Raw genomic sequence first — 72089 nt, forward strand, 5'->3', positions numbered from 1 at the left:
TATCATTTCTTTATGCTTTCCTTACATATATACATATCCCTTCTGGATGTATAGTTGTTTAGCATCTATAAAACCCAGCATTCTGTATGTGTTCAGCAACTGTTTCACTATTTTTCCTCAGCTTTATATTCATGAGATTCATCTATGTTGATCTGTATAGCTTTAGCTCTCTTATCTTAGCTGATATATGGTATTTCATTATATGACTACATACTGAGTCATTCATCCTCCTGAATGAATGAAAATATGAATTGTTCTCAGCTTGTGAATACAAATGTTTCTGATATGAACATTTCTATATCTGCTTCTTATGCCTATGCAAGCAGATGCCCAGGAGAAGAGCTTCTTGGTCATAGGGTATGTATGTCCTCAACTTTACTAGAACTCACCAAATGGTTCTCGGAAGAAGTTGCACCATTTTACAAACCCATTCCAGCTACTACTTGCTAGTAATATAAATGATCAACTTATTGTGCCTTCATTATGCACCAGGTACTCTTACATGTATTATTGTATTCCATTATCACAAACTTATGAGTGAGGTATGATTATTGTCCCTAATAAACAAATATGAAAACTGAGACTTAGGAGAAGTATCTTTTCCAAAGTCAGAAAATTCATGACAGTACCCCGGTTCAAATCAATCAACCCGATTCAGAGGAAATGTTCTTGATAACTATACAACAGTGATCTCCTGTTCCCCTTTCAGAAGAAAGCAGGATGCAGAGGGGAGGCAGATAGTGGAGAGAAAGTAAACTCAGACATGTGTCCCTCTCACTTACCATGGTTTTCTCAACCAGACGTCCCTGAGACTACATTCCTCAGACTCTATCTGAGTCAGTTGAGATTAAATGGAGATGTCTTGCACTGAGCCAGGCCTTCTAGGTAGAGGATGTTGCCCTCAACACCAGCCTGTGGGAAATAGCTCCAAGAGATAAGCTACCTTGGGCACTGAGCCCCTAATCGGAGCAGCAGATGGCCCTGGTTCTAAACTGTTTCTTTGCAGCTATATCACAGTCTGGCTACGGGTGAGTCACTTCCCAGAGCATTTTGGTTTCCCATCTGCAAAATGCAGTGACAATTCTAAACCTGTGCATCATGAGGGGAGAGTCCGGAAACAGGAGACACAACTTCAGATTCAGCCTGACACCAAGAAGAAGAAGGGCACTAATTCTGTTCTTCTGGTGAGAAGTATTTGCTACTGTGTCGAGTCACAGATTTTGCCTTGGCTCTACCTGAGCCTAATTTCTCTCCGGGGCTGAGCTCCATAAAATGCCTGGCCTACATAAAGGGTGGCAGAGTTTACAATGTTTCATCATAATAGCCTGTAGGGGTATGCATGATTCGAATATATACCTCAGCAAAATTAAAAAAAAAAAAAAAGAGCATGTTGTCACCTTTGAGGTCTCTGTCCCAGGGTCAAAGCTGTAAAAATATTGGTCATGTTTATCAAATTTTGTCTGATATAAAAGTGATATATGCACATTTTAAAAAAATTAAATGTTCAAAACCTATAAAGTGGGTAGTAAAAATAACCCATAAACAACTGTTAATATTCTGGTGTATTTCCTTCCAATCTCTCTATATGTAAATAAGATAATGGGATCGCATTATGTGAATCCAATTTTACATCTTATTTTTTATACTTTATGCTATACTGTGGGCATTTTCCAAGGTCATTAAATAGTCTTCAGAAACATGATTTGTAATAGTTTCATAAAATTTCCTCCTATGAGCACAATATAATTTATTTAACCTTCCCCCATTTGAGGACTTTATGTAGGTTGTTTCCTATTTTTTTTCCTCTTATAAATCATAGTGTACTTAGGGTTTTTTGTATGAATTTATGATTATTTTGTTAGGAAATATTCCTAGAAGTGAAATTACTGGGTCAAAGTTGGCAGATTTTAAGGGGCAAATAGCAGAAAATTAAACTCAAACTTGGATGGCTACCAGCCACAAACAGGGCTATCAATGTTCTCAGCCACATCCAGAGTGAGAGAAGGTATTTGATTCAGATTTCCAAGCAAGAGTCTTAGAATTCACCCTTATTAGAATATACACCCTGTACCCATGCACCAATCAAACACTGTGGACCAGTGCTTCAGATGTTCCAACTAGTTTTAAGCCAATCAGAGACATCCAGGAAGGTAGGGAGGGGATCAACTTCCCCAGTTGCAAATAAATGGTTTCTTGGAGAAGGATGATATCCAAAGACCTGAACTGTATTAAGAAGGAGAAAGGCAGAAATGAGGGTTGAATAGACACCAGTAAACACTCATTCAAGGATGAACTTTTTAAAGGGGTTTGACATGAATGTACAAATTACTTCCCATAATGGTCGCACCAATCTAAAACCAGGAATGTGCTAGAAGGTCTGTTCAACTGTGCCCTCACCAACATTGATTATTTTATTTTAAAACATTTTTAACTTACTCAAATTTTATTGGATGGGCTCAAATAACTTGCATCTTGATTTAAATTTAACTTTCCTAATTACTATATGCTCTTGGCCATTTAGGATTTCAGAACTTCTAACATAAAATGTAGATTACAAATATTCTAAAGAACTCCAAACTTTAGGTTGATCTAACCCCTTCCTGACAACTGAGAAACAAAGAATGTAATATTTGGGACCCTGTTTCTATCAGTGAGAGGAGCCTAGACTTAATTCAGCCCTTAACTGCATGTTCCTTTAGTGGGCTCCATAGCACCCAGAACGTACTTTGTGCTTCTGGAAAGAAAATTCCCTCCTAGACCCAGCCCTAACTCTTCTTTATCCTCAGATTCCCATTGGGGTTGGCTCCAAGTGAAAGGGGTGTAGAGCTGAACCTATTTCCAGTCACAGTTCTGGCTTTCACTCAAGCAGGAAAGACAAGTCGTGCTTCCAAGTCACTGTACTCCTGAGCTCTGAGATTCTCTGTCATACCCACTCCTTGGGGAGTAAACGTCTTAAAGAGCCATCTCAGAATCTGAGACAGGACCAGTACTTATGCTATTGTGTGACTACTTGCAGGGTCAGTTCTATAGCCAGGTCGGTCTCTCTAGACCTGGCCCTCATGCCCCTAGTTTATTTCCATCCCCTTCCCTGGGCCCACCACTGATATCTCACCCTGCATCTCCACCATGGCTGACCAATACCACTAATAACATGGAAGTCTAGCCCTTCACTATAAACTACTGCTTGGCACCTTTTGAAAGCCTCTACTGCTAAGCTTCCTCCTTCCTAGGGGCTGGCATTAGGAAATAGAAAAAGTTATATATCATTAAAAGGCAGAAATAGACTCAAGATTTTACCTTTCAGGAAATGCTCAAGTAAGAGTCAGCAGGAAGGGAGACCTCATCAAATAAGTTGTGGGATAAATTATAATATATTCCTTTCTCAGTTCAGTCCTAGGCTGCTCAGACTTTCAAATAGGAGAAAGGAGTTCATAGCTACTTTTCTAGATAAGTCTGCCAGGATGCTAGTTCAACATGCTGAACATCTTAGAGTAGTAGCTCCTTAATGCATAGAATACTGTGGATCACCTGCATTTTTCAGCAAAATGTGCCAGCCTTGGTCTAGTTGCTGGGAATATTAAATGAATCAGATTATGGCCTCTGCCCCCAAGAGTAGAAAGGTTCCGACAACCAGAATGCATGCAAAAAAATAGTATCCAGGCTATGATAGCCACTAATTCATCTCAGGCACAAAGAAAGAAGGGTTCAGACTAACTCCCTAGAAGCACCCTCAAATTGAGTTTTTAAAAGTATATAAGGCTTCTCCAAGTACACAAAATGGCATGAGATGTGCTAAGCATGAATAAAAGCTGGAAAGAAGCTAGAAGACATAGAATATTCTGGAATATTCAAAAGAACTCTAGGTAATTCAGCATTGCTAGGTCATGAGAAAGAGGGGGATGGAGTTGCAGAAATTGATCAGGCCTGCAAAAGGGTTTTTAATGTTTATACAGTGGACTAGAAAGGAAAGGACATGGATGTTTATTTCAGATGTCCATATGGAGATTAAATGCAGTGCCAAACTGAAGGCAAGTAGGAGATGACTGTCATGATCCAACTATAAGATAGAAGAGGGAAAGCATATGAGGGGTGGTAAAAATTAGAACACACCAGCCTTGGTTGCCAATTAGATATGGAGTCCAGGGAATAATAAGCTATAAAGTAAGGACACTAACTCAGCCATTCATACATTCATTTAGGTATTCTTTCTCTAAATGAGTACAGCATTTGTTAGCTACTAGTTAGGCACAAAGGATATAAGATAGTCATGAACCCTGTCTTTATGGAAACTTAGAGAAAATTAAACTAGTGATAGCAATGTAAAGAATTGGTGTTATAATAATAAGGAAAGTACATAGAAACTGAAGGTGATGAATCTTGTCTAGGGACAAACTCACTGAAAGAGTTTTACACTGATATAGGGAGGATGCATTGAAGTTAGCCAAGGAAAAGAAAGGATGGAGAACAAAGTGTCCTACATAGAAGAAAATAATTCATGAATACCCAGAGTAGAAGAAAATGGCATATCTGGACATTGAAAATGGATAAATATGGCTGGAGTATAGAGAAAGAGAAAGAGACAGGATGTGAGGTTACAGACGAGGCTACATTCAGAAAACAAATGCTAGGTAAGTCACGTTGCAGTTCAACCTGACCCTAAGGCTGAGGAAGCAGGCTGTAGAGTTTAAAACATAGTGTAAGTTCTTTCAATTCTGCAATGTGGTTTCTCAGATGAGTGGCACTCTCAGATATGCATTTGGAAAATATTCTGTCTTATGAAAAATGGTTTGAAGAACAGCAAGAATTAAGATAGACCCAATAGGAAGTCAATGCATACTCCAGGAGATCAGAACCAAATTAAGGGGAGTCAGCTGGAAGGACCTGGTAGTGAGGATCAGTAAGTTTATAAAACATTCACGGAAAAGCCATAAATTGGCTATAATTTTATGTTTAGAAATGCTTTCCCAAGCAGAAGTCTATGTGACTGGAAGTAATGCTTTGATAAATCTCTATGATCATGGAGCCATCTCCCGGCCTCAAGCATCCTCTGCAAACCTTACCAAAGGACGTAAGCTGACTTACAGCAGATAAATTGTTTTATCTGTGATTAGACACTTAGGTTGAGTCCCTCACTTGACTATTATGAATAGTGCTACAGTAAACTTGAGATTGCAGACATCTTTTTGACAAAGTGATTTAAAAATTTGGGGGTAAATATCTAGAAGTAGAATCAATAGGTCATATGATATTTTTATTGTTTGAAAAAAAAAACTCCATATAGTTTCCCCTAATATTTACACTGATTTACATTCTCACTAATAGTGTAATGGGTTTCCTTCTCTCCACATCCTCACCAACACTTGTTATCTTCCATTTTTTTTAAAACATAGCCAATATGACAAGTGTGAGATGATATCTCATTGTGGTTATAATTTGCATTTCCCTGATGATTAGTGATATCAACCATTAACAAAAGAATGGATAAAGAAAATGTGATATATATGCACAATGGAATACTAATAAGCCTTAAAAGAAAAAGAGATTTTGCATTTGCAAAACATGAATGCAATCGGAGAACAGCATATTAACTGAAATAAGCCAGGCACAGATAGACAAACATTGCATGTTCTTACCAATAATGAAATCTAAAATAATCAAACTGAAGGAAGCAGAGAGTAGAATAGTGTTTACCCTAGGTGGGTGCTGATGGAAGATGGGAAGATAGATGATGGTCAGAGAGAGGATATACAGCTATAGTTAGGAGGAATAAGCTTTCTTTTTCTTTGAGATACATTGCACAGCACATAAAATATAGTCAATAATAATGTACTTTACATTTCAAAATCATCAACAGTAAATTTCTAATAACAACAATAATTATTTGAGGTGATGGATATATCCATTAGTTGATTTAATTATTCCACATCATATTCATGAATCATATCATCACTTGTACCTCATATATATATTTATATATGTGTGTGTGTATCTGTTAATTTACAAATCAAAATTAAAAGTTAGAAAAATAAAAATAAAAAGCAAGACAAGTAAATAATTTCATAAGGAAATATACAAGTGTGATAATTTGACATATATAATATGTTTGTGTATGTATAGACATATGTATGTGTCATGTATATATTATTATATACACACAATGTGTACTGATCAAATCAGAGTAATTAGCATTTCTCTCTGCTTAAATATATATCCTTTTTGTGTGTGTTAGAAATCTATGGGTGCTTCTAGTTCTTTATAAAATACATACAATAAATTATTTTGAACTATCAGCACCCTCTTGTGCTGTGGGAAACGGAATTTACTACTCCTCTCTAGCTGTATTTGGGTACCATTAACTACCCCTTCTCCTCCCAGCCTGTAGGCTAACTCTTTTATACTCTCTGAAGTCAACTCTCTTGGCTTTAGTGCTCCTTCCATGGGTGTTGCTTTTTTGCAATTTCTCTCTAAATAAATGATGAATACAGTTAAATGATGTTTTGAAAGTATACCAAAACAAAACAAGATACATACCAAAAAAAAACAAGCCAACTTGGAGAACCCACACATCTAACATTCCCCTCAGATGCCAGTCAGTGTTAATCTGGACTGTGGCATTGGAATAGAGAAGTAGATGGAGACAGACAAGGTCTAGTTAGGTGGTGGCATTATTAGGATTGGGTGATTGGTGGGTGTGATGTTAGAATATGAAATTATGAAAGGCTTCCTGCATTTCTGATCTTGCTAGCTGGTGGAATTTGGGATAATAGAAGAGAAAAGTCTGATTTGCAGAGTGGGAAGGAATAGAAGATTTTAGGTGTGTCTACTGCAAGTGTTTGCATTATATAAAGATGGAATTATATTTTGAATAAGAAATGGAATTCTGAGCCTAGAGTTGAAAACACTTCCTGGGCTAGAAATAGAGATCAGAAAATCATCAGTAAGGAAATGAATGGAAAAAACTCAGAAAGAAAGAATGTCAAAGGGCTAAGAACAAAAACTGGGAGAGAACAGCATTCAAAGGACAGGTAGGGGCAAAGGAAGCAGAGAATGAATGGAAAATGAGCCGCCCAAGAGATGAGGGCAAAACCAGATGAATGTGAAGTCCTAAAAGCCAAGGAAAGAAGATAGGAAAGGGGCAATGGTCAATAGATCTCAATTTGTAAAGTCAGAGAGGGAGAAAAAATGATCCAGAGGAGTTTCTTGAAATGATATAAGCATTTCACAACAGTGAAGCTTATTTTATAGAAAGCAAATAGACCTCTTTAATTCTGGTTGCCGTCTGGCCCTTCCTCCTTCACCAGTAGATCCAACTAATAAGTCAGAATAAACATCCAAAACTCAACCACCCATGGCCCAGTTGTGATGGGAAGGAAGATTAGGTCTTAAGGAGGAGAGACTTGATTTCCCACCAAGAGCACCCAGGGGTGTCTGAAGATAACTGTTAAAGAGGTAGCCTTATAAATAGGAGAGCTTCCTTTCCCTTGCTCAGAGTCCTGGTAACATCATCTTCTTTTCAATCCTGGGGACCCCATGGTAGTCCCAGACATGTCTCTGTGCCCTCCCCCAGCCATTCTACCATCCCTCACTGTCTCCTTCAATGCCTCTTCTTCTAGGGTTTCCAGTATTTCCAAACTTACCAATGCTCAACAGGCATACCAACAAGAACCGTCTAGTGAATCAAAGAATCAGGAAAATAACTCTAAATAATTCCAGTCCTGTGAGGTGAAGAAAATTAGAGTTTGTGATGAGGAGGCCCTAGCTGAGCTGCCCTCACTGCCCTGCAAGAGAGAAAGTGCTAATTGCAGTAATAAGTCCTGCTGAGATCCTGCAGGGTGAACATAGCTGACTTCCCACCCTGATGAGACTTCTCTCCCTGCCTCACTCCCCAGGAGGAAGAGGGGTAGAAATCCTGGGTGATGCTCCACCCCTGAAACTTGGCTTATAGCCCACAACCTCTTGGGACTGTGCAAAAGCGTAATGGCACACCTCAGTGGGCTAAATGGGAATGAAACAAAGCCCATTACCTTACTCAAGCTTGGGAAAGGACACTGGGAATTAGACTATGGTAGAGACTCTCTTGGGTAAGGAGCTTCCTTGTACTAATCTAATCACAAAAACAAGACATGGAAAGGGGTCTTCTCTCTATTCTACCTGTAATGTAAATGGATTCATTGAGTGAGTTCCATTATTGTTCTTGAGTTCTCTCAGATTTCGGTGATTCATGGTCCCAAGGGTACATCACTAAACATCAGGTTTAATCACAAAACATTAGCAGGTATAGCATTTAAAACTACTACTAGTTCCTAGTCTGCAAACTGGGTAGTTATAGGATTGTCTCTTACATGCATTGTCATGGAAACCAGCATGCAGCCTGAGAGTAATCCTGGCAAAATTCCCAAGCATCTGGTGGGCAGAGGATGTTTGGATCTGTATGAAACCGGTTTGCTGTGCAGTCTGAACGTGATGGGGTGTATGCATAAAATAATTGTGTTTTTTCCAGTCATTGCTTCCAGCTATGCTCTGTAGAACTACCCTTTCCTACAGAGCACATCCTTTGATAAAATTTTGGTAGATTCTATAACTTTTTGGTCATGTTTGGCTCTTAACGTTCAGCTCAAGTGAAAGTTTCAGTCATCAATGGACTTAAATCACACCTCCTTCCCCTCCCACCTGCAAAGCTTTGAGCTTCATAGAAGCTTCCTGAAGCTGAGGTAACAAGGTGCAACAAATTGGGTGGCTGAGAGCAATAGAAAATTATTGTCTCAACAATCTGGAGGCTGAAAGCCCCAAATCAGGGCTGTGATCCTTCTAAAAGCTCTCTTGCCTTTTCCAGTTCATGGCCCCAACTAGGTTACAGCAGCATCTCTCCATCATCACCTGGCGTTCTCTCTATGTCTGTCCACTCGTCTTTCCTCTGTATATCTATGTCCAAATTTCCCCTTTCATTAGGAAATACATGGTCACATTGGATTGGGACCTACCCTAATGACCTCATTTTAATGTCATTGCCTCTGTGAGATTCTATTTCCAAATAAGGTCACTTTCTGAGGTACATAAGCATATCTTTTTGAAGACACATTTTAAGCCCTAACAAGCTGGGACCTGGGACTGTGCTTGGTCTCTGAGCCACCTTTCCTGCCCTCGTCCTGACTCCTCTGGTGTGTTGAAGTGGGGAGAAGGCAGGGGGAGGGGTCCATGGCTGGCTACTGCTGCAGTCCTCTCTCTGATGACTTCTCTGCTTCCCTAGCTTACACAGACTGGCCCCGGAAGCCCTCCAGGCATCAGTCCTCCAACTGTGGGCAGTGTCTCCTGGGGCCCAGGTGTGAGCTCTCATGTCCTAGGAGCCTCCCTGCAGCACAACTCTTGATGTAAACAATTCACCTCCAATTTGACCTCTTCTGCCCCTCAGTCCTCCACCTCTCAGACTGTGAACTAGAGTTCACCCCAGCCTCCTGGGGAGAGGTCCTCGCCCTAGCCCTTGGTAGGCCTTGTACCAGGCACCAATCTCAAAGCAATAGAAAATATTCCCTTTGACACACACACACACACACACACACACACACACACACACACACACATCTCATACTAACATATCACTGAGACAAGCCCACAGCAAGCAGGTTAATGTCTTGGACAGTGCGGAAGTTTCCTAAGTTGATATCAACTCAGTTATTGGCATTGTCTACAGGGCAAACAGTCCTTGCCTTTACTCCTTCTTTTCCTAAGGCTTATGATGAGTTCTGAACATCATTTCCATGCACCAAGAATTTCTCAAGGAGATTGTTGAAGAAATAGTGGTCACAATTTGCCTACCAGGGGAAGGCATTAGAAAGGGATTACATAGAGTGATTGCTACCACTTGTGGATCAAGTTCTTATGCCTCGTACCATGCTAAATGTTTTCATAAGTCTTAGCTAAGTTCTGCCTCAAGCCCTCTGAGACAGGAATTGTCACTACCCCTGTTTAATAGGAAACTTCTTAGCGCAGTTAAGGTCACACCTGAGATCAAGCTGCTACTGAGATCTGCAGCGGGCTGCTCAACACAGACCAACTGCAAGTTCACACACACCACCACGGAATCCTGCTCACCTCGGGCACTGTCCTGGATCATTTCCCAAAATACACATCCCACAGAATGTTCAAGTCATTTAGCGTCTTTTGTTCACTGCACTTTAGCCTCCACACCTCACTGTTGCTGACCTTTAAGGAATCTGCGTTGGCCTCCATCTGTACTGAACTGTTCTGCTAGTGAACTCGGAGCCTGAAGTGAGAATTCACCAATATTTTAGGTTTAAATAAGGGTGCAAGGGACAGGGAACTTAAAAAAAGACACACAGACAGGGATGGGAAAAAAAATGTTCCCCTCAGTAGAAACTAAAGAGAGGGAAAAGGGAGAGAGAAATTATCACATTAATTCTCTTTATTGATCAAAGGTCAATTTGAGATATTCAGGATAAGAAAGAAATTTATGATGTAACAAAATTCATGTGCAGTTATAATTAGCTCTGGCAGTATTCTTGTTGTGTTCAAAGCGTCTTTGAACATGAATATTGGGGGAGGCAATGGGATGGAAAACAGAGAGCAGGAAGCCAATAGAAGGTAAGAAAGAAAGAAAGGAAGTCCAGATTGAGGCCAAGTAGGAGGGGGAGTTTTTGTTGAAGTTCCTCTGGCGTTTTCTCAGCAGAGCCCGTCGAGGGAAGACAACCATCATCCAAGGCCCCAGCAATGCTTAAAAGAAGTGCCTGACCACAACATGAGGTTATTTATAAATGGATGAAAACAAACAGTAGAGAATACAGCAAGGGACAATTGGCAGAGTGAACGATAGGGGACTCAAGTCCCTGGTTTCTGTTGCTGATGTCTTTGGATAAAAAAGATACTCACGATTCTCAATAAGCAATGACCCCACTTGCTCTTCTGAGGAAGAGAGAGGAAGCACACTGTCCCCGTGGGTGGAAAGAAGGCTGGGACCATCACAGGAAACACTCACACTCCCATCTCTTCTCCACTCATCACTCACGGCTGGCGGCGCCCTATCCCCTGGCACACACAGGCTGCTGTTCACTGGAGGTCCACCACATCATCTGCCACGGAGATGCAGCAGATGTCATCGATGGAGTTTGGGCCCAAAAAGAGTGATCCATGGGTGATTAGCATCAAAACTCCAAGAAATGGAAGATTTAGTCAGGTACTTGGTACAAAGAGAGAAATTTGACACAGAGGTGTGGATAGCTGTATCCAGAGGAAAGAAAAGGTCTAAAACCCCTAATACCTTCATCTCTAGAAATGGCCACTCTATTTTCCAATCTCTTGGTCATCTTTTTTGACTTGATCCTGAAAAATTCTTCCTGCTTTATGGAAATCACATATACTCACAAAGGCCTCCATTAGTTTATTTGTATACAAATCTAATTTAACAATTAGAAGATTAACAATTAATCTTCTAATTGTTAAATCACAGCACAGTGCCATAGAAATATTGTGTCACAAGAGAACCTGTGGTTTGCTTAACACACCCAACATTTTTCAACCATACACACCAATGTCAATGATAGTCACGTAAGCCACAGATATTGGGGGACCTGCCATGGGCTGGGAATTACCTTCCAGTTTCCAAGTAAGTTAGCTTTCAGGTAAGTTTCCCTGCTTTCTCACTCAGGGAACCATACTTAAATGCAGTCAGTAAATTAAAAAGTATTATTTTGGAGAAATTTGATGTTCTTGATTCATTACTATAACAGGGGAAATCATTTATAAACTTCCAAATTTTTAGACTTTATTAGTAACAACACTCTTCTTAATAAACACCAGGGTTGAAACTCTTTAACTGATCCAATTTTCTATCAGCTTTAGGGAATCTTTTTGTGTGATATTCATAACACGGTCATCCAGTTTTGGGTCAAAACTTCCCAAGACCAGAGGATTGGTTGCTTGACGAGGCCCTTGTTTTAGTCAGCTCTTTCGCTGCTGTTGACTAAAAGATCTAACCAGAACAAATATAGAGGAGGAAAAGTTTACTTGAGGGCTCACAGTTTCAGAGGTCTTAGTCCATAGAACTCAGGCTCCATTCCTCAGGGCTCAAGGTGAGGCCGAACATCATGGCAGGAAAGTGTGGCAGAGGATCATCACATGATGATCAGGAAGAAGAGAAAGAGAGAGTCCACTGGCCAGATACAAATATATACCCAAAGCCACCCCCCAATTCCCACCTCCTCCAGCCACACCCTACCACTTGGGTTACCACTCAGTTAATTCAGGGGATTAATTCACTGATTGGGTTAAGATTCTCACAACCCAACCATTTCTCCTCTGAACCTTCTTGCACTATTTCACACGTGAGCTTTTGGGGGACACCTTACATCCAAACCATAACAACCTTCCAAGGGCTTTTTTTCCATCACCCCAACCTCGAACTCTGCAAAGCAGCCCCCACCTCACTATTGAAGAGTGACAGATTGTGCCCTCTACAATCTGCATCCCTCCTCCTGAGCCTTGCTCTGAGCTTAAATCTTAGGTTTGCCTTTGCCCTCTAAACATTTTTGTGGGGAAAAAAATCCCTCCTTTACCTTGAATTCTATGCACCTAAATTGAAGTTTTCCTTCCCTTTCCATACAGCTGAAATCTGAAGTTCCCCCTCCTGATTCCTGAACTCCTCTCTATGATATTGTCTGTTGTTTCTGGAAGATATTGAAATTGCTAAAATTGCTTACTTAGCATTACGTCACTTTACACTTAAGAAATTTGAGCCAGGGGTCCTATATTATTTTTTACATAATAGTAGAGTGTATTTCGACACATTATATGTACATGGAGTATAACTTAGGATCCCATTCTTGTGGTTGTATATTATGTGGAGTTTCACTGGTTGCATATTCATATATGAAATAGGAAAGATATGTCTGATTCATTCTGTTGTCTTTCCTACTCCCCCTCCCTTCCCTTCATTCCCTTTGGTATAATCCAGTGAAATCCTATTCTCTCCCATTCCTTATTGTGTGTTAGCATACACATATCAGAAAGAACATTTGGCCTTTAGATTTGGGGGATTGGCTTATTTCACTTAGCACAATAGTCTCCAGTTCCATCCATTTACTGGCAAATGCCATTAATTTTACTTTTTTATGGCTGAGTAATATTCCATTGTGTATATATGTGTATGTGTGTGTGTATATATATATATATATATATATATATATATATATATATAAAATTTTTAAACTATTCATCTGTTGAAGGGCACCTATAGGTGGGTTCCATAGCTTAGCTATTGTGAACTGAGCCACTATAAACATTGATATGGCGCTCACCATAGTATGTTGATTTTAAGTCCTTTGCATATAAATCAAGGAGTAGAATAACTGGGTCAAATGGTGGTTCCATTCCAAGTTTCTGAGAAATCTTCACACTGCTTTCCAGGGTGGTTTCACCAATTTGCAGTCCCATCAGCAATGTGTGAGTGTACCTTTTTCCCCACACCCTCACCAACATTTATTATTACTTACATTCCTGATAATTGCCATTCTGACTGGAGTGAGGTGGAATCTCAGTGTAGTTTTCATTTGCATTTCTCCAATTGCTAGAGATGTTGAATATTCATTCATATATTTGGTGACCATTTATATTTCTTCTGTGAAGCATCTGTTCAGTTCCTTTGCAGGGGCCCCTATGTTACTAATCTTTGCATCTTTGGATAGGCCCACATCTGGCCAATCTCAGGTGCTCGGTACATGAGTGTGCAGGCGTCACTGAATCCTCCTGAAATCCAGGTTTGAAACATTCAAGACGCATGTCTGATCCACCTCTAAGCATCATGCTCCTAAGCAAAATCTTCAGTGGCTTTTAATGGTGTGGAGGGAATGTGTAAGCTCAGCAGCTAGCTTTGATCACCTTCATAGTCCAGTCTTAATGCTCCTCCCAGCTTTGCTCCTAACACTTCGTCTTCTGACTTTTCATCTGCTCTAACCAGCCTGGCTCACTCATTTTCCTCTGACAGACTTTCCCACCCTGCCTCTGCAGGTAGGTCATTCTCCACTCTCCCTCCCTGGTAATGTCCCCCATCATCCTCCATCACCTTCTTACCCATCCTTCAAACTGCAGTTTCAGTCCTCTATCTTCTGAGGAGTCTTTCCAACCCACCTGTTTGAACTCTGATGTTTTTGTGGTCTATATCATTCATTGTGTAACTAAACCCACAACGCCCCGTGACATCTCCTATGCTGCCATTGTCTCGGTGGCTATTTATCTCTCATAATGTTATTTAACCTCTCATTGATTTATGTCCTGTCTCTACAAGTAGATCACGAACTTGCCAAGGGCAAAGACCCTGTCTTATAATTCTTTGTATCCCCCATAGTATTTAGTGTCATATCTTATGCACAGTAGGCACTCAATAAATATGTTGATTTATTCTCCCCTATCTTTCAAAGTCCAGTTAAATTTCACCTCATTCACATTCCTTTCCCTTAAGACACCAGCACACATTTATTCTCCTCCTTTAAGTTCAATCGTACTTAGTGTCTATCCTGTTCATTGCATGCATTAAGAGGTATAATCGTATCTTGTGTATAAAATGTGTTCATCTAACTAAATAGTCTGCTTCTTGAGAACAGAGCCCATGGGCTTGGGACTTTTCTATATTCTTTTTTTTCCTGGGGCTAGGCACTGCATAAGCTCTCAGTAAATATTTTTTTTCACTGTGATCTAAAATAGCTTTTAAATTCCAGTTCTATGTACTATAACAGGATATAAATTTAAAAAGATGCCCCAATAAGGCTCCAATTGAATATGTATACAACTGTTATCACAGCTTGCTATACTTAATTTGTAAGTAGGAACCAACAGTAGAGCATATAATTTCCTTGTCTGGGTTTCTGCTGTGATGAAGACATATCAAGTCATTTGCCTGGGATCTACTTGAAGAGTTAGAAACAGACCTAAACAAAAGCTCACAATCATAGAATGCATTGTGAAGGCTCCTCTCTCAAGCTGGGGTTGGCTCAAAGAGCCCGTTACGTTCTGGGAGTTGCTCCTTGAAACACTGCATATTCAAATAGTCACTAGGATAACTAATGGGAAGATGCCTCATCCCAAAACCCTTTGCCTTTTATTGGATAACAGATTTGTTTATTGATTCATTCACTACAGACACTGTGTTAGCACTGATGATACAAAAGTCAACAGAGTAGAAATGCCCTGGCCCTATATAGGAAGAGAACAGCTAAACAAGTAATCACAAGCAAATAATGGAAAAAAAATAACTGAAAAAATTTCTATGTGAATACAGTCTTAGTCTGTTCAGGCTGACTGGGTAACTTATAAAAAAAATAGAAATTTAGTGTCCACAGTTCTGGAGGCTGGGAAGTTTCAAGATCAAGGCAACAGTCAAGTGTCTAGTGAGGTTCTTCACCATTTCCTTGTTCATAGATGGTATCTTCTGGCTGTGCCTTCCTAAGGTAGAAGAGACAAATGAGCTTTTTAGGTTCCTTTTATAGGGCACTAATCTTATTCAAGAAGGCAGAACCCTCATAATCTAATCACTTCCCAAAGGCCCTCATCTTTTAATACTATCACACTAAAGATTAGGTTTCTATATGAATTTGGAGGGAGGGGGACACAAATATTTAGACCATAGCAGACAGTAGGGATGGATTCTCAAGAAAGCTCATGTAAACTAAGGCTTGAAGGATGAAAAGAACTTAGTCAAGGCAGAGCCAGGTAAATAGTGTTCTAAGGCATTGCATGTGCAAAGGCCGTGAAGTAGATTTGAAGAACTTAAGGAAGGGCAGTATGGCTAAGAGATAGTAAATAAAGTGGCTTTCATGAAGAAGATCCATTTAAGACACTGGAGACATGATGATTTTTAATCCTTGCTGAGTGCCAGACTCCAAGCGTCTCCTGACTGTGTTCTTGGAGATTTGACCCTTAGATCAGATCACCCTGGATTATGGTTGATCATGGGGCACAAGAAAGACACTGTGCTGTGGGACAGAGACCAAATTAACTTCTCAGTTCTACAGCCACACCGCTGTAAGTCTTTGAACCATTATTTCACCTGTCTGAGCCCATTCTGCTGTCTGCAGGCTTTCACCCATATATTTGTTCTTTCATTCAACTCAACAACTGCATACCAACCACTGCTTCATGCCAAAGCATATTCTAGATACAATGGATACGTAGTGAGAAACACACAGGACAGAATCCCTGGCCTCATGGGGTGTCCATACCAGGGGGATCAGTCACACTTTATTTTTGCTGGGAAAGTTAACCAGCAGGGAGACTGTGTCTAGGTGTACACAGCAGAGCTTTCCTTTAAACTCTTGAGTGCAAGACAGACCATTTGGTCTTTTGTAGATGTTATTTCACTTGGTCTTTAGGACAGCCCTGTGAAATAGGCATGATTTCCCCTTTATAGAGTGTCCATCTGTCTTTCCTGCCCTGCCTCTCTGGCCTGTGCCTAGCATGGACTCAGGACACGGGGAAATGCTACTTCTTGAGCATTGGGGTGGGGGCAGACCCTGGGAAGTGCCTCCAGCCTTGGGCCTCTTCAGATTTTCTAGTGTGTTACGTAAACCTGCTCACCCTTTATATCAGCATGAGCACGGCTGGAATTCATTTAAAGGTTCTTAAAAAGGAGGTGAAAGTTGAGATCATTATGAAATCATATCTAACTTCTGAATCACTTGTGTTTTCCAAAGTAAAGGGAGGGACGAGGTGAGGGAAGAGGATGGTTCCTTGTTTTCTGTGCCCCTGGAGGCTATAGGTGTAGCTGGGTCAAGCAATGAACAGTGATTGAGTGGCCTGCAGAGAAGCAGGAGAGAGAGGAAGTAGGAGACCAAGAAAACTCAGCCAGTGAGTGGGAGCACCATGGGAAGCAGAGAGGGAGCAGAGATCCTGTTGAGGAGCAGGAAGATGAAACATTTGGGGATGAGACTTGGAGTTAGAAGATTTCATTGCCATGTCAAACCCTCCTCCATCACTATACAAAATTTCCTGGCTCTGCAATCCTTGTGGCATGGGTGGATTCACCGGGAGGGAAGGAAAAGGTACTGAATTCTGCTGACTAGGTTGAGAAAAAGTGAGCCTCCCCAGACAAGTGGAGTGAGGCCATCTGCCTCCATGCCGATGGGGAAGCTGAGGCTCACAGCCTTCCCAGTCATGTGGGAGCCATTGCTGGGATCTTCCAGCTTCCACAGCCGAGTTCTTCCCACGCCAATGTGCTGTGTCCTTGGCAGAGATTCCAAAAATTTGGACCTTAAAATGTTTTGGGGGGGCTGGGGTTGTAGCTCAGTGGTAGAGCATTTACCTAGTACATGTGAGGCACAGGGTTCGATCCTCAGCACCATATAAAAATAAATAAATAAAATGAAGGTATTGTGTCCAACTATAACTAAAAAATATATTTTTTTTTCCTGGGGTTTTATTTTTTCTTCACCAACCTGACCACCACTAAAATGAAACAAAAGAAAGTAAAAAAATAAACTGAGTGCTTCATGGGAACACAATGGGAGCTAGGTTAAACACCTGTGAAATCGTGTATACAAGAAAATATTCAGTTTAACTATAAATCGCAGGAGAGCGAGCAAATACAGCCTGCACTTGTCTTTCAGTTACATAACGAGGGAAGCAGAAGTGGTCCTCCATGGGAGACTGTTCAGAGGCTTCAGGACATGCACCTCTGCTGTCAGAAAACAGAGGAGTGTATTTTCAGAGGTAGATTTTTAGTAATATAAATATTATTATTATTTATTTATTTAAATTTTAAACTTGGCTTTCCCTAAAATAATGCCTGAAGGCTGGGCAGTAAGAAAAACGAATCAAAACTTCTGCTGGGACAGGGCTTATGCATCATTTGTGTAGCAAATAGCTCACCTGAAGGAGCAGTTTCTTCAGTGGCTGGTTAACAGTCTCTCTTTTATTAAATTGCATACACATAGGCACAAGAAAGTATTGGAACTGGTAAGTTTTCTTGCCTATATCTGGCAAGTCTTTTAGCTGTAGGCTTCTTACCTGCCTCTATGTCAGTGCATATTAACTTTGCTCTGGACTGAAACCCATTGGACTCTGATCTTCCTAACCATAAAATGGCACAGAGGCACATGCATGCAAAGTCAGGAGTGGGCTGGAAGATGGGGATTCAGGCACAGAATCTCCATCTCCAGGATTTCTCAGAGTTAGGTCCCTGGACTACCTGCATCGGAGAGATCCAAGATGCTGATTAAAATCATAGGCAGGTCTCTCACCCTATCCCACACTTAGGGAAGAACCTATAAGAAGTATATTCTTGAGGACCTACATTTTTCCACTTTCCACATGAGCCTTATGCCAAGTAAAGTATGAGAAACATACTCTAACATACCTGGGAACTCAGGTTTAAAAATTCCTGATTTAGGACAACCTAAGCACTTATTAAAATGCAGATTCATATTCAGAATCTGTGATGGAGTAGGTCTAAGATACCAGACAGAAATCTACATCTTATTTACTCAGGTGGGTTGAAGGTCAGTGGTGCAATGGATCACCAGTTAAACTATGGATCAGAAGATTCTAGGTATGGCTCCTGGCTGGCTCTCTTGGCTCATCTTACTCACTCTGGTGATTTGGATGTAGAGGTTCTAACATCACACTTGCAAAGACCTCTGGTGAAGGTGATTTTGGAGCTTCCTGCCTGTTTTTGTCTCGAATGTGGCATGTGCTTACCACTAGAGCTAACTCTCTAATACACAGGCTTCTCCCATCAAGCTTATTTACATAATTCCCCCAAGAAAAGTACCTTTCATTCTCTGATAGCCTAACCCAGTTGGGAGCAGTATTAATTTGAAAAACATTAGAAGTTTTGTCATGCCAGGTAATATAATTTCAAATGTATTTATAAATGTTAGGGTCCTCTACTACCTCAAGCCCTAATAGGGAACAGCTGTGGGTATTTTCACAAGAGTTGAAAGATGGATAGCCCAGGTACTGAGTTTACAATTCCACCACTGCTAGATTTGAAGTCACTGAGAGTGTAGGCTATAATGTCTTTAGGTTTGTGTAGACAACTCTGTATAAGTTTTAAAGCATAATTGATGCTCAGTAATTGTGATTTGATCCTCAGACTCCTTGAGCTTGGTGGACATCCACCCGTGTCATTGATTTCCTTTTATAGGACCTTTCTAGAGAGCTGTGCACCTAGGTATGTCTGGGGTGGCAGAACTGGGTGACCAAAGCCTTATTCAGAGTAGACCATGTGCTATTCTTTCTATACCCATCCAGACAACATTTCAGTCACTGGTAATACAGAAGGGAGCTGATCGCAATGATTTAGTTCTCTTTCAACTTTCTTTCCTTTAAGGAGAGAAGGTTGTTGAAAGTGAAAAGAGATGAATGCTCCTACCTTGAAAAATACTTAGAGGCAAAGAAATGGTCTGGCAGGTTTGTGTGCTCCAAACTAAGCAGCTGGAAAGACTACCAGTGAATAGACAGTTTCAAAAAAGCAATTTGTCTCAAGAAAGTTTCCTTGGGAACTTAGTTTAAAATTGGCTTGGACAGGAACCCAGCCTCATTGATTAAACACTGGCTGAAAGACCATAGGGTAATGATAAATTGCCAACGATCCCATTTGAGGGTAAGTGTCTAATTGGTGCCACAGGGTTTGGAGTAAGACCTGTCTTTCTTCACAGCTTTATTAATGATCTGGAAATGGTTGGAAATGGTATATTCATGCTCAATTGGGAGCTAGTACAAGCAAGAGAACAGTAGAATACTAATACAAATAGACTAAACAAAGTGGCCCATAGCATTCAGCTTAGAAAGATACACTTTGATAATTTTTTAAAATAGGAAGACAAAGGGAAGCAGGAGTATTGAAAATAAAATGTTTAACAAATTTAACAAATCTAGAAATACTCAGATAGAGGGGTGAATGCACAAGCCTTTTGGAGTGTTGAATAGCCAGAGGAGGGATGATTGTTCAGTCCATGAAAGAGTGTGGAAAGAGGTCAAAGCCACTTTGTCCCCATATAATAGCAAAACTGGCCCTAGCAGGCCCATGCATTCTGAGTGTGCCCCAGAAGTAGCAATATGATGATAGCTCTGTAGTTGGGGTGTAGGCTCCTGACACTCACAAATTAAGGGAAGGGTCTCAGAAGAAAATAATCAAGAATTAGAAGACAGGTACCTGGTTGGTAGTCAAGACACTCTGGCTGGAGCCAAAATGTCTCAGATGTCATGAGGAAAACAGGTCTAGACAATGATGCTCACACATCTGTCAGTGGCCATATAGATTCTCATGACTTCTCATGTTGATATTTCAATTCATAGGCTCAGGCCAAGAAATAAAACAACTTAAAATTTGTCATGAACAAATAAATACTACATCATAGGAATGTATTATTTATTTCCTCATGAATCTGGTATAAGACAGTGGCGTGACAAGTTCTCAAATTCATTTGGAAAAAAATAAGATATCCAGAATAGCCAAAGCAAATCTGAGCCAAAAAAAGTGATGCTGGTGGCACCACAATACCAGACCTCAAATTATACTACAGAGCTATAATTTAAAAAAAAAAAAAAAGCATGGTACTAGCACCAAAACAGACATGAAACCCAATGGAATAGAGTAAAAGAAAGAGACAAAACCACATAAATACAGTTATCTTATAGTAGACAAAGGTGCCAAAAACAGACATTGGAGAAAAGATAGACTTTTTAACAAATTGTACTGGGAAAACTGGAAATCCATATGTAGAAGAATGAAGCTTGACCTCCATCTCTCACTGCATAAAAGCCAACTCAAACTGGATGAAAGACCTAGGATTAGACCAGAAACTCTTGAACATGTCAGCAAAGGAACTGACTTCCTTAACAAGATTCCTATAAAACCAAAATTCAATAAATTGGATGGCAACAAATTAAAAAGCTTCTATACAGCAAAGGAGATGATTAAAAACATGAAGAGAGAACCTATAGAAGGGGAGAAGATCTTTGCCACCTGTTCCTCTGATAGGGCATTAATATCCAGAATATTTGAGGGATGCAAAAAACTTGACACCAAAAAAAAAAATCCAAAATAATCCAATTAATACATGGGCAGAAGAACTTAAACAGAGACTTCTCAAAAGAAGAAATAGAAATGGCCAAAAAATACACAAAAATTTTCAACATCTCTAGCAATTAGGGAAATGCAAATCAAAACTACATTGAGACTTTATCTTATTCCAGTCAGAATAGCAACTATCAAGAATACAAATAATAATAAATGTTGGCAAGGATTTGGGCAAAAAGGTACACTCATACATTGTTGGGGGGACTGCAAATTAGTGCAGCAACTCTGAAAAGCAGTATGGTGACGCTTTAAAAAACTAGAAATGGAACCACCTCATAACCCAGTAGAGATCCAAAATATCTAAAATCAGCATACTATAGGGATACAACTACATCAATGTTTATAGCACCACAATTCACAATAACCAAGCTATGGAACCAATGTTGGTGCTCTTCAATAGATGAATGGGAGAAAGAAAATGCAGTATATATACACAATGGAGTGTTTTTCAGCCATAAAGAATAATGAACTTATGACATTTTTCTGGTAAATGGATGAACTAGAGACTATCATGCTAAGTGAAATAAGTGAGACCCCCAAGTAGACATTTGAATGTCTACTATCTTTCTCTGACATGCAGAAGCTAGTTCAAAATAAAAGGGAAACAATTTGGTGTGGGGGGATGCAGAATCCATCAAAATAGAAGTCAGATTGGTGGACTAGATGAAGGTGTTTCAGGGGAGGGAGAAGAGTTGGGACAAGGGAAGAACAGTGGAATGAATCTGACCTAACTTTCCTGTGTACATATATGAATATACCACAGTGTATTTCACTTTCATGTATATCCACAAGATACTAAATTTTAAAAAATACAAGCACAAAGATCAGTATAGTAGAGGGAAGAAAATAGGGGTAGGAAGGAAAGGAGAGAAAGGGGAAATACTGGAGACTGAATGAGAGCAAATTATATTCCATGCTTTCATAATTATGTCAAAATGAATCCTAATGTTGGGTATAACTAAAAATAACCAATAGGGGAAAAAAGAGTGCTGGAATGAGAGTCAGGAGAATGGGTCCTTGAGTTTCTGTCTCTTTGCCACCAATGTGAACATGACCATAGGACCTTGGATATCCAAGACCCCTGGTTAAGAGAGCTGAGGAACCAATTCAATGGAGCAGCACCAATCTCTGCCTCTGCCCTTTTAGCCAATAGTTTTCATCCCTTTTTTGGGAAAGATCAGAATAAGAATGTTTTACTCCCTTATAAACAGCTAAAGGCCTTTAGTAAGAAGTACGTCAGGTACAATAGGAAGAGGCTGATGTATATTTAAATGGGTTCATTGTACCTGGAGCTTAGAAACTGAGGGCAGAAATGCCACAGGGAATATATATTAAATTGAATATTTTCCTCTCATGTCCACACAGAACCTCAGAAGGTGACCTTATTTGGAAATAGGGTCTTTGTAGATGGAATTGGTTAAAATGAGGTTATTCTGGATTAGCACAGGTTCTAATCCAATGATGGGTATCCTGCTCAGAAGAGAAAAACAGACATAGCCATAGAGGGAATACACTCTGAGAAGACAAGGGGCAGAAACTGGACTGTCAAGGCACCCACAGACCAAGGATTGCCAGCAACCCCAAGAAGCAAGAAGAAGCAGGCAGAGACTCTTTCCTAGAGATGCTCCTGCTGACATCTTGATTTTGGACTTCTAGCGCCCAGAGAACTAGAGAGAGAACATCTTCTGGTTTTTAAGCAAGTCGATTTGTGACACTTTGTTATAGCCACCTTAGAAAACTAATAAAACAAGATATCTATTTTATCCCTATTAAAGGTAGAGAAGATCAAAGACAGTGAAGAAGCCTCCATCCACTATAACAAGAGGCCCTGGGGAAAGGCCCAAAGCAGAAACTTGGGTCGGCAGCTAAGAATGCTGGTTTGCACTGGCAACAAGAAAACTTGAGACATGAGGGAAGTTCTTCGTCTAAAATAGTTGTGTTAAAAGCAGAAGTAATATTTTATTAAACCCTAAATCAATAAATGCCAAATCAAGAAACACATAGTCTGATATAGATTTTCTTTAAATTTGGAAATTATTTAAATACAGTCTTGGGAGATACAAAAATTCAATTATACCATTTTCATTAAATATATGTTGTGGTGAGCCGTTCCTATAGACTGTGGCCGCCATTAGAAGATGGCGCCGGCTTCCACTGTGGCCTGTGATAAACAACTCCTTTTTTGGAGAGTTGGCACGTAATCCCTTATCACCCTATGAGAAAGCTCCACGTGGCAGCTTTGCATTGGGGCTTGAGATGCTTTATTAAGGCTGGGAGGGGCATCCGAGAGGGAGAAGAAGAAATATCAAAGGCCTGAATAAACTGCTGAAAGAAGATTCCTGAGTTGCGTCTTCCTTGTGGGCAAGGGGTCGCGACAAGTGGTGCCGAGACCCGGGAACCAGAACTTTCAGCAGTCAGGGGTGGTGCACCGGTTAGTCCCAGGTAAGTGGGATCCGCGACCAAAGCGGGGTTAGTCCCAAGTAAGTGGGATCCGCGACCAAAGCGGGGCAGCTCCTCTGTAAAGAAAGAGAGAGCATTACATTTTATTGCAGCTGCACTGTGTACTTTCGCTTCTACTTTCACTTCTGTTTTCTGTGTTTCTTTTGTTGTGTCATTTCGCTTTTGTTTTTTGTGCTTCTTTTGTTGTTGTGACGACAGGGACGCTTCCCTGTAAAAGGAAGAGAGCGGGGAATTCATAAAAAGGAACGCTCCCCTGTAAAAGGAAGAGAGCGGGGATTTTTGTACTTTCACTTTCTTTATAGTTTTAAAAACATTATGGGTGTTGCTTCTTCAAGCCCAATTTTGTTGGCCCTAGATGGGTTGTTACATTCAAAAGGACTTAAGATAAAGCAGAGTACTTTGCAGATGTTTTTAAGAGAAGCTGATATAGCGGCTCCTTGGTTTGCTTTTTCAGGGAGTCTTACGGTTCCCAGCTGGGACAAATTAGGGAAAGATCTAGATTTTGCTCATGAGCAAGGTACCTTGCAGGGTGGCATTATACCACTTTGGAAGTTAGTTAGAGGATGTATAACAGATGGTAAATGCCAGGAAGCTGTGAGTGAGGGTCAAGCTATTCTTGAGCAGCTGCATGAGGAAAAATCTGAAGGATCATGTAGTGAAGTGGCAGAGAGTATTAAAAGTAACAGTAGTGAGAAGGCAAAAGAGCCTGAAGATAAAAATAGGAGAAGGCTCTACCCAGACTTGACCGAATTAAAAACGCCTGAGAACACAAGCGACTCAGAGAGTTCTGAGGACCTTGATATATTGTTACAACAACTACATAAGATAAAGAAGAAAAAGGAGACACAAGGCACGCAGGCCTACTGTAAGAAGGGGAAGGGAGTTAACATCGGTCAACAAAACTCTGAGGAGGAGGAGGTAGAATATCTAGAAGAAGATATGGTGCCGATTGCCCCACCTCCGTATGTGGGGGGGAGCCAAGGTTCCGGGAGATCTTTTCATGCGCAAGTTTGGAGGACAGTTAATATAGATATGGGACTTGCATACCCTGTATTTCAGGACAATAATAGGGGAAGATATCATGAGCCTTTAGACTTTAAGATAGTTAAAACCTTGGCAGAATCCGTCCGCACTTATGGCATAGATGCCGCTTTCACTCTCACTCAGGTGGAGGGACTTACTAGATTTTGTATGACTCCCTCAGATTGGGCTAGTCTAGTCCGCGCTTGTGTTTCCCCAGGGAAATATTAGGAGTCCAAAGTTGGCTGTTTAATGTTTCTGGCAGTACCCAAGACTCGGAGCGAGGTAGGAGGCTTAAAATTTTTGCAAATAATTCACAATTATCTAATGCTACATTACCCTCCGCAGCAGTCTGTCTCCAATCTCCGTTCCTGTTTCTTTTGGCTAATGTTACATTACAGGGGATGCTTAATTGTTCTAGTGTTACCTGTCTCTTATCTGAGTGTTGGAATGGTTCTTGGACTGTAGCAGTGGTTATGAAAATTCCAACTTTTGTCCCAATCCCAGTCACTGCGGACCCAGATAAATTCCCCATTGTTGAGCTACTTAGAGTCCGCAGGGATTTTGGAATTACGGCAGCTATAGTGACAGCTGTGGCAGTGTCTGCTGCTGCAGCGGTTACGGCCGGAGTGGCCATGGCCAGTCAAGTACAAACTGCTGCCACCATTAATCAAGTTGTTCAACAAACTTCCACCATACTTGAATCCCAAAATTCAATTAATCAACATATTTTGTCAGGGATTTTAGCTGCCAACCAAAGGATAGATTTACTCCAAGCTCAGGTAGAAGAATTGGCTGACTTAGTGCTTTTGGGTTGTGTTGATCAACGTGCACATTTATGCATAACCTCTGTCAGATTTAATGATTCCAGAAATGCCTCCCGCATCATTGGCGAATATTTGGCCGGAAATTGGTCCATGGCAGCGGAAGACATGATCCAGTCTCAACTAACTCAGATTGCTGTTTTGAATAGTACCCGTGTTGAACCAGTGACTTTGGGTCAATTCACCGATTGGATATCTTCTGCTTTTTCCTTCTTCAAAGAGTGGGTGGGAGTAGGCATTTTTGGTGCAATGTGTTGCTTCGGTATGTTCCTCTGTTTGTGGTTTCTCTGTCGCCTTAAGGCCCGCAGTGCTCACGATAAGGCTATAATCATACAAGCTCTTGCAGCTTTAGAAAATGGCAACTTGCCTCAAGTCTGGCTTGCGCATCTTAAGCAGTAAACCTTTGACATGGTCGTTACACCCCAAGTTATTATAACATTGCACTGGGATCGACATGACTTTCCTTGTTATTCTCTTAGTGTTGGAAAGCCCTTGCACTCTGCCGGTCTTACTGCCATTGCACGCAGATGGGTTTCCACACTAGTGCTTTTCTATCGTCTTGAAGTCCGTGCCTTTCTTTAAGGGTGCTGTCAACTTGTTTGTCATTATAAACAGCCACAGTTCAGCCTCAGCTATCCCCCTTCGTCCACCATTGTCACGATACAGGATGCGAGGCAAGGCACTGCACTTGAGTGATCCTTGACGTGGACCTCAAGGAGAGCATGTCCTATTGCATGCGGGTTAGACGCGTCCACGCCCCGCCCCACGAAAAAAGGCGTCGGCTGATATGGCCTCAGATCTGGGGAAGGGCCCTCCTTAGGACTGAGTCATACTATGCAGCCACTTCTGCACAGTGGGATAGGACCTCTACTTTCGCCTGCATTGTTTTATAAAACAGAAGGGGGAACTGTGGTGAGCCGTTCCTATAGACTGTGGCCGCCATTAGAAGATGGCGCCGGCTTCCACTGTGGCCTGTGATAAACAACTCCTTTTTTGGAGAGTTGGCACGTAATCCCTTATCACCCTATGAGAAAGCTCCACGTGGCAGCTTTGCATTGGGGCTTGAGATGCTTTATTAAGGCTGGGAGGGGCATCCAAGAGAGAGAAGAAGAAATATCAAAGGCCTGAATAAACTGCTGAAAGAAGATTCCTGAGTTGCGTCTTCCTTGTGGGCAAGGGGTCGCGACAATATGTATTTAATCTCCTTTGTCAAAATAGTAGTTATAATTAGCCCTTCGCAGCCCGAGAAAATCCAGGTGGAATCTGGATATCAGAAACCAATCTTTTGAGTGAGCTATGCAGGAAGTGGGGACTCAGTGGCTGCCTGAAAAGGAGGCCAGAGGCTGAAGAGGCACTAACCCCTGCAGCAGCAGAGGCAGAGGCCAGAGGACCTAAACCTGCCCCATGCGGTCACCACCAGATCATCAAGCAGGCCCAGAGACCATCTCCAAAGCTGCCACTGTCACTGCTGGATGCCACATCCTGTGCCAACCACTCTGCAATGAAAGGGAAGCACAGGTGGCCCAATGCCAGTGATGTGCTCTTGGTCACAGAAGAGATGACGTTCCAGGGGCTCATTGCCCTCTCAAAAGCAGCTCTGGAAGCATGTAGGCAGGAAGGAAAGGCAAGAGGAAACTTCAGAGCAAAAGAAGAAGGACAAGACAGAAGGGGGAAATAAAACAGACCCAGAGGAGCAAGACGGGAGCAGGGATGAGGACGCTGAAGATGAAAAAAGGCTAGGACAAGAACAGAACCAAGAGGAGGTCGTGGACAATTGAGTAGGGTGGGCAGACCTGCACCAGGGGCGCTCCCACACGGAGATGTGGCACCTGTTTGTACTTTATGTGAAGCTTTTCCCTGCTGGGCAGAGTTACCTCAAGCATAGATCCCTGAGAAGGTCAGAATAAAAACTCACTAGGATTATCACCAAAACCAGCTCTTCCCCAGACTCGAAGCATCTGAGGTGCCAGAATCTTCTCTTGCTTGATCAGTCTGAAGGTTGTGACTTTTTGGTAAGGGATTCTGAACAGCTAATGACATTAGTCAATTTGATATCTCTTGTTTACTTACATGTATGACCAGGGAGACTTTACATGTATGGCCAAGTCTCCTGGCCCCTCCCCCCAAAAGTAGTAATTTCCGGCTGCCTGTCATGTTTCATGTCACAGAGGCAGTGCAGGCTGAGGAAGAACTGGAGCTTTGATCATAATCAGCCTATGTTTGGTTATACAGTATTTGGCAATAGTAGCTGATTAAGAATAGTCCAAATGGTTTAGCTTTAGGAAACTACTAAAAAGTTGTGGGAGAACAATGAAATCTGTCGTCTCTTCACTTGACAGTTGCATTAATTTGAGTTCCATTTCCTCTAGACCCACTTGGCTTGCAGTCCTTTTAGACTGACTGCAGACAGTCAGCCTGTAGGATGGCTGAACTCTGGGGACATATGCTTTTAAATTAGCAGTGCTGATTGGAATTAGTCAAGCAAGGGTGCCAGTGCCTTACTTTTACAAGACAGATGGCATAGTGTCAGCTGTCCTTCACTGCTTACCCCTGTACAGTTTAAGATATATTGTCACCTCCTGCAAGGTACAAAATCCCTGGCTTCCTCTTCTTATACTCCATCTTCCAGACTCCTGTCTTTGGCTTTAGTTCATGATGAGTTTCAGACTTTGATTCCTCGAGGCACAACTTTTTCCCTCCGTGCTTCTTCTCGATTCCTCTCTCTCTTCTGCCTCTTTTCCACTTTGTCTCCCTCTTTTACTCACTTCATCCTCTAATCTACGAATTTCGATTACCTGCTTCACTGTCCCAAAGTGCAGCTTCCTCTGATTTCTTAGTTCTAATCTCAGATCTTAAAAATGATTTGGTGAAAAACTGCTCTGAACCTTGGGGAAATCTGATGGTGCTCATGAGTCTGACGGCCCCCCACCCACCCACTCCACCCCAGCAATTTCCTTTAACTGCTTCTGAAGTATCTCTGTTGGTCTTTCTTAGCCTTTTTCTCTTGCCATTCAGTGCTCCAAAGCACTTCTTATCTCCAGGGAGCACTTGGGTTGACAAGGTAGTGTGGTGCAGTTTCACACCTGTTAATTTTGTTCAATGACTACAATGAAAAGTTTGTTGATAAATGAAGACTGTTGGAAAGATTATAATGCTTTGTACACATAAAGAACATTTTTTGTTTAAAGTGAAAAAAAAGAAAAAGTAAAAAAAAAAAAAAAACAACAACAATCTTTCTGTGGTCCCAGGCATCAAGCCAGGTTGTGTACCTGCTTTGTGCTCTGGGTACACTAACAGGGTCTGGGGTACCATGGTTAAAGCCAACAAGTAGCCGATGAGAAGAACCTTTCCTGAAGTCCAACACACTCTCCTAAAACCCCACCCATAAATTAAATCTTTAGTAGTTTTGCCTCCCAGCCCTTCTCCACTATAATATAAACACTATCTCCATAAAGGGGGTTACTGTAAGCCATTAAAACCTCAGCAGCAATTGAGCTATCAGATCAATCCCCATGTTGAAAGAAAACTGGTGTGAATGGAGAAGAAGGGGTAAGGGTGAGAGTAGGGACAGGGATGGGTCGGGAGGGGGGACACAAGGAAGCTGTGGTGATGGGCTGAGTAATTGGATCCCAAATGAGGACACCAAGCACCCAAGGGAGGCGACACACACAAGGAGGAAGAGAAACCAGAGGAGAGTTTTGATAATATCAAAGCAAACTTGGCCAACTTCACAACTCTGCCATCTGGAGTTCTGAAATTTCAGGTGCATGAAATCAGGAGAAACACAGCAAAGCTAGTTTTAGTATTGTTGGTTTACTTACTAAGGTATTTGTCTCAGAACAACAGCAGGCAGTGAGTGCTGCAAGATATATATATATATATATATATATATATATATATATATATATATATATATATATATATATATAAATTGCTTTCCCTCTGCTACCTGCAGTCTGTTATTCTCTCATTTTTGTAACAAAGAAAAAATGGGAGGGGGGAAGAAACCTCTCTATGGCAGGTGCAGCTCTGGTCCTGCCTTGCTGAGTCGAGTTGGGTGATCTGTTTGTACATGGGCTCCAACTGCCCAGTTGTTGACATTCCAAACAGACCTTCAGGGTGGGGTCCCTGTTCCAGAGGCCAGTCTGACTGGGCTCAGATATTCGAGGCCCAGAGATACAGCTCAAATGTCAGGATGCAAAGCAGAGAAGTGGACAGGCCCAACCGGGACCTTTCATGCCAAGCAAGAGAGTTCAGCATCAGGCTGCAGACAGGGCCTCCCACACTGATCATAATTCTTGATCATGGGTCTCAACCAAGATATGTACTTGTAATATAAATTCTGGGACTCCATCCCCAACCTGACGAGTGAGAGTCTCAGAGGGAGAGCCGGGCCAGCTTTGTGCTGGCATCCACCTCAGGTAGCTCTTGCAATCAAGAGAGGCCTGAGAACACCCCAGTGCCAGGGAGGATTTTAAGCAGCTGTGAAAGGTGGTCAGAGTTGTGATGGCTGAGCACCGGACCATAAGGTGGGAGGAGACGGGTGGGAAGGTGATGAGACCACTGCTGGGGAGACTGTTTAGGGGGCTGTTTCAATAACGTAGGAAAAACACAAAACAAAACAAAAAGATGAGTGTCTGAATGAAAGCAAAAGCCAGTGGGAGACAGAGGGGCACAAAGGCCTTAGGATCAACGGGACTTACAAATGAGCAGACAGCCCTCAGAGGTCCAAAGCTCATGCTGAGTACCCCTCAAGGAAAAGTCTTGATCTACTAGGTTCATTAAAATAAGACCCTGTAGGAAGCAAGAGTCTTCGTGGCACTCTGTGGAAAGTCTAAACGTTCTGACCCATTTCCTGCCAGCCATTCTCTCTGATTCCTGGTAGCCTCGGTTTCCCCATCACAGTGACCCCTGTGTTTCTAAGCTTCCTTTGACTCTGACCTTCAACCCCTTCTTACTCTGCCTTACAGACTGCAATTTCTGCTCCTCCATAAAAGTTACCTCGTCTACAGGGTGAGGGGCTCTGGGTGGACCATGGCATAAAAGTTGTGACAGTCATCAGTGCACCCCATTGCCCAGCAGCTGCATTCTGTGTGACTGGGTCTGCAATGGCTTGGATGTTAAATGTCCCCCAAAGCCTCTTGTGTTAAGTGCCTGGTCTCCAGGGTGGCAGTGTGGGCAAGTGATAGAAATTTTAGGAGGTGGGACCTTGTTACTTTGGTCATTGGGGCCCCCACCCATTCATTCTCATATTCTTTCTTCCTCTCTCTTTCCCCCACCCTTTCTCTACTTCCTGACTCAAGATGACCACATGCTCCTACGCACACTCCCACCATGATATGCCACCATCTGCCACCATCACCAGAACTGAGCCAATACAGGTGCCATGTCCTTGAATCTCCAAACTGTGAGCTTAACCTTTTCTCTTTGTGAAATTAGTTGCCTCAGGTATTTCATTTTAGTAATGCAAGCTGACTAATACAAGCTTCTCTTCATCATTCCATCCACGCCATCTGTTCAGGAGCACCCTGTTTCCTACCTCTGGGATAGCTTCCTCCTTGGGATCTCAACTGGCACACTTTCCAATCTATTCCCAAGCATTTCTTTCTCCCGTGCCCACGCCTCATGATTTTTTGTTGCTTCTGTTATTGACTCTGTGACTGAATGTTTTAATTAAATTGCCATAAAATGCCTTTGTGAGGTTGTTTTCCTTAAACCCCTCATTCGTTGGCCACCATCTGTGTTATTTAACCTTCGCAGCACTCCTGTCAACCTTCAAAGGTGGTCTGACAAGGGAAAACTAGGTTTCCTATTATTTTGCTCTACTGGGGTTCTGCTAGGTGGGGTTATATCAGTTTAGCACCTGAGATCTGCGTGGATGGGAGATCTGCAGAGTGATTTTCTATCTACATTACAGAGGAAGAACGTTCAGAAAGAAGATTGGGGGAATTTTCCTCCATTGTCTCTTCTTCCCAGTACAGTTGCCCCTTGCTATCTGATAGGGATTGGTTCCAGGAAACACCTCTGCCCCCACGGACACCAAAGTCCATGATGTTCAAGTTCCCTATATGTGTTTGCATACACTTCCTCCTGTATACGCTAAATCATTTCTAGGTTTCTTGTAATATTCAGTGCAAATGCTCTGTAAATAGCTGCTATACTGTATTGTTTAAGGGGAAGTGACAAGAAAAAAAGTCTATATATATATTTAACATAGACACAATGTTGGGTTTTTCTGGCTTTTTTCTCCTCTAATTTTCGATCTGCTATTGGTTGAATCAATGGATACAGAATGTGTGGATATAGAGGTGACTGTAATTTGCCTTTCTTGGTTTTTGTTTGGTTTTGCTTTTGTTCTCTCTTTCAACTCAATCCTGATCTGACAGCTGCATGGAGAATGAATTGGGGGAATATTTTGATACTCAGAGAGCGTGGCTAGGATCAAATTCCCAGCACTCAGAAGCAGACAGAATTGGGTGGCCGAGGCTGGAATAGCCAGGGGACAGTGGGCAATCTGCAGGAAGGTAGGGAAGAGAAGAGAGAAACTGAAGAAGCTGTCTGATGTCATCATGCCGATTCCCTGTGGAAGTCGTGAGCAAGATGGGCTCCCACACCGCCTGTTGCAGCCTCACTCTGGGCCTGGGCCTGGCTTTCCTGCAACCCTCCAAGGCACTGAGAGCTGCCTCAGCCATGTGCAGGGTCCCTCCCAGCATGCTCAGGCCTCCTCTTGATATGGACACCATGATAGTGATCCTTTCCCATAAGCTAAAAAGAAAAAAAAAAAAAAAGGTGTTTTTCATTTATAAAATGAAAGATAAGAGCTTTTTCGTTTTGTTGTCTTCCCACTCATTTTTCTTCCATGTCTCAGATAAGGGAAGCAGAGTTGTTTTAATTATGTTTTCAGTGTAAGAATACAGACTCTTCCTTTATGCAATTTTCAAAGTTCCCTTTGGGGCTACTGGGCTTTTTCATGAGTCTGTTTTCTTGGAAAGAAAAGAGGCAGCTTCTTTGTCTCTGGGAATGATGCATCCAGCCTCCTTCAAAGGCCATAGTCCAGCCTGGGGAGTGGGGCAGACTGGGAAATAGTGCTCAGTGTTGTTTCTCAGGAAGATTCTCAATTGCATGTGGAAATTCTGTCTTCTAAAACTTAAGGCTGAGACCACTGTCCAAATAAACAAACAGGATGAGGCTCCATCCTGGCTCAGGCCCTTGGGCCCTTGGGCTATCTCTTCGCCAGGGTGACTAATTAATGGGTGTGCTGTATTTGTGTTCTCACTGCTAAGTCCCTTCACACAGATGATCTCCAGGGAAACTTCAAGGGCTACTCTGTGGGGTAGGGGAGCAGCATATTTATGACAGTTTTACACATAAAGAAACTGAGGCACAAAGAGATGAAATGACCATACACATACACACTGAGGATCAAGAATCAGTAGTCATGTTCAGACTTCAGCGCAATCTTCCTCATGTCTGCCTGCCTGCCTCCTCAGCCGTTGTATCTGAGAGCTAAATAGCAAGACCTTTGAGTGACACCTCTGGTTGTCTCCTCCTCCTCTCTTCTCCCCATGCCAACCAGTCATGTTCTGCTGATGCTTCCTTTCCGTGACTATTTTAGTCAGCTTTTTCACTGATGTAACTAAAAGACCTGACAAGAACAATTTTAAAGGAGGAAAAGTTTATTTGGGGACTCCTGTTTCAGAGGTCTCAGTTCATAGACAGACATTCCTCATGGCTCTAGGTGAGGTAGAACATCATGACAGAAGAGTGTAGTGGAGGGAGGCAGGGAGAGACTCCACTCACCAAATACAAAATATATACGCCAAAGCCATGCCCCCAGTGACCCACCTCTTCCAGCCACACCCTATCTGCTTTCAATTACCACTCAGTTAATCTCATAAGAGGATTAATCCACTGATTGGGTTGAGGTTCTCATAACCCAATCATTTCTCCTCTAAACCTTCTTGCACTGTCTCACACATGAGCTTTGGGGGGACATCTCACATCCAAAACATAACATAACATAACCTCATCTATTCCTCACATCAGATGAGGGAGCCAAGTTGTTTTGTAAACCCTGGGTACTTCAACGTTTAGGATAATGTCCTACCTGCTTTGTCTATGTCTGGGATTCCCTTGTCTTGAATCTATCCACAACACATCTGCCAGATTTCTATTCCTACTTGTATATACCTTCTGTGGCTCTCTCTTCCCTTAAGATTAAAATCCCAAATCCCACCACCTGTTCTTCAAAATCATTGCTGTCTGGCCCCTGCTGATTCCCCAGCCTGCCCCTCAGTTAGTTAACCCATCATACCAAACTTCACTTCATCCAAACCACGTGCCCTTCTTGATTTTCTTTCAACACGTGCTCATCCCTGCTTCTGGGTAGTTGTTTTAATGCACTGGTTGAAAGCAGAAGAATCTTTTCCTCCTTTAAAATTGTTCTTGTCAGGTCTTTTAGTTACATCAGTGAAAAAGAAGAATCTGCTTTGCTTCTTAATTTTGTGAAATTTGTATTCTCTAGCATTTCTAAGCCTCTGTTTCTTCACATTCCCATTTCTGTGAAATGGGAATGCTATTACTACTTGCTCATAATAGTCTCATAATATTATAAAAATAGGTGCTTACCACGTTTATCCATTTAAGTGCTTAGTTAATTTTATTATCCTAATTTTCTCCCCGCAAAGCTGACTTTACCCCTAAAGTTCTCTCTGAAAGTCCAGTAATTAGAATACCAATAATGATCATAGAAAACAACTAACACAATCTTTCTCCCACGCCACACATTATTATACACGCTTTGCAAATATTAAGTCATTCATTCTTCACATCAACTCTAATACTGTGTTATTATATCCATTGTAATGTAAGGAGAGGGAAGCTCATAGACATTACACAACCTCCCCACCTTTACCCAAACAGGAAGTAATAATCACAGGACAGCTCCATGCTGGACTCCAGAAACCCTCTCCAGACCCTCACTGAGCACCCAGCTTATGCCATTTCCTGGTTCATTAAAGGCAAGGACTGGGCCTAATAACACTGTTCACCTGGCAAATGCTCAGGAATCAGTGTTTTTCTGGTGATGGCGATGTGGCTTACAGCATCTTTCCTTTTACCCATTCTTTCCCTTTTTCCCATTGCTGTAAAAAACTACCACAAATAAAGTGGTTTAAAACAAGACACATTTATTATCTTATAGTTTGGTTGATTTGAAGCCCAACGTAAGTCTTATGGTTATGGTCAAGGTGTGGGTCTGGCTGTATTTCTTTCTGCTTGCTGCAGGCAAGGAAGAATTCGCTTCCCTGCCTTTTCCAGCTTCTAGAACTTCTCTGTTGCTCAGTTCGTGGCCCTCTTCCTCCATCTTCAGATGAGATTGGGGCTTTCAGGGTGGTATGGGGGTAGACTCTTCCTCCATCTTCAAATCCAGTAATGGCAAGCTGAGTCCTCACCCTGGCTGTGCCTTCTACCTCCCCTTCCACTTTGAAGAATCTTGGTGAATAGATTAGACCCACCTGTGTAGTTAAGGTCATCTTCCTGTTTCAAAGTCAGGTGACTAGCAACCCTAATTCCATCTGCAATTTTAGATCCCCTTTACCACATAACTCATCCATAGGTTCTAGGGATTAGGGGATGGACATCTTTGGGAGGCTATTTTTCTGCCATCACAATTCCATACAGAATTTAAAGTCAAAGCAATACCTAATCATAAAAAAAGTGTAAAGAAATCTAATAAAATGCTAGTTATACTCGATGACTTTTAAAGAAATTAAATAGAAAAAATTTCCCCCAAAACCACATCTTTCTGTGGTGCTCTACATGTGAGCCCCCTCTGGTCACTTCTGTCTAGCACTGACTGGGAACCTTCCAAGGCTACTTACTGCTCCTGACCACTTCTCTCCCACCTCCCACAGCTGCTTCACCTCTTCCCTAAGCCCTGGAGGAGATAGGAAAAGTAGAGTGAAGAAGAGGAAAAGATAAATCAATGACAGTTCAAAAATGGAATGTGTGGATTCGGGCCTGCAAAAAGGGTGGTAAGTGGATGTCCCACCTCCATGTCCCCTCTATGGCCAGCTGGGGGGTGGGAGACAATGGCACTGAGGCTCATGGGAACAATCAAAGCCTGAGAATGAAACTTCAACAGTCCAGTGACAGGAGAGAGAGAGAGAGAGAGAGAGAGAGAGAGAGAGAGAGAGAGAGATTGAGATTGGTGGGATCAACACACAGAGAAAAGAAAGCCATGGTCCTATTCATATTAAATGCTTTTCAGTTTTTATCGTAATTAAATGTTTTAAAAATGTTAATGAAATAAATTGAACTTGACTTCCCCATTTTCTCCAGATCCTGCAATTATGCTCAAGGCCTGTCTTGAAAGGATGCCAGAGGGTGATGGATTAACTCTAAAATAAATCAAATTCCCCTTGCCACGGAGTTAGGGAAATACAATAAGCATTCCATCCGGCCTCTGGTGATGGAGGAGTCGCACCACCTCTTCTGTGGCCATTTGGCCAAGGACAGCCTGAGGATTAAGTTTGCTAATGTAGTGTCATAAACCAAACTCCATCCGGGCAATAAACCCCTGTTGCCACCGCTAAGTGGGTGAATGGGCCTGGGCAGCATTTTTGCCCAGCTGCCACCTCTTGCCAAGGCTCCTTCCCAGTAAATATCTAGCTAGCGAGCTCTTGGAAATGAACTGGGCGTGACGCCAGCCAGACTGCCCGCTTGCCAGGACGGCGGTGCAGAGGGCCAGGCACCTGCTCCCTCGGCTCTTGCTGGGGTGGGGCGTTGCTGACTGGGGGATCTCTATGTACCATCCACGAGGGCCCGTGCTCCATCAGCACCCAGGCCTGAGTCAGCAGTAAAAACTCCTGCCTGTGACAGGAAATGCTGAAACCACACATGGCCTGGGAGCCTCGGTCCCCTTCTTGGAGTGAGTGAGTGTGGGATAATCTGAGTTTATTAAAAGTGGGAATCTTCCTTCCTCCCACAGGATTTGGGACAAACAGAAATGAATGCAGGTTTCCTACACATAAATCACCGATATACATCCATCTTCCTTATCTTTATACCCTCTCTTTACATCCCCACACTTTTCACATCCACCCTTTATTCACATTTATACTGATATCACTTCCAAGGACATTTGAATAGGATAGTCATCAAAGCCTTATGCTGTAGAGACAAAATGCTAACGGGGAAGTTACAGGCTGTTGGAAGCCACGTATGAACTATGGATTTTGTTTGAGCCATCATAAGGCAGGGAAGCTGCTTTTCTGGGAACTCCTGGGTGAAATTCTCCAGTTCGACAAAGCCCAGATCATGCTGGCATCTTGCCTTAGCTCACAGCCCTAGATTCAAACGCAGCCGCCCAGAGATGGGCATAACCTGCCAAGCACCAAACAACCTGTTTTACCCACTCTTATCCTGTTTTCCTCAAGAAGACTGCCACCCTGAAACCTTGGATGTATTTCCCCTTAAATAAAGGATTGGGGCCTGTTTTCCTTATTCAGTTCCAGTTCCTATCAGGGCTGGAAGGCCCACCAGGCACTCCCCCTTTTAAAATCTAATTTCTGTCTTTGTCTTTTGTTCCTTTCTGATTATTTTCAGACTCTTTATTTCCCAGCTGGCTCACACCTCCGAGCAGGAATCTGCTCTACCAGGTGCTAGTAACCCTAACATAACAGGCCCAGGCCAGGAAAGACTTTTCTGACCATTAATGCTTTTCAGGAGTTTCTGAAACCAAATGGATTATAGAGTTTGTTAATTTCTGTGACACAAGAGGACGTTTCAGACAACAATTTTGTCTGAAAACATTTATTTTGTCTGAAAACACATTGTGTTTGAATTACCATGTGTTCCACTGTGGTATTGGAGTAAGTCTGCATCCAGCATCCCATCTCTGGAGAAACTCTCTATGTGGAGCCCTCACGGGGTCCTCCAGAGCTTTCTCACACCTATGTTCATTCCACCTTTGAGAACATCCTAGCCTACTAAGGCAGACTTCAGATACTGAAGCTGTCTCTACGGTGACTCCTGAAATTTCTCATCTCCATTTCTTCCATCTTCCTCAACTGAAAAGTGTTTCAGGTGTTTATTCAACTTAGCTTCTCTTCTCTATTCCAGCCTGTTCCAACTTAATGTGGTGCTCAGATGGAAGGCAAAATTCCCAATATCTGACCTGTAGAATGCAAAAATGAAAGATCATCTCCTCTATTGCAGACTCTCTACTTCTATTATTATAGCCCAAGATCCAAGTTGAGTATTCTATTGATGCAAACTGCTAAGCCTTTTCACGAGTTACAGCTAAGCTATGTCCCCTCTTTCTTAGAGTTGTGCTAGTAGGCACATTTGTTAAATATCATATTGACCAACTCTTTAATCCAGCCTTTCAAAAATCTGTGTATCTATCATCTATCAATCATCTGTCTATGCAATTATATGTGTATATGGAGTAAAACAGGAAGTTTTACTTAGCTCCCCATCTTCTATAATTTGTTTCCCTCTAGGTCACGGATCATGAGCTTGCATAAAGCAGAACCAAGGGAGGGGTCCTAAACCAGACAACTTCAGGTAAGTTTTCTCAACATTAAGCAGGGACTTTGGTGCCCAGATATTCAAATAGTTACCGATATGCCTCTGTATCATGGATCCAACCTTTGTGATTCTGGCTTATCCATAACTAGATTGCAAGAGTATTTGTTTGGCAGCTAAAGTTCTATCAGGGCTGGAAGATCCTTGATTTACCTGTCAATCGTGACCTTGTCCGAGAAAGAACTATGGCTAGCCTGCTCTGATTTGCCCTTGCAAGACATATGTTGGATTCAAGTGATCTAAGTGTCTTTTTCTAGTTGCATCTGAACCTATCCTCCAAAGACCTGAAAGAATTTTGGCTGTGTTGTATTATCAAGCTACAGTTTGTAGAATCTGCCCCCAGGGGCACTTTGGAGCAGAGCCCTGTGAATGGGCAGACATCACTTAGGCCACTGGAAGCTGTAGTCGGTACTCTGGATAACTAGAGACCTTAGCAGACATTTGATGAGCAGACTGTCACTCTCCCCTTCTCCTCTTCACCTTAGGCCTACTGCCTGTTCCCACTCTGCCCTTGGAGTCCATAGGGTTACCAAGTCGTGTGTTAACCTTCAGCTTCTGATATGGCCCCCCAGCAAACATCAGTGAAGCCCAACTAAGAGAGAGTAGTTTGCAATACCATGCCCAGAAGCTGCCTTTGGGGGTCTTGGCACTTACTGTAGGTTGGGGGTTACTTGGTACAATATAGGTAAAGTGAAATCTCAGAAGAAGATCAGAGTATATATATAGCATTAGCCATCACCGCTCAGATATTTCTGCCATCTTTCCTGTCTGGAGCCAGTGCTAAGCTCAGCTCCCTCTTCTGAGGGCTTGAGTCAGCATCCTTATCAATGTCCAGGTCACATGTTGGGAATATGAGCCCCTAAGAAGGAACTGAGATGGGGCAAAGCTCATGAGATCATAGGAAAGGGACAGAGGGAACTATCTTTCCCAGAAAAAAAACACTGGAACCTTCTTCGGTTAGGTCTTGGGTAAGATAACACCCGTTCCCCCTCCCTCATAGGGGAATGAGCCAAAGCTTGTGCACCAGATAGTGAGGACTACTGTGAGGTAGATGGGGGAGAGGGGGAGGTCATTCTTAGAGTTTTAAAGCATGGAACAATTCTCTTACTGCTTGAGGGCAACAACTTGGACAGAAAGGCAGAGGACAAAGGAGCTTGCCATTTGCTTCCCAGAAAAAAACAAAAAATAAAAGCAAAGGCAAAATGAGTTCTCCTGCAGGTAGGGATACATTACTCTTTCCACATCACCCTTGATAGGACAACTATCAAGGGTATTTCCCACCCTTACCTGGTCAGAAGAGTCATTTGGGGATTGTGTTAAAAACAGAGATTCCTGGGCAGGGTGTCTTGACCTTGGTTGTGCATTAGAAACGCCGCCCATAGATCTTTAAAAATCTGGATGTTTAAGCCACAGCCCAGACCAGACCAAATCTCAGAACCCAGGCCAGGGGCTGCATTGGCCTGGTCTGAGAAAAGTACTGCCAAATCACACAAAGAAAAGAAGTCTCTGCCAAAAAAGAGGGCCCTCCACCAAGTACTCGAGCTTCCTCTGGCAGACCTCATTCCTGAGCCCATTCAAGACCTGCAGTGTCCACCAAAATCACAAAATGGAGCCAAGACCCAGTCCTCTTGCCAGCCACCCCTGGCTGGTGGGTGTGCCCCACCCTCTTCACCCTCTTCTGGATGGATCAAGTTTTCTCATCGTGAATGTTTTTCCTCTAACTCTTAGAACAACATCTTCTAGATGCTTCTATTCCTCTTTTGTGCCCTTGATTTCCTTTGCAAACTGCCCACCTGCCTTTCTTGTCCTCAGTCACCAAGTCCTAAGACCAACCTCTTCCCACATGAGAATGCCCTTCATCTTTCAATGGTAGCTGTGTGCCTCGAGGTTCTTAGACAAACCTACTATCCTTATCATTGTTGGCTAATATCAGGGCTTCGGCGCAATTCCAATGACCTCCTCTCTTTACATTTACCCCCATCATCCAAGAAGATGCTACTAGGCAAAGTGTCTGGAGTTTCTTATAAGTGAAACCACTTCCAGATAATTGCACTTATTTCAAGAACACGTTCATTGTCCCAAATGTTATTGCAGTTTCTCTTTTGAAATTGCCTTTGGAAATTGTGTCACATAAATATCCTAGTCCCGGACAGACTCTGTTCTCTGTTCATCAAACTAAGGTTCCCTCGATTTCCTTTGGATCAGAATTGGTAAATAAACACATTCTTGGTTATCAAGTAAAAAACTAAAAAGATAAAGGGTAAGTTCTAGGAATTTTTCCTAGAGAAAGAATATTGGATATATGAAAAAAAAGATAAGAGGCAAACCTCTTCCACATGAGAATGCCCTTCATATAACAGAATATTTGTAGCCATCCAATGTGATATTGCGACAGACCATATAAAGCCATGAAAATACAATGGAGAGCAGGCCATGGGTAGGGTGGAAGGTGTGGTTATAAAAGGGAACATGAGGGATATTAATGGAAATGATCAATACCTGACTGTGTAGCAGATACCCAAGCAGCATGTGTAATACAATTTTAGAGAACTGAGTACACACACACACACACACACACACAAGGTAAAACTGGAGAAATCTGAACAAAATTCTGTGGATTTTATCAATGTCATTATTCTGGTTTTGATATTGTACTCTAGTTTAGGAAGGTGCTACCATTGAAAGAAGCTGGCTAAAAGATAAAGGTAACTTTGTTTTATAAACCCACATATAACACTACAACTATTTTTTATGAATAAAAATTTTTATGAATATAAATCTTTATGAATAAAAATTTCATTTAAAAAACACATTGGGTCCAACAGAGAAAGCGTGATTTAAATATCATTATATGAACCTCATCTTTAACTTCAGGAAAGAACTGGTTATAATCACCCATAGAGTAGTACAAATAAATGATTTATGTATGTTATGGTTTAGAAATGTGTCCCCCAAAGCTCTCGTGTGAGACAATGAATGAGAGTTTAGAGGTGAAAAAGATTGGGTTATGAGAGCCTTAAACCAATCAGTGAGTTAATCTCCTGATTAGGGAGTAACTGAGTGGTAACTGAAGGCAGATAGGGTGTGGCTTGAGGAGATGGGTCACTTTGGGGCATGGCTTAGGGGTATATATTTTGTCCCTGGAGAGTGGAGTCTCCCTCTCTCTGCTTCCTGGTGCCATGATCCCAGCTGCTCTTCCCCACCACACCCTTCTGCCCTATGTTCTGCCTCATTTGGGCTTCAAGGAATGGAGTCAGCCATCTATGGACTGAGACCTCCAAAACCGTGAGCACCCAAACTCTTCCTCCTTAAAACTGTTCTTGTTGGATCTTTCGGTCACAACAGTGAAAAAGCTGACTAAAACAATATAATACATATTAGGGAAAAGTTTATGGTTTTATAGCAATCAGACAGCTGTTTATCTAAAGCTGACAGAATAGATTTATTTCGCAACAGGACCAGGATCACGGTAAGGACAGTGAGCAACTTGCAGGGCCCGAGTGAGTGGCTCCTAGGATTTTATTCCCTAGGTACCTCCCTTGCATGACCCTAATCCCAACTTCGTTTCAGATTTTCACATTTTAGTGAGTTGAGGGTACAGAGGCTGCTCAGGAAAGTGGGCAGCCAGTGGCTTTCAACTCTGAAGGTCATGTTGACCTTGCTGTGGATTTCCTCACTGGGTGGAGAAACTATTCCTGGTATAAGAATGCTTAAAAAGAAAAACAGATATGGCTTTTTAAAACTGCTGAAATGTTCCTGTTTTATGTTAGTCGTTTGTTTTTTTTTTTAACTCACTAAGCTCCTACTGTGTGCCAGGAATATTTCAAGAGGTAGGAAAACATCAGTGAACAACTGTCTTCCCTTCTGAAGCTCACGTTTCCTCATTTTAAGACTCTGTGATTCAATATAAGAAATTTCCAACCTGAAAGAGTTCTGGGCTGAAACAAGGCTCCTGATTTCAGACAGCAGTTTAATCTGTATGTTTTTGTCTCATTTTATCCAACTTGACAGGCTTTGATGTGTGGACAATCAGTGGGATTACAAAGTGTTAACAGATGGAGAGGAAGGGAAGAAGTGGAAAGAGCTTCCTCCCAGATGGAGTGATTGATTTCTATTAACTACATGGGAGTTTGGGGGAAGCATGTCACCATGGGGTGACAGCCAGAGCCCTGGCAGCAGGTAGACTCTGATGTAAGCCCTGGCTCTGCCTCTTAATCATTTCCATAGGATTCAATTTTCCCAGATGAGGTTTTCCCAGGCATGAGACCACACACCAATCTAAGATGGTTGTGACAATCAGACTGCAGGTGTAAGGAAAACCACACGTCAACACATTTAGCAGTTATAGCCACATCAGAGGCAGTGAATGAACTTCAGTTACTGCCATACTACACAGAAGCCTCTCAGGGTTGCAAAGGAACCTCTCCACAATTGGTCTCCTGATACAACTGAGGAGCAGAAATCTGGTACATTTATTCTTGATTATGCACAAACAGCTGGGCAGTATCAGAATTGAAAGGGCCTTAAAGACAAGCCCAACTCTTAAAAACTTTAATATATTTTCTAAGCACCTTCTTCTAGGGGTCAAAGTAGAACAGAGTTTAATAAACACTTACAAACTTTAAATCAATCTAATAAGTATTCATGGATCCCAAGCTTGTACATTGAGCCACTGGGGTAGAGGGTGGGTTATCCTGATGCTTCACACAGTTCTCTTTGGGTTCAAAAGAATTAGGCTGTGAACAACTAACAGTCCCACATAGAATAATAAAATGCATGTCAACATAGGTGCGTGAAATGAGCTGTGTAAAACATCATCAATTTTCTAACGCACTAATTAAACACACACTATGGTAGTGGAAGCTTTCTGAATGTGTATGATTCAGCAAGCACTATTTGCTAGACCCTGGACCTAAAAATTAAATATTGAAACAGATACACTTATTTTACAGTCGAGCAGGAGAGACAAATAATTATATATGTAGAATAATTAGGTACAATGAGAGAAATACATACAGACACACAAGTAAGAATGAGTTAAGAAGATTTCAAACATAAGATTTTAAATTTCACAGGGGATAAAGGGGAACGGGGGAGCTGGCAGACATCAGGGATGCACCCACCTCTGGGGGAAGGGCAAGAAGTTCACTATGTCCCAGCTAGATTTGAAAAGCCAAGAATAGTGGCATCTGAGGTAGAGATTGGGGAAGACCAAAATCCTGGAGGCCCTGTTATGCCAGGTTTAGGATTATACACTTTATCCCATAAGCAGCAGGGATCCCTGAAGAAGGTTCTGGAGTGACAATCAAATCTGCCTTTTAGAAAGATACTGTAGAGATTATTTGAAGGAATGCAAGAAGATGAACTAGAGATGGAGAGACCAGCTTCCTAACTGAGCTGGGGCCATTTCCTTGGTGATAATAAGAGCTTGAACTGAAGCAGTAATAGAGGAAAAGGAGAGGAAGGAATCAAGAAATATTCATAAATTGGAATTCCAAGGAATTTGTAATGATAGGATGTGGGCAAAGGGGAACTCGGGCTTCTTAAAAGACTACAGATGAGGAGGTAAGACATAGAAGGCAGTGAAGTAGGCACTTCACCGCAGGCACAGAGAAGCATGAGTTCTGAGAAGGTACAAGACCTGGGAGAGAGATGTTCGAGTCTCCAAAGTTAATGCTCTTTCCATCTCCAGGTACCCAAGGCCACCCAGGACTGGTTCTAAGCAGCCGCATGAGAGTGGGCATCTATAAGAGCTTATCTTGGGTACAAGCAGGACAGTCACAGGATGTGCACATGGCTCTCTCCCTCTCTGTCACACTTCCTAAAGACTCTCACAAGAGCCCACTGTTGGCAGAGCCACATTCAGAAGTCAAACTTGATAATTGATGCTGTAATCCCCTGGATTCCCTCATTAGCAGCTGCTAATGGCTGGTGTGTTAACGATTCAATTAGGGCTCTAACAGGCCCATTGTAAACTGCATCCTTTCAAAGAGAAGGGAAGAGCTGGAAGAGATAACTGAATGATGGTTCTGGACAGTAATAGGGACCCCCGAACTCTCTGACCGGAGTGTCCAGGCCGGATTTAGCCAGAGGCCAGCCTGGTTTCCAGATTCTAAAGGTTTTGCCAACCCCGAGGCCTCACACAATTCAAGAGACCCAGAGGAAAGCTTGATGGATGGATGCTTCCTTGTACTTTGTAGGATGAGCCCTAGAAAGATAAGCCTTAATCGAGCCAAATTCCTTACCAGCAAACGCGGTTAACACTGGTGGTGAGCAACCTCTGCTAGATAGAGGCCAGTATGCATTTGCACATCTGCCTTTTAGTTGGTCAGTGGAAATACGGGCACATGGGATTTTCTCAAAGAACTGATTCAGCCTCCAGCTTCAAGTCCGCCAACCATACCTGCTCTATTTTTTTATATCTTCTTCTCCATCCTTTATTCCTTAAACTCTCCCTTCAGATAACATATGCAAATGTTCCTTAAAGCATGAACTCTCCGATCTCATATTCACCTGCCTTTTAAGGTCCTGCACTCAGACACCCCTACAAGCTTTGGAGCCTCTAGTCTCACACCAAGACCTTGAGCTGGCCTCAGGGTGCACATCACTAGCCCATTCCCACAGAAAAACTGAAAACCAGGGAACTGAAGGATGCTGTTTACTGTTGTCCACATCTTTCCCAGCACTACCTGTCTTTCTTATCTCAATTTTTCTTCTGCAGCTGCTAGGAGACAGCTTCCCGGGGGTGCTCTGCCAGAATCTGCCAGCACGATGCTTGGACTATGCAATTTCTCATGCTTCTTAGGTCTAGATAATATACCAGTAATCCTACCTGCTGGGCTGCAGGGCTGCAAACAAACTGAATACATAATGAAAAGTTTGTCTGAGATCACTAGAGGCCAGGGCAAAGAACCAGCAGTGAAACCAACTAACCCTAGTGTTGACTAAAAGTAGCAGAGAGAACACTGAACTAAGAGCTCTCTAATTAGTTACGTCAATGTTGGTTAAATCCCATCTCTCCTCTGGAGTCACCTCTAAAAGGAGGAGATTGTTGTGCTGATCATTTAGTACCACCATAGGAATAGAGACCCCTGCCTCTTCTGAGAGCCCCAGGATCCCAGAGCTGCCTCCTGCCTTCTTAAGTGTGGGCAAGAATAGCCTATAGGGAGCACGCAGACCCTGAACTTGCCCTGACAGAGCTGCTACTGCTGGGAACACACCTTGCAGATTCTAAAACCTGCTAGTGCCCCCACAGACTATATTTTTTTAAAATTCAATATATAGCCAGAAATGTTTTATCCACCAAGGAAGCTGGCAGAGGGAATCTGGCAAAAGAGTTGGTAGGGGGTCACAAGAGAGAAATGTTACCTTTGTTGTAGAGGCCCCAAGAGAAGGGATGTGCTCTAGAGTTAGTTGTAACTACACAAGTGTGGTAGACAGATTTCTAAGCTGGACCCCATGTCCTTAGCCCCTGGTATCCGTCCAATGGTTATGTATGTTCCATGTCAAAATGGCTTTGCAAATGTAATTAAGGTTACTAATTAGTTGACTTTGAGGTAGGGAGGTTAGCCAGATAGGTCTAACCTCATCACATGGACCCTTTGAAGGCAGAGAACTTTCTCTAACTGGTGGCAGAAGGGGAAGTGAAAGAAATGTGACGTTTGAGAGGCATTTGATGAGAGAAAAGTTATCTGTTGCTACCACAGAGGGATCGCATGGAATGACCTCAGGAGAGCAGTGTCCAGTGACCACAAGGAACAAAATCCTGCTAACAACCTGAAGGAGCTTAGAAATGGATTTTTCCCTACAGTCTCTAAATGATTGTCTAGTCCATCCAACACCCTGATTTTCAACCTGTAAAGGCCTGAACCGAGAGAATCCAGCTGGGCTCACTCAGACTGTGAAACTCTGAGATGATAAATGGGTTTCTTAGGTCATGAAGTTGTAGTAATGACTTACACAGAATTTTTTAAAAATTAACACAACAAGTAACTCTGACTTTTTTTCTGAACATCTTGAATCTGGAGCTGATTTCAGGGCTGTTCCCTCAAAGAAAGAAACCCAACAGTGATGGCTAATTTTAAGTTTCAATTTGACTGGGCCAAGGGATACCCAGGTATATGGTATTTCTGGATGTTTCTGTGAGGGTATTGCTGAAAGATATTTAACATTTGAATAAGTAGACTGAATAAAGAAGATAGCCCTTGGGCTGGGGGTGTGGCTCAAGTGGTAGCGCGCTCGCCTGGCATGTGTGCAGCCCGGGTTCGATCCTCAGCACCACATACAAACAAAGATGTTGTGTTCGCCGAAAACTAAAAAATAAATATTAAAAATTCTCTTTCTAAAAAAAGAAAAAAAGAAGAAGAAGAAGAAGAAGATAGCCCTTACTTACATAGATGGGCATCATACAATCCACTGAGATCCTGAACTTTCTTTCAACTTGAGTTGAGATAGCCATCCTCTCCTTAGACAGTGGAAATCCTGGTTCTGAAGCCCTTGGGTTTGGACTGGAACTGTGCCACTGAGTTTCCTGGGTCTCCAGATTCTAGAAAGCAGATTGGAGGTCTTCTTAGCCAGTTCCTCAAAATAAACCTCTGTCTACCTCTCTCCCACTAACTCCATATCTTTAGAGGGCACTGACTAATACATCAGTGCAATGGAAAGATTTCTAAATGTGAGTCAGAAGCCTGGATTCCTATTCCTACTCTGTCATTTATCATCTGTGTGGCCTGATGAAGACAGTACTGACCCACTGTTGCCTGGCCTTTGACGTAAATGGCTAGACCAGACCAGCTGTCCTCTGACCTGCTCTGAGAGGCTCAGGGGCCATGCAGATGAGTGGTGACCAGGCCAGGCTTCAGGCCCCTCTTCAAAGAAATAAGCTCTGCTCTGAACTGTTCCACACACAGGGCTTCTGAGTAAGATTTCATTCGAAGAAGCATTTCTGTTGCCAAATGGAATCTGAAAACCACTGAGCTGGTGATTATTAGGACCCCTTCCAGCTATTATGTCCTTCCTACATGCAGATTGAGTTCAGTGGTACAGCAGCTGGAGCTGTGGAAAGAGATGGCATGAATTTGGATTTGACTTAGTGGACATAGTCACCAAATCAGACATTCCCTCTCAGCCAAACCATCTACATTTACCTCTTTTCTCTGGAGGCCCGACCCTCTGGGAGCTAAAGGATAAACCAGACAAACTTAGCTCAAAATCATGACTCTACATTCAAATCCTGTCATTGGGTAACTAAGTCTCTTAAATTCTCAGAGCAATAAGTTTCTAACCTATTAAATGGTGCCATCAATTACTTTGCCCAGTTGTTGTGTAAATTCATTGGTGTGATCTAAACTGCTACAACAGGAAGACACATAATGAACTGGCTCAAGAAAAAGTGAAGATTTTTTTTCTTTTTAACATTAATAATAAAGAGGAGGCCTTTGGGTGAACCTTCTGCTCCAAAAATTCTCTCAAGGATCTGGAAAGGTGGTAGCCCCATAAACGTCAACACATGGCTCACAAGGGACTTCTGGGCTGGTGTTGTAGCCTTCAGGAAGGTGGGAGTGGCTGTGGGGGAGGTATGGAGGAGGTTTTATGGACAAGTCTGAAAGTGGTTCACATCCCTCCACTCATGTTCTATTGGTGAGAGCTTAGTCATAAGGACACATCTCCTTCCAAAAGAAGCCAGAAATTAGTTTGTCTGGATAATTACTTCCCAGCTAAAATTATATTACTCTGGGTTTGGTGAAAAATCAGTAGTGGCTTCCATCATATTAGACATAGAAAAGTGCTTAATACCTGGGAAGCTGGGGCTCAGACTCTCCCTCTCGGCTCAGTTCTGCTAATGGGTTCCCATATCGGGGTATGTAAAAGTACCTAGCAACTTTCCATGTCCTCATTTCAATCCACATCCCCTAAAGGACTCTCTTAGGCTGCATTCCCCTCATCCTAGAGTGGATGCATCCATTCTCTGATGATCCTGTCAGGCTTCAGTCTCCCCTGGCTCACAAACTATCACCCCCCACTGGCCCGTCTGGAATCCAGCCTTTTGAATCCTGTCAGTCCTGTTCTCCATCACCAAAGGACTGCAGTGGGATTGTGCCAAGTAGGCTGCCAGCCACAGGCAAGCTTCCTGAAAAAGATGTGCCAACTCCAGCAACAGAAAGCACAGTTCCCTTGAATAACTTTGTTAATATTTGAAAATTAGTTCCTTTACTCCTTATCATGCTCCTGGGTATTAGAATGCAAGAGCAAGGACAAGGGCAATAGCAAATTAAAATGATGTTTTACTCGTATAAACTGCACAGATATGGAAGGGCAGGTCCCATTCCCTATGATCCTGGGATTTTTAGAAGCTCCCACTTTCGCTGGACCAGTCATGCCTTAGGGATAGGAAAAGGAAATTTTCTGGGATTTTTATTTTCCATCAAGCAACACTGGTAGTGCACACCTAAATTAAAAATTTTCAAAACCCAAACCCAGAAAACAGCTGCTGTGAGCCAAGTTCTGCTCCTCTGGCTCCAGATTTTATTCCCAAGAGCATGAGGTGCTAGATATGCCCAATGCTGGGGTAACAAGAATCTGTCGGTTTCCACCTGGATACGATTTATCTTTAGAACTGGGCATGAGAGCATGACACCCAGGCTGCCAGAGGAATAACCAATGAACACCAGCCCTGGCTAAAATATGAAGGGGTTGTTTCTCTTCCATCTCTTAAAAAAAAAATCCCACTATCAGATAAGATTTGCACACTTGAAAGAATTGATGACTGATTAGACCAATATGTCTGCTCTCAAAATTTCTGATACTTTAGCAAGTTGTCTTTTAAAGAAGGAGGAACCATCAATGGCAATATTTCAGGCTTTGGTGAGACATTTGGAGAAAGAAGTCATCTCAGTCCTCCTAACACACCACACACCAAATCACACAATTGAGGTGAGCCTACTCTAACTAGTCTTAAGACTGGTTCCACCAACAGACAGGGTTGGAACCCATCATCCTACTATAGTAGGATGGCAGGGAGCCCTGGAGAGGTAAAGATGACAGGGACAAAAGTAATCAATGGAAATATAGAAGGAGAAGCTTTGTGGTCTTGGTAGGGGAGAGTTAGAAACCACAGATCTGGTTACATCTCCTTGTTTTTCAGATGAGGAAACTGAGGCCCCGTGATATTACAAGACTCCCAGTGATGGCTCACCCAGTCCATGAAAGGGAAGTCAGAACCCAGGCCTCTCTCAGCAGGGCTCCTTTGGAGAGGTGCCACCTCTGGATGTTTGAGTTCCACAGATCTTCTCTGTAGCAACCAAAGTAAGGAAACCACATGAGAAGCCTCTCCTCCTTACTGCCATTTTCCCACTGATCTTTCCATCTTTCTCAGATAATCAATGGCCAGAACTTTTTCTGTACATTCCCCTCTTTCCAACAAATGAAATGTGCTGCTGGTGCCCTTTTCTCCCTTTTCCTTTAATAGTCTTGATTTTTCCTGTGTACTTAGATGTTCCAGGTCTCAGGAAAGTACAATCTTTGGCTTCTCCTTAGCAACAGATGCGAGTATTAGGAAGAACTCCCTGGAACAGTCTGAGTGCTCTTAGACACATTCTGCTTATTACACAAGCTCTTCCCCCAGGGGATCCCAGAGACCAACAAAATCCACCTGCACTATAAGAAGGAATTTCTGGGAAGAGACAGAGGTTAGAGACTGGATGGGGAACCATAATTGACAAGGAAGAAGCAGAAAATAAAAGAAGATGTGAGGCATCAATGTCAGCAGTTGACGTGTGACAGGTGTTAGATATATGAGTCACACTGTATTTCTGTCATTTATACAGATCAAAAAGAATTTCCAGAGAGTTCTTCCATAATTCAGCCTAAGCTCACTTTAAAATGCTCACATTTTTTACCTTTTCAGAACATTTTTATCTAGCTAGTTGGCTTGCTTTCATTCTCAGAGTGGGCAATCAGGGGAAGATCCTCATCTCTATTCTGCAGCTGAAGAACTTATGTTCCAAAGGGCTAAGTGTCTTGCCCATGTCCTCAGTGGTACAGACTACTTTTCTGCATCTAGTGTCCTACTTTTGCAAATATTGGGCTCCCTTTACTTGTTCCGATGTTTTCTGAGATGGTGACAAATTAGGAGATGCAAACTTCTCAGGCTCATTCACAAGCTGCAGAGACACCACAGGCTTCCAGCTCCATGGGAGTCTGATGGAGAGCTGAAAGATTCCCATTTCCACCTGTCATGTTAGCTAGCACCCAAAGAAAGCAGAACATCAAGGAATTCCACCACCTCTCTGCTTTGAAAATTTCCTAAGAGTCTTGGAATTACAAAAGCATAGAACTCTGCCACATTTTTCCATAGGAAAATCAAGATCTATAGAAGCAGCAGGGGCAGGAGCAGGGGGTTTAAAAAGTCCTGGACAGCCTGTCCTAATGAGGCTGGAAGCAGACAGAAGGAGGCTACCACAGGCAGACAGACTGCCCTTCTTGCCTTTTTGCTGAGGAAGGGAATTTGAGCCAAAGGAACAAGTGTATGTGTATACTTAAGAGGTTTCTTTAAATTCTTCCCGTTATTATGTGGTGTTGGAAGATGAGGGATCATAATATATGTTAGCTTAAACACTTGACTGGACACTTTGCCAAAAAAAATATACTGCTTTATTTTCTTTTCCCCTTAGGAAAAAAAAGACAAATCATATTAATATTGTATTTAAGACTTGGAGAATTAGTATGTTTTGACTTAAAATATGGCAAGAATAAGAAAATCTCCTAAGAATCAGCAGAACTTAGCTGGAGACATTATTTTTTATTCCTGCTATTGGTTAAACACTGACTTCTTAAATACAATTGTTTCATCGATAATAATAATACTCAGATGCTGACTTTAGACTGTAGTCTTAAGAAAAAAGAAGTCTAAGAAGTGAAAAAGACCCCCATTTTGAAGAGAGTGTCTACTCTTGATTGGCTCAGGAAAGAAAATGGCAGTCAGAAAGCTACACTCCAGTTATGGAGTGAGGATGCTACACAGCACACCTTTGTTCTGTTGCTACTTTCTCAATTCCATGCCGATCATTTTCCCTATAAAACAAAATAAGACTACTTCTTTCTCAGGACACCTAAATGTAAAGATCTTTTATCCTGGTACCAGAGATAGAAGATTAGGAGCAAAGTGAGTGATAATCAGTTTCTTCCTCCCATTTCCACCACCCAAATAATCAGGCTACATCTTCTCTTGTATTTTGGAGTTTCAAGTACTCAATGCAATTGAAACATTGACAGGCTGGAGAGGATGGAGATAAATGGTTCCTTAATTTCTCGGGCTAATCCTGAAGCCACCTGCAACCATGTGAGACACATCCATGGACTCCCCCACCTCTCTCTTTCTGTCTCCCCCCTCCCCCCACCCCTAGCCTCAGCAAGAAAAGGGAAAGCAACTTTATGTCCCTGTCAGCATTGTTTCTGAAGACAGTTCCTTAGGCATGGAGAATACTTAGACATTGACTAAAAAGCAACATAATCCAAGGCTTTAATTTGGATCAAAATGAAATGAAACTCTCACCCCAGATTCAAATATGGTTTTATTTTTCACTGCCAGCTCCCTGTCACCGCCAAATTTCTCAATGCTCTTTCTGGTGGTTTGCAATGTCAAGGATATACCCCTTCCACTTCCTAGCTATCCCCCTCAATTGCACCCTTTCTTACAATCAACTATCCTGCAGAATTCACTCTTAGGTGTGGCTTAGGGGACAGAAAACCTACTTGGTAAGAAATCAAGGGGTTCATAAGAGCTTGATCTGTATTCAAGTTTCCAATTACAGAGCAGCTTCTGTCAGTAGGAAACCATTCTCTGACTCTCTTAGCTTCAGAACTGTCTTCTAGCTTCTAAACCCACCTACTCTAATTGCAGCATTGCGCTCTCCTGTTTGATGTGAAATCTTTCCTTTTCTGTTTCGATGACCACTTCATACACTGTACGACAAAAACATCAAGCTGAAATCTGGATCCTGCACAAACCTGCTAAGAACAAATCACTTCATGTCTCTGGGCCTGAGTTTTCTCACACATAAAATAAGAAAGTAGAGCTGTTTTACTTTCAAGGTCTCTTCAGTTTTAATTCCTATTAAAAAAAAAAATCAATTGTTTCCTTGGTGCTCCCATAGCTCATTGTTCATCCTTCTCTCAGGATTTCTACATTCTGTTAGAACTTATCTCTTTTTTTTTTTTTTTTTTAACTGGGTGGCTTGGAAAATGCCACATATTTGAAATTAAACAATACCCTAATAAATAATCTGCAGGGCAAAGAGAAGTTCTTGAGAAAACTTAGGAAGCATAGAACTTATCTCTTTACAAACTCACCTTCCCTACTGGTCCTGCCCCTAAAGAATGGACACTGCACCTTATTTATCTTTGCTATCTCTACCTGAGGACAAAAGAGAAAAAAAGGAGGAATGGGGATGGTGTAGCACCAATATTTGTTGGGCTTTTACTAAATGGAACACTGTCTACACACCATACATAAACTCACAGTGTAAACATAAACACAAGTCTGCAGATGAGGCAACTGAGAGGTAAGTTTATGAATGTCCCTCCAAAACTGATACGTTCAAGGCTTGATCCCCATTACAGCTATGTTCAGAGGCGGGGCTTTTGAGAAGTGAATGGACAAGAGTGCTCTAACCTAACAAGTGGATTAATCCATTGCCAAATGGATTGCTGATAAGTGGTGAAAACTGTAGGCAGTTGAGGCATGGTTAGAGGAATTGGGTCACTGGGGGTTTACCCTTAGGGACTGTATCTTGTCCCTGTACCCTTTTTCTTTCTCTGTTTGCTGACTGCCATGAGATGAGCATCTTTCTTTCACCACACCCTTCCACCATGATGCTTTGCCTCATCTCAGGCCCAGAGCAATAGAGTTATCTAACCATGGACTGAAACCTCTAAAACAGTGAGCCAAAAGAAATTTTTCTGCCTTTAAGTTATTTATGTCAGGCATGTTGGTCACAGTGACAAAAAGCTGACTAACACACCTGCTTTGCCTACTATCCCAGGACCCAACAAGGGCAGCAAGCCTCTACTAAAATTCTCCAAATATCTAACAGGTGCTGAATAAATACTCATTCAATGGATGTGAATAAATTCTTTTGTTTGGCTTTTGGTCAGGTCAGGATATGCCTTTGATCCTTATCTACCCTGAGAAGGAAAGGGGGCAGGGTTGGAGTAAGAGGGGAGAGCACAGAAACACCATTTTCCTTCAAGGACTTCAGAATTCTTTAATTAAGAAGGGGGAGAGACAGAGCTCTAACTGGTCATTAGGGAATAATGATGACATATTATCAAGGTAACTCAAGGTCTTAGATATTTCACCCTGAAGAATCAGCCAAAGCCCTAATTTGCATCATCATTCAACCTACAAATTCATAGAGGATGCAGTTGTTTTCCCAGCCCTGGAAAGTTGCATTATTCTTTCTTGCTCTGGTGCCCCTCACAGTTATGAGCAGGCAGACAAATCTATACTAAAGCCCCAATGTGTGGGGGCCTTCACCTTAGAAGCCTGTAAGGTGCTTGACCTGAGGACACTGTGCCAAACAGTATGGCCCCCGCCATGTGGCCTGAAAAACAGTGCCACTGGAATTGAAATGAATCACTGTCTTCAGGGCACTCTAGCCTGGTACCAACACCCGGGAAAGGCTCTTTGGTTATAGTTAATTTATCTTAAGCACAGATAAGTTTTAGGAGCCAACTGAGTTAATAGTTGCCTTGGGGGAGAAAGGAAAAAGAAAAGAGATCATCTGTTCCTTAGGGTGCCTCAGGATTGTGCCTGAAGCACTTAACCCATTCAGGAGCCACATCAATCTCTCACTGGAGAATCTAATGCTGTTTCCCCCAAGAGGCAGAGCAGGGTAGCAAGAAGGAGTATGCTCATTTCTGTCTGTGTAGCGGTGAGTTAATGCCTGTCTGCAGGCAAAGTACCAAGCACATAGTACATTGCATTTCTTTCTTTTTAAGTAGAATACTGCTTTCATAGCTGTCTGGGGATGGGGCTGTTTGGCATTCACTTCTGAAACAAACAAACAGATCCTGACACCTCAAAAAAGGGGACCTTGCTGTAAGGGGTCCTACCTAAAATACAAGAATAAAGGAGCTAAACTCTGGCCTTTTCTGCTTAACTATATGCTCTGGTTTGAATTCGACCCCTCCAAAATTCAAGTGTTGAAACTTAATGGCCAATGTGATGGCTGCTGAGGTTTGGGTGTGGTTTTAAGTATGTCCTCCAAGGTTTCATGGGTTGGAAGGTTTGTCTCCAGGGTGGCAGTATTGGAAGGTGGTATGAAACCTTTAAGAAGTGCAGCCGAGTGGGAGGTGATCAATAGATCAATAGAGGGTGCTGCCCTCCAAACGGATTAAGGTAGCTCTCCAAAGAGAACATGTTATGGTTTGGATGTGAGGTGCCCCCCAAAATTTCATGTGAAAGACAATGCAAGAAGGTTGAAAGGAGAAATTATTGGGTTGTAAGAGTTTTAACCCAATCAGTAAATTAATCCTCTGATAGGGATTAACTGTATGGTAATGAAGTGGTAGGGTGTAGCTGGAGGAGATGGGAATTGGGGGAATGGCTTTGGAGTATATATTTTGTATCTGGAGAGTGGAGTCTCTCCCTCTCTCTCTGATTTCTGATCACCATGATGAAAGCTTCTTCCTTCTGCCACTCTCTCCACCATTATGTTCAGTCTCGCCTTGAATACTAAGGAATGGAACCTACATTTTTTTCTATGGATTAAGACCTCTGAAACTGTGAGCCCCAAATTAAACCTTTCCTCCTTTAAAATTGTTCTGGTCAGGTCCTTTAGTCACAGTAAGGAAAATGTTGACTAAAACAGAACAGAAAGCTGGGGAGTCTGGCCCCACCCAGTTATCTGGCTTCCTGTTCAGAAATGCAATCCTTTCCTCTGCTCACACTCCCAGCATTGCCATCTGCATGATATGATGCAGCCAAGAAGACCCTCACCACAGCTGAGCCAATGTCAGCACCATGCCCTTGAACCTCTAAAACTATGAACTATATTAAATTCTTTTCTTTATGAAGTTAGCTTGCCTCAGGTGTGTTATTATGGGAAAATGGACTAGTATAAGGTAAGGGAGTTGGGGGCCTTTAAGAGGTAAATAGGTCACTGGGACTCCTCCCTATAATACATTAAGGCTCTTGTTAAAGAAGCTTCATGCAATGTTCAGCAAACGTCCTCTCCACCTTTTGCCATGTGAGGTCAATTGTGTGTGTGTGTGTGTGTGTGTTTTCCCTGCAGAGGATGAGCAACAAGGTACCATCTTAGAAGCTGAGACTGGGTCCTCTCTAGCCAATGCCTTGAACTTAGATTTCCCATACTCCAGTACTGTGAAAAATAAATTTCTGTCCTTTATAAACTACCTAGTCTCAGGCATTTTTGTTTCAGCATCACAAAATGGTCTAACATACCATGTAATGGATTCAGTTCATTCATTCAACAAATCCTGAACACCTGCCATTAGGGGCAGAACAATAGATTAACTAAGAGCATAGACCCTGGAGCCATATCCTGGGTCTAAATCCTAGCTGATCCTCTTATAACTAAGTGATTGACATTCTCTGTGTCTTAGTTGCCATATCTATAGAATGAAGATAATAATAGGTTCTATGTCAGAAGTTTCTTATGAAGATTAAATTAGCTAATATTAAAAGCCTGTAGAATACCTCTAAGATATTATGAGTGCTATGTAACAGTGCTATGTAATGATAATTATTAATGTTGTCAAATGCTGAAGCCAAACCTATCATCCAGGCTATTAAGATCCATAGAATGAAGAGACACTGAATGGAATAGATTTCTTGTCTGGGTGGGAACAATCCCTACCTCAGTGACTTATAATACTTTTCAATTTTTTTTGCCAAAAAAATAACTTTATAATACCATGCAATTTTTATCCAAAAGTTTGGCACATGTATCCCAGTTGGTAAACCAAAGAGTTGGAGGTGGTCTAAGGAAAAACAGTTTTCCCAAATTTTTAAGTTATATATTCAAAATCAAGTGATTTAAGAAAAATATAACTGACACATTACATTTTTATGTTATAAATATTATTACTTGGGAGTAAGTTAAATAAAAAACAAGTTCATATAAGTAGAAGACTAGGGTTACCATAAAATAATGGTAGCTGCCTAAATCTAAATTTCCCATATCCTTTCCAAAAACCAAATCGACAACAAATGAATACAGCTAAAACCCCAGCCCATGATAACATAACCAAGAGACAAATTGTAATAAAATAGATGATTTAATTATTTTTCTGGATATATTCATTCTCACCCTTCTACATAAGAAATACCTTTACCATCATTGATACTGAGAGTAGTGATGAGAATCTCTTTGGCCAATGGCAGAACTGGGACTAATAACAGGCAGAAATTTGCAGTGAGCTGCATGGTTGAGCTTTGTCTTTTGCACTTTACATTTGCCATGAGAAGAACATGCCTTATTCAGCAGTTGGCTATTTTTAAAAAAATGAGAGACGTTTGAAGAGGACCTGGGTATAACTTGAAACTTGTAGGCAAATGTAGAAGAGCCAAACTAGATCAGATGAATACCAGTCACATTTCAAAAACATAAGTAAAAGAAAGATTGCTTATTTTTTTATGCTCCTGAGTTTTAGAGTTGTTTCTTTTGAAGCAATAGCTAGCAAATATAGAAAATAGTTTCAGGAGTGAGATGCTGCTATAACAAAACATTTGGTATTAGTTCAGGGCCTAGAAAATAAACAGCAAGGAAACAGTTATATAAGGATGCAAATAGTGATCTCTATTTTCAGTGGCAATTTATTTGGAAAACTATCACCTGCAGTATCTTAAAGGGCAGCAAATCACCTAATAAATATTTCCTATTGGAAGAGGTAGATTACTGAAAGTGTGAGCTGGTTGCAATTAGCTCCATTTGGTAAGGTACTAGATGAAAGTGATTATGTCAGAATAATGATAACCAATTTGCAAGCAAAATTTAGAGAAAAATTACAGGGTTGAAAAATAAAAGTGTCTATTACTAAATCAAAGGTGTTTTTATTATGGCACAGTTTCAGAGAAAAAGCCAAACCCAAGGTACTTCCATTAAAACATGATCTGAGGATAAAGACCAAATCAAGGGTATGGCTATTGCACTTCCTTATATCTCTGAAGAGATGGGATTAACATCTAGTAGATTCTTTCAATTAAAGAACAACCAGAAAACTTGAGAGGATGATCCCGTAGAAGCCTGGTGTATCTGAATTTGCTGCAATTTAAGTCTAAAAAAGGAGAGAGACATTTATCAATGTGTGGGGTGGCATTAGGTTTCCTAGGAATCGAATAATAAAATAAGAAAGAACTCCCTAAGGGTAAACTCTCCAAAATAGTGAAAATCAATGGCATTAGTACTATTCTCACAGGGGCTCAACAGAGTTTAATGGATGAATATTTCTAATTCTAGTCTAGTATAATCTGGCATTTGCCCAACAGAATTTTGGAAGTTCTATGCACCTGTGACTAGGTGCGATATGATGGCTCTTCTTACCCTTTTCAATTTTGTAGTTTATCTCTGGTTCACCATTAACTGTTCAGATAAATGGGTAATGGTGGTACACAAAAACTTGTCTTTTAGTTCAAAGTTCTTATGAGGGCCTAGACTTCAAGCATGATTTGTAGGACTCTGGGCACTATTGGGATAGTGGTGAGAATATTTTTAATTTGGGAGGGACATAGATAATTATTCATGAACAGGAAGGAAATCTATGGCAATTTGGATTGTTGTCCAACATATATTTACTTCTTGTCTCATCCAATTTCTATGGGGAAAGCACTTTTTTCTGTGCCATTTATGTTGGACTTTTTCATAGACCTTTCTTTGGTCAACGAGATGTATTGCAAGTAGAAATTTTAGATATATGCTTATATAGAGAGAGGTTTGGTTTCTTGTATTTCCATCTTTTGGCCTGAAAATAACATGCCTTGCCCAGATACTAGTTAGAAGAGGATGAAAGACTTGTAGAACAGAACTGGGCCCAACACTAAATCTGTATAATCCCATCCAAGTTCAGCCTAGGTCAACCAAATCCCAGCAGACTTGAAAATGGATAAGCAATAAATAAATGCCTATTGTTACATGTCATTTAGGTTTTTTTTTTTTTACACAGTAATAGCTTACTGATGTACCAAAAAAGCTACAAACTTTGTGTTTCAGGTAAATTGAAAATAAACATGTGAAACCAGCAGAGCTACATGAATACCTCATGCCAGAGCAGAGATTCAGGGAGAAACTACATAAAAAGAGTGTGATGTTGTGGGGATGGCAGAATAAATTCACCTCAAAATAGAGAGGATCCAATTCTGAGTAGAGATACACTAAGAAAATACCTGAAATAGTAGCTAAGAACATTGGCAACTGGGAATGGAAAATGAGGTGTTTGACAGTGAAATATTACTCAGCTATAAAGAACAACGAAAGTAGGCATTTGCCGGTAAATGGATGAAACTGGAGGCAATCATGCTAAGTGAAATAGGCCAATCCCCCCAAAAAAAAACAAAGACTGAATTTGTGGATCTTGACTCACAATAGGCAGGGGGAGGGAGGCGTGTAGGTTCACTGGATTGGACAAGGGAGAATGGGGGGAGAAGGGAAGGAGGATGGGAATGGGAAAAATAGTAGAATGAATCAGACATAATTTCCCTATATTCATATTTGAATACATGACCAGTGTAACTCCACATCATATACAACCATAAGAATGGGAAATTATATTCTGTGCAGGTATGATATGTCAAAATACACTCTACTGTCATGTATAACTAAAAAGAACAAATAAAAAAAACTTAAGGAATAAAAACAAAACAAAACAAAAAGAAGAAAATCCGGTGTTTAAAAGGATACAGTTTCAAATGTGGAAATAGTGTGTGTGTGTGTGTGTGTGTGTGTGTGTGTGTGAAGCAATAGCTGGATAATACAGAAAATAGTATTGGAGTGAGATGGTGCTGAAACAAACAAAATATTTTGATATTGATTTAGGGCCTAGAAAATAAAGTAAGGAAACAATTATAAGTATGAAAATAGTGACCTATATTGTTCAGTGGCAAATCATTTGCTAAACTATCACCTGTAGTATCCTAAAAGGCAGAAAATCACCAAATATGTATTTTCTGATAGATCAGGTGGATTACTGAAAATATGACGATTTCTAGGAGAGATAAAGCCAATTATCTTGTCTCCCAGCTCCACATCTGCCCGCCCTGGCCCTGCTTCATGACACTGAAACTGGACCCTGTGAACATGTTTCCTTCTCCAGCTGGCCCAATGCAAGCCTTGATCAATGAAGGATGCTGAAGTAGCTCTTCAAGGTGATAGCCTCAGGGGAAGACTTTCCTTCCAGATTCTACTCCACCATTTTCATCCATTATCGCAGCCGCGGTGCCAGCTCTGGCTGTGCCCCCAGGCTGCTCTGTCCCCTCTGGTGGCCATTTGTGACCCACTCCACTGGACTGCTTCTTTGGTGTGTCCAGCTGCATCCTCAAGCCACACTGCACCCACCTAGCAGCTGATTCTAGGCAGTTCCTGTGGTGGCCACCTTTGCCGCAGCTCCAGGCACAAATTCAGGCCCTGTATCCCCACTTGCCCCAAGTCCTGTGGCAAATCTGTCACTGCAGCAGCCTGCACGTTCCTCTTTAGAGAGGTCTGAATCTCAGGTGTGAGTCAGAGTGCTCTTCTCAGTCCTCTGTTCCTTCACTGCCATGTCCCTCCTCCTAGAAGTGATAGTTGATTTTTTGACAAGCTATTTTTAGACCGCTCAGACCCCTTTGTCTCTTTTGGTAGTCAACTACTTATTACTAGTTGAGAATTATTTATATTTATATTAAGTTTTCCATTTCCAATTACCATTGCATTTTTTTGTCTTCTGACTGAACTCTGAATAATATAGTGTCTCTAAGAGAGGCTTGTTGGGGTAGAGAAAATAGGAAGCAAGTAGGCAAAAATAATAGAAGAGACAAATACAGAAATAATAGAAGACACAGAGAACTAGTAGCCTCCCTCTCCCCAAATAGACACCATTTGTTAAAGAAATTGCACTTCACTGTACAAAAGAAAAACGAAGAGACTGACAACCATTCAATGCCTTTCACCCCTCCATGTAGGCCTCTACTATTGTTTCTCCAAGAACATTACACAACATTTTAAAACAAATGGAAAATATCAGAAAACATCCAAGCAAAGCTACAAGAAAAATACAGAAAATGAACATCAAAACTTCTGAGATGATTTTAAAAAGCTTCCCCTACCAATCAACCATACAGCAAAAGGAGACTAACATAATGCTCCAACATGAATTCAATATTAAAGCTGCATTTTCAGAAGGAAGATATCCTTCAACCAGAAATTCAAAACTCGTAACACAAGTGGACACAAACAAAAAAATACATAAAATAAGAATTGGCTACACTTGGGAAATTCACTGACAAAGTTAACTGACCAAGTCTCAGAAATGAAGACTAGATTATAAAATCCTCTGGTGAAAAAATATTTTATTGAAAATATATTAAGTGAAATTGAAAAGAGAAAACATTCAAAGGAATAAAAAGAAATGAAAGAATTTGAAATAAAATTTTAAAACTACGCACACCAAAACTTTTTAGAAATTATTTTTTACAAACTGAATTTACATATGGAATCTACAGTGTACTTTACAAAGACTTGACCCTAAGTGGTTAAGACATAACCTAATAAAATTATTAAGACACTAAAGGTAATTTTTAAAAAATAGCTTCTGGGATTCTTTTAAAAAAGACTTCTTTTTTTTTCAAAAATGTGTTCTTTTTAGTTAGAAGTCTTTTTGACAGTAGAATGTATTTTGACATATTATACATACATGGAGTAGAACTTCCCATTTTTGTGGTTGTACATGATGAGGCATTAAACTGATGGTACAAAAGGTAAAGGGAAAAATCCACATGGAACTAGGGAGGGAAACATCTGGGAGACCTCAGAAAGCAAGTGTGTGTGTGTGTGTGTGTGTGTGTGTGTGTGTTGCTGAGGAGTGAACCAGGGCTTTGCACATGCTAAGCAAGCACCTATCACTGAGCTACTTCCCCAGGCTGTTTGTTGTTTGTTTTTTAACTCCATCCACAACCACAGAAAATATTGCTCAGTGAAGTTAGAAAACCTTTCTTGACCTGAGCAGAGCTGTTCTCTAAAGCTATGTTTGCTTCCTTCTGTCTTTCCCATTCCCATCCCCCCCTCCCTGGCCCCTACTTTCCCTGTCCAATCCAGTGAACCTCCACTTCCCCCTCCCCACACATCCTGCTGTGAGTCAGCATCCAAATATCAAAGAGAACATTTGGCCTTTGGATTTTTTGAGATCAGACAAAAAGACTTCTTAGTCAAAATTGGTGGATACAGAGGTAGCTTCCTGCTTCCAAAAACATCACAAAGAGCAACTTGACAGTGAAGCAACATTTCCAGTAACTCAAGAAACATGAACTTGGTGCCTTTCGTCACATATAAATTTCGCTTCAATACACTTGATTTTTTTTCCCAAACAAAAAAAAATTGAATTTTAAAAAGTTAGTGGAAGATTCTGGTAAGATTGGAAGACTGCCATCACAGCCGTGTTTTAATCTTCCTGAATTCTCACAGTAAAACAAAGACAGCAACAAGATAGCAAAGCCAAAAACTAATGAATAACATGAACCTCAAATAGCCAACAGGTATTGATTAGCATGCCCACTAGGCCAGCAGGAGACCAGCACTGCACCCTGCAGTGAGCTTCCTCTCCACTGTGCTTGAGCAGGAGGCGACTACAGGAAGAGCAGAAGGGAGTGGAGAAGTCCAGTTTCTGTCAACTCCCTAAATGATCTAGTTAGGTCTGGCCTTCAGGAGAGGAGGCTCAGACTGAGTAGAAACTGGAATGGAATTAAAATTGACAGTGCAGGGAAACAAAAGGTAAAGGGAAAAATCTACATGGAACTAGGAAGGGAAACATCTGGGAGACCTCAGAAAGCAAGTGTGTGTGTGTGTGTGTGTTGCTGAGGAGTGAACCAGGGCTTTGCACACACCTATCACCGAGCTACTTCCCCAGGCTGTTTGTTGTTTGTTTGTTTTTTAACTCCATCCAAAAACCACAGAAAATATTGCTCCGTGAAGTTAGAAAACCTTTCTTGACCTGAGCAGAGCTGTTCTCTAAAATTTCAGGGAGATTAATTTCATATAGATAAAAGCATAAAAATGTATTGAGGTTAAATCCTACATGAAGTAATAATAAGAAAAAATAAGAATAAAGAGCAGAATAACATCCCTCCAGGGTTTAAAAAAAAAAGTGCACACAAAGAGATCAAAACTGGAACCTTCTATTTTGAAATTAAATGAAAGACATTTAAAGAATGGCATAAAAAATAAGAGAATAATGTAAGTCAAAAACTATAAGAAATTCAGAAATGGGTCACAGGACACAGAAAAAAATTACAAATAAAAGAAAAAATCCAAAAAAAAAAAATGAGAGTTAAACAAGAAAAAAAATATGTGTGGGTGAATAAAGACATAGCTAACTCCTTAAGAGAACTAGAAAGTGAAAAGAAAGGAAAAAAATCTAATCAAATAGGAATGAAGATAAAACGATTTGAGACAGAGACAAATATTGAAAATTGGCAAAGAAAATAAAGTATATGAATAATAGGCAGGCCTGGGAAAAGAAGCCAAAACAAAGAGAACAGAACAATTACATAAAAACCGTAATTCAAGGAAACTTTTCCTATGATTAAAAGAAAAATTACTGCAAATTGAAAGAGCACAACCCGTATCTGAGAATATTGACTTATAATGATCACAAACAAGATATATTTATATAATTACTTGACTTTAAAAGATGAAATATGATTTGGACAATAAATAGACCAAAAAATAAGTGACTTACAAAGAAAATAAAATTGGATTGTCTTAGGAATTATTGCCAACAATGCTTTCAGCCAGACAAAAACCAATCACTTACAATGAATGGGCACCAAATCTCTTAAATTCTCAAAAAGTAATATACAAGGTGGTGGGACAATGAAGAAAATCTTTCCAATAAGCTCAAAAAACTTAAAATCAACTAGTATAATTGAACTAAATTACACTTCAGACCATCTTTTTGTAAAAAAAAAACAAACAGAACTGAAAAGAGTTAATATAAGACATTGGAGAAACGTTAATAATATACTCAAAGAAAGAAAATATGATCCAAGGATTTTATAATCAACCAAAACTGATCTTCAAGAATGAAGATCTAACAATGTGCAAGAACCCTGGGGAATATATCATTCTCATGATACTTTTGGAGAAATCTACTCAAGAATAAACTTTGGTTAACTAAAATGGCTACAGCAACTTTTACATATGAACCAGAACATTATTTTATGAATTACTTAAACAAATATGAGTTAATGAGGGCTGAAAAATAAAAAGCATAGCAGGAAATGGCTATAGCTCTGACAATGTAGATATAGAATAACTGCAGAGACTGGGGGGGAGGAGAATGGAGAGGACATTTACAAAACAATTTTAGCACTTCTTAGTTACTATTTTGATGTGATACTGATATTATCCTGAATGTTTAGGTCACCCTTAAGAGATAGGATGGACCCTGCCCAATTAATAAGTCAAATGTCAACATTGGTGATGCTACCCATGCACCAAGAGTATGAAAAAGTTTATTACAACAGTGCAGTGGCTCACCCCTGTAATCCCAGTGACTTGGGAGGCTGAGACAGGAGGATTGCAAGTGTGAGGCCAGCCTGGGCAACTTAGCAAGACTCTATCTCAAAGTGAAAAATAAAAAGGATGGGTGATGTAGCTTAGTGTGAAAGCACCCATGGGTTCCATTCCTAGTACAAAAAGAAAGAGAACAAAAGTAAAGAAGAGAAAAAGTCTTTTAACTTGCATAATATGGCTTTCAGAGGAGTGTAGGACAAGCTCCTACCAGGTCCAAAATTCTTGAGGAAGTATGGACAGGCAACCAGCTTGAAGTTTATTGTGGCTGAGGGTGAGGCTGCCATGGGGGTGTTCCCACATGAGGTTTGGGACTTTTGTGTGATTTGAACTTTCCACCAGGGTCAAGAAGTGAGCATGCAAACTTTATTATCAACTTAGCCTGATGTAAGGCAAGAGGGAAGAAGGGAGCTTGGGGGCTATCAGCAGTCGAACATCCAAAGTAGAGGCATTTGGCCTATGAAAAAACCTAAGTGAATCCCACCATCATGACCACCCACAAGAATGGGGTCCAGATTAGAATAAGACATTCTAATCTAATCCTTGTATAATTTTATCAAAATGGATTCTATTGTCATGTATAACTAAGAAGAACCAATTTTTAAAAAGTAGAGGCAGACTCATATGGCACTGAGATTGTTATGTGTGGAATTACAAGAAAAATGCATAAATAATAAGGTCTGGGCTAATTATGACATTCCCTGTGTCCTTGGGAAACAGAATTCTTAGTGTGGAAGGAAGTGAGGTACGAATATAACACAGAAAAGGCTAAGCAAAAAGCAAAAATTCTGTAGTCCTGGATTTGAATTGGAAGTATTAGTATGCATTCATGTGGTATTTCATATTGAAATATATGTTTAGCTATATGTGTTTATTTATTTATTTATTTACTTACTTACTTACTTACTTATTTCCTAGCCCTGTCCACTGAAAATGATTAGAAACTATGACTGATCCTATCATAAGGAAATCTTCTAACATTCAGAATATGGTCTTAAAATTTTCATTTCTCAGTAACAGAAACACTGTCTTGGGTAAATGGCAGAATTCTAAGTCTGAGGCAGAATATCATAAGATAATCTTGAAATATTTTACATACCAGATAAGCAAGAAAGCTATCAAATGTATGAGGGTCATTGCAAAAGCACTCCAGCCAAATTGAATAGGCTCCACTAGGCCAAAGACAGAACATTCTGAGCTTCATTAAGTACAATAAGTGCAACAGATGTAGAACCTTCAAATATGCCTAACTCTATGAGTTTATAATGATAGTAAGAGGAAACTAATTGGTCACTTTCAAAAAAGGAAATAATGGAACTAGAATATCATTGCTTTGATTCACCTAATGAAGTAATGGATCTAAGCTTTGTGGTCAACAGATACTGTGTGTCTCCTCCCAGTGAGAGCACATACCACTATCTTCAGCCAGAGGGATTAAGCCTTGTCTAAGCCTCTGGATTCAATTGCCTGTTTCCAGAAAATATAGAGGACAAAATAACATATCAAACTGTTATGTGAGAATACAATCAGCAAATCCACCCTGAAACTCTACAAGCAAACAGCCCAAATCCGGCAAATAAACTGTAAGTAAAAGGAAAGACTGGAAAGAAAACCTGAGATTTAAATATGCTTAAAGGACATATTTTTGTAAAAAGCAAGACTAAACTACAGTATCCAGAGCTGCATATTCCTGGTGGGGGAGAAGAGGGATAGACCTAGAATGAACTACAAGAGATAAAATTAAAATGAAATACCCCAAAAAATCAAGGCACAGTGGCTTTTGGATGAGGGAGAGGGTTCTGACTGATACAGGGTGCATGAAGGAGGGTCTAAGGTGAGTAGCAAAATTCTATTTCATAACCTTGTCAATGACACAAAGGTGTTTGCCTGTATGAATCTGTGATTTATCTTACCATGAGATGGGGTTTTTTTTCCCCTAAGTTAAAAGGAGAGGTTGGATTAAACAAATAATGAATAATTATTCAGATGGTAGCTAGATGAAGCTATTTTGCTGATAGAAATTTAAAACACTCTAGAATTGTACTTGTGCTCTAGAAAGCCATAAATAATGTTCTGATCTCCATTCTGTTGATTATTGACTATTTGATCTCTGAGTTTCAGTGTCTTTATCTATAAAATCAGTATCATCCTAGTAACCTCCTGAAAGGTTTACCTTGCAGTATAAATGAGATAATCCATATGAAGAGCTCAGTGAAATGCAAGTCACATAATAATCACTCAATAAAGGCTGTTGTATTGTTGCTGCTGTTAGGGATGATGGAGGCATTCAGCTGTGTAGGCACCTTTTTTTTAATGGATCACTGGGGACTTCTGTGAGGCCCCTTTCAATTTCCACTGCAGCTATTGGAGTACTTTTTCTTCTCCACTGCTCCAATTATAGTCCTGAGAAAATTTTGACTTCATTTCTTTAAACACTAAGCACTTTAGGAAACACAGGAAAATGAAAAGTGCTATAGATTTCCAGACTATATTAAACCAATTTAACTTGCTGCCCAACTGCTACAGGGACCAGAATGGCAGTAACTGCTAGATTGATGAAACCAGGAAATCTGTGAGAATTCAGTTAGCCTGTAGCTAGTGTGCCTGCTACCTCCCCAGGTATCAAGAGACAGTTGTCATACTGATCCTCCCAGGTTGGGTCAATACTAGGAGATATAACCTGTATTGCAAAACAATCCCCTTTCTCAGCAGACTGTCTTGTGTGTGTCTGTGTGTGTGTGTGTGTGTGTGTGTGTGTGTGTGTGTGATGAATATATGTAAAGTTCATGGTTCATCTGCATTCATTAGCCAATTGCTTCAAGGAATGTAAATTTCCTTTTCTCACTGACCTATCCAGGGCCTACATCACTGCCTTTTGCCCATCTAGCAGTTTTAGTACCCTTTAGCCTAAAGGACACGATGAGTAGGAGGTGAAATGTTCCTCTACTTTCCAAGCATCTCCTCTTCTATACAACTTCCATTTGGGGCATAAACATACTATTTACATTTCCCCTACCCAATTCTCACAGCTAATGCAGCCGACCCTGTTCTATCTCAGGTATCTTACTTTGCCTGTTATAATTCATATATTGTTTTCACCCTAATCATTTCAACTATATCAGGCAAGTATTATTGACTCCTTTTGTTGATGTTGCTGTTGTTAACAAGGAATCCGACCTCCTAGTGAGATTGCATATATTCATCACATATTTGAACAACTTGTCTGCTATTGCACAGGGCAGAGCTGGGTAGGAACAGATTTCTCTCCATGACATAAGTTATGTCTCCAAGTCACTTTGAGTTCTGCAGAGATACTGCCTTCCCCCATGGGAGAATTCGACACTTTTATCTATCTGAATGTATTTAAATTATCCTATTGGCTATATGTGTTGACAAAGAATAATAGATAAGTAAATAAATAAATACAAGTCTAAAACAATTCCAAGTTAGTCACATTTTAACAGGTGATGAAAACAGATTTGCAAGAAAATATGATCGTAGAAAAATGCAGCTTTACTTCTACAACTCCACCATCAGATATGCTGATATTTCTTCATCTTTTCTGGGACAGGCTTCATTTCATTTTTTTAAATCCATTTGTAGTGATATATTTTTTTTAAATACTTCAAACATTCAAAAAAGTATGAAGACTAATCGAATGAACACTGTGGACCACCTACCCTGTGTCATGGACATTTCTCCTTACTTGCCTTAACAGTTTTTCCTTTTTTGAAATAAAACGTTTCAGAAAAGATCAACATTCCCTGCGTTCCTTCATCTGTTTTCATTTCTTCCTCAATAGCCCCAGGGCCAACCACCATCCTGAAAGTGATATGCATCTTCTGCTGATGTTTTAAAATGTTTACTGGGCATTTATTTCTCTAAAAACAACATTCATTTAAGAATAAATAATGCATAGGTGTATAATAAGTAATAATGTTTCAATCTTTACACACATGTACCATTATACTGTATATATTACTATATATAACCAACTTTTTTTACCCAGCTTTATGTTTTCAAACTATAAAAGGTGAGATTAATCTGTTTTCATGTGTGTGTGCTTACTAATATATTTATTTCTGTTTTATTTTGTGTCTTTTCTTTCCATACTTTCTGCTTCATATTCTCTTCTTTCCTGACCTTCCTTGAATTAATGAAGTTTTTCTGTAACCTGTCTTTTCTTCATTTGCTTATTTGGAACTGTAGATTATTTTTCTCATCTTTGGATCATTATCCCCACATTTTTAATAAAGAGACTTAATGGTATATTTTTAATACAGTGTAAAGTTATTCATTATTCCTATCCTCCTCTTTAACGACCATGCTTTAACTAACTACTGAAAATCACCCCACTCTTAATCAAAGACAACAAAGTTTAGATAATGCAAGATAAGAAATTTCTGGCTAAGATGACATTGAAAGTTGACTCTTTGAAGCTTCTCTTTTCTATATGTGGGAAGTATTTTAGAGACAATTTCAAAGTCAAAGCAATTTCAAACTCAAGTCCTAAGAGATTGACTGTACAACATAGTGCACAGAGTTAACAAAGCCATATTATATACTTAAAAATTTGCTGAGACGGTTTTATCACAAAATAATAATAATTATTTATGAAGACAAGAGAAAACTTATGCAGATGATAGACATATTTACAGCATTTTATGGTCTTACAGTTGAGAAACTTACCTCCAAGCTCAATAAGTTGTACACCTTTTAATATGTACAGTTTTTATGTGCCAATATACCTTAATAAAGCATTTTTTTAAAGTTTAATTGCTAGAATTTATTACTACCATTTTTTTTACAAACATTGTTATGCTTTTTAAAACCTTTATGGTTAACTTGACTAACCAACATTTTCATATTGTCTCTTGCTTCCTTCTAATTCAGGGTTTTTCAACAGTAGTACTATTGACAAATATATATATATTCTTTTTTTGTGTTCAAGTATCCTGTGAGTTACAAGATTTTTAGCAATGTTTATGGCCTCTAGCCACTGGATGGCAAGTAGCACTCCCAAATCATAACAGTCAAAAATGTCTCCAGTTATTTCCAAGTGTCCCCTGAGGGGCAGTCTCCCCCAGCTGAAAGCCACTATTGGAGAAGGTCCTGGTAGGGGTCTGCCGGCAAGTATCAAATGCTGGGGGAGGGGTACAAGGAGCATAATGTGTTCAACTTTCATTTATTCTCACTGTTGAATATTTTTAAACCTAGATTTTTTTAACCCATCTGAACCTTTATTTTTCTCAGAACTTTGAAGCTATTACTTTGCCAATTTTTCAATTGTGGCTATTGAGTGACTTACTCATCATGGAAGAGAGGCTTCTTCTTTCTGAAGTGATCTGGAATCATTCCCCTCTCTGGTAGATTTTTTTTTAAACTTCCTCTTGTATTTTATATCCTTCAATTTCACCACCATATGTCTAGGTATGGATTTATTTTTATTCTATTATGTGCACTTTTGGTCAGTCCTGGAAAATGTTTCTCTGTTCTTTCTTTCAATACTTCTTCTCTGTTATTTGTTCTGTTCTCTTCTGGGATTCCCATGACACCTGCCTATCCACATCTCTTATCTACACTTTTATATTTTTATCTGATTTAATCTGAATGCCTTCCTCACTAAATGTTTTATAATTGACTGATTCTCCTTTTGTGTTCCTTGTGGGATTTATGTTGTTGAGATTTTTCCATTTGGATCATTTTTTTTTTTACTTGTAGGATTTTCAATTACTTATTTTTTTTGTAAATGTCTCTTCTTGCTTTATTTCTGACTCTTACTATATCCTAACTTACTATTCTTTTGAGGGCTATTCTTTCTCTATCTGCAGATCCTAATGCACAGAACTTGAGGTTCTTTTTACATTGCATTAGTCCATTTTAAGTTACTATAATGAAACATCTGAGGTTGGGTATATAAGCACCCAAAGAAATTTATTGAGCCACAGGTTGGAGGCTAAAAATTCAAACAGCATAGCACCAGTTCTGGTGAGGTCCCCTTTGGTTGTATCACCTCACAGAGGCTGGCACATAATGGTAGAAGGTTCTATGAGAGAGAGAGAGAGAGAGAGAGAGAGAGAGAGAGAGAGAGAGAGAGAGAGAGAGAGAGGAGAGAAGGAGAGAGAGACAGAAATCACACAGCAAGACAAGAAACCAGAATGCTAGGAGTAGCTCTTTATAACCACAATGTTTTGAGAACTAACTCAGGGTTCCCCAAAAACTGACTTAATCTCTGCCAAGGGCAGCAACCCCAATGACCCAAGGATCTCCTCCTGGGAGTTCAGACTGACACACTGAGGACCAAGCTTAATACATGATTCCTGGGGGAAACTCTGAGACCATCTCCAAATCATAGCACCCTATTATTTTCACTTCATTAGGATGAATTCTCCAAATTGTTGATTTTTTTCATCTTCTCTCTTTAGCATTACTTTCCCTTCATGTTTTGGAGATTTCCATTTACAGACTTATATCGAGAATAACCCCCCACCCCCCCCCCCCACACACACACCTTTTCCCCTTCCCTGCTTTCTCTACCGTCTTCCCCTGACTATATCTGTTCCAGTTAGCAATTTTGTGGTTGCTTCCATGCAGCCTTCTCGGGCTCCCCGTATAAAGCTGAACCCATGTTACCTGTCACAGACCAGAAGCCCTTGGCCTGGGTGCTAGAAGCCCTTGCACCTTGATGTGAGTCAGAGCCCTAGGAAAGAGTCCGATGACATTTGGATAACCTTGTTGTCATCTAGCCCTGCCACTGGCCTCAGGACCTCAGCAGGAGTGGGACACTTTTTATTTTGTCTATTATTCTGCGACACCTGAAAACCCTGACTAGCTTTGCCTATTTCTAGAGCCTGTTCCCAGCAGGTCCCAGGCCAGTTCCAGCCCACTTGACATTTTTTGTTTTATTTATGCCACTCAGAGGTGTTTATCCCGTCTTTGAACATAGGTCTGCCTTTGAATTGTCTCTTTTTAAAATGTGAGAGGTCGTGGGACCTTTATGTAGAGAACATAGAGGCTTCAAAGAGTCCACTTTCAATGCCATCTTGACCAGGAATTTCCTAACCCCCTTCGTAGCCCACTCTATTATCAACTTTACCTTGGAATTGATTGCCCCAAGGGGAGCATAGTTAGCCTTTCATGCAGGTTAAATCATCTTATTTATTTCTCTCTGGACACCCTCAGCTTTTTCCAATCTCCTGGAGTCTGTGGGACCAGATGAATAGCTGACTGTCATAGTTTGGGTCTTCAACATCCCCCAGAGGCCCATGTGCTAAAGGATTGGTCACCAGCCTGTGGCTTATTGGGGAGGCCATGGGACCTTTGGGAGGTGGGGCCACGTGGGAGGAAGTGAGGCCATTGGCCCGGGCTTCTCCTAGAGGGGCTGTGAGGATCTACTATTACCACTGCTGCTGTGATGGAGCCAAAACCAGGCCTGCATATAAAAGAACGCTCAAATAAGAAGTCCTGAAGAACTAGTGCCTGGGGAAAGGGTGAGTTCCTCCCCTTTGAGTCAGCCCTTCTTCAGGAAACCTAATTAACACCTAAACTAAAGGTAGGTGGGCCTACCTTTAGTTAGTGTGCCTAACTCCCTCTAGGAACCTAACTGCTCCCCTTTGAAGTGTAAATGCCCCTGGTGAGGCTTTGGGCCTAAGGCCACAGATTTATTGGAGGCCTTGTAAGAAGAGCACACCCCTCACTCCCACAGCCTTCTATCACAAAGAATAGAATTTTTATGCACCATATAGCCTCTGTGAGAAACTGGGGATGAGGGCCCAGAATTTGGAGTTTGATCTCCTCTGCCCCCCATCCCATTAAATAAAGTTGGAGTTCTCTCACTCTCCTGGTGCCATTTGCCACTTCTTGACCAGTACAGCTCGTGCAAGACTGTTACTACTTTCTCTCCTCCTCTTCCTCCTTCTCCTCTTCCTCCCCTTCTTCTTCTCCTCTTTCTCTGTCTTCCCCCACCCTACTCTCTCATAGCCACTATGAGGAGAACGGCTTTGCTCCTCCCTCCATGATGTTCTTTCTGCATCACCACAGACTGGAAAACAATGGAGCCAACCAACCATGGACTGCAATCTCTGAAACTGTGAGCGAAAGAAACCTTTCCTCTTTTTTAAGTTGATTTTCTCTGGCATTTGTCACAGGGACAGGAAGCTAACTAACACATTAAACTTCCCCATGATTAGTTTTAGACCACTGATACAGTATCTAGTAAGGAGAGACTACTATATCAGTATTTTAACAGTTCCACCCACAATATAATCCACTGAACTTGCCAAATCATTACTCTTTTAGTGTCCCTTTTCCATTCAGATGTCCAGTGTTATATCT

At 41.1% G+C, this 72089-nt stretch overlaps 1 pseudogene; it reads left to right on the forward strand.

Moving 5' to 3' along the window:
* Nucleotides 1-316: 316 nt before the first annotated feature.
* LOC114108343 (DNA polymerase epsilon subunit 3 pseudogene) lies at nt 317-27164 on the forward strand (annotated as a pseudogene).
* The last annotated feature ends 44925 nt before the right edge of the window (nt 27165-72089 follow it).

The sequence above is a fragment of the Marmota flaviventris genome, chromosome 3 (genome assembly GCF_047511675.1).
Source record: "Marmota flaviventris isolate mMarFla1 chromosome 3, mMarFla1.hap1, whole genome shotgun sequence".
In the NCBI taxonomy this organism is placed as follows: domain Eukaryota; kingdom Metazoa; phylum Chordata; class Mammalia; order Rodentia; family Sciuridae; genus Marmota; species Marmota flaviventris.